Here is a 60,948-nt window from a genome sequence, read left to right as displayed (position 1 = left end):
TGCTGAAGTATCTGAACCTATTGGGTGATACTGCATGCTGAAGTATCTAAACCTATTGTGTGATACTGCCTGCTGAAGTATCTGAACCTATTGTGTGATACTGCCTGCTGAAGTATCTGAACCTATTGGGTGATACTGCCTGCTGAAGTATCTGAACCTATTGGGTGATACTGCCTGCTGAAGTATCTGAACCTATTGGGTGATACTGCCTGCTGGTGATGTATCTAAACCTGTTGTGTGATACTGCCTGCTGAAGTATCTAAACCTATTGGGTGATACTGCCTGCTGAAGTATCTAAACCTGTTGTGTGATACTGCCTGCTGGTGCTGTATCTAAACCTGTTGTGTGATACTGCCTGCTGGTGCTGTATCTAAACCTGTTGTGTGATACTGCCTGCTGGTGATGTATCTAAACCTGTTGTGTGACACAGGGCTAGATCCTCACTGCCCCGCTCATCCCGCACAGTTATCAGACCAGTGATTGGCGGACGACGTTCCCGGCATGCAATATGTTTTCCTGCCGAAGCGCACTGCATGATGGTTATCTGAAGTGTTTCCAAGTTTGGCTGTTTGCTTCCGGCGGGTCACTTCCGGCAAGGAAAACGGAAGCCGGTACCGGGCAGGATGTCCCGAAGATCGAGGAGCCCAAGTGAACGGTGCGGGCGAATCAATGTCACTGAGGAGAGGAGGTGAAGAGACTCCGGGAGGTGAGAGGGGCTGAGACTAGTATCACACAGGGGAAGATAGTGGGGGAGGGGCAGCTTGTGCACCAGGTAGATGGGCAGTATAGGGGCAGGCTGTGTGCCAGGTAGATGGGCAGTATAGGGGCAGGTTGTGTGACAGGTAGATGGGCAGGATAGGGGCAGGCTGTGTGACAGGTAGATGGGCAGTATAGGGGCAGGTTGTGTGCCAGGTAGATGGGCAGTATAGGGGCAGGTTGTGTGCCAGGTAGATGGGCAGTATAGGGGCAGGCTGTGTGACAGGTAGATGGGCAGGATAGGGGCAGGCTGTGTGACAGGTAGATGGGCAGGATAGGGGCAGGCTGTGTGACAGGTATAGGGGCAGGCTGTGTGCCAGGTAGATGGGCAGTATAGGGGCAGGTTGTGTGCCAGGTAGATGGGCAGTATAGGGGCAGGCTGTGTGCCAGGTAGATGGGCAGTATAGGGGCAGGCTGTGTGACAGGTAGATGGGCAGGATAGGGGCAGGCTGTGTGACAGGTAGATGGGCAGGATAGGGGCAGGTTGTGTGCCAGGTAGATGGGCAGTATAGGAGCAGGTTGTGTGCCAGGTAGATGGGCAGTATAGGGGCAGGCTGTGTGCCAAGTAGATGGGCAGTATAGGGGCAGGTTGTGTGCCAGGTAGATGGGCAGTATAGGGGCAGGTTGTGTGCCAGGTAGATGGGCAGTATAGGGGCAGGTTGTGTGCCAGGTAGCTGGGCAGTATAGGGGCAGGCTGTGTGCCAAGTAGATGGGCAGTATAGGAGCAGGCTGTGTGCCAGGTAGATGGGCAGTATAGGAGCAGGTTGTGTGCCAGGTAGATGGGCAGTATAGGGGCAGGTTGTGTGCCAGGTAGATGGGCAGTATAGGGGCAGGCTGTGTGCCAGGTAGATGGGCAGTATAAGGGCAGGCTGTGTGCCAGGTAGATGGGCAGTATAGGAGCAGGCTGTGTGCCAGGTAGATGGGCAGTATAGGGGCAGGCTGTGTGACAGGTAGATGGGCAGGATAGGGGCAGGCTGTGTGACAGGTAGATGGGCAGTATAGGAGCAGGCTGTGCGCCAGGTAGATGGGCAGGATAGGGGCAGGCTGTGCGCCAGGTAGATGGGCAGGATAGGGGCAGGCTGTGCGCCAGGTAGATGGGCAGGATAGGGGCAGGCTGTGCGCCAGGTAGATGGGCAGGATAGGGGCAGGCTGTGCGCCAGGTAGATGGGCAGGATAGGGGCAGGCTGTGCGCCAGGTAGATGGGCAGGTTAGGGGCACGCTGTGCGCCAGGTAGATGGGCAGGATAGGGGCAGGCTGTGTGCCAGGTAGATGGGCAGGATAGGGGCAGGCTGTGCGCCAGGTAGATGGGCAGGATAGGGGCAGGCTGTGCGCCAGGTAGATGGGCAGGATAGGGGCAGGCTGTGCGCCAGGTAGATGGGCAGGATAGGGGCAGGCTGTGTGCCAGGTAGATGGGCAGGTTGGGGTTCCAGTGTCTAATCAGACCCAAGTTGTTTGTCACATTTGGGTAAAGGAGCAGGTTGTGTGTCATGTAGATGAGTGTAGAGGGGCAGGCTGTGTGCCAGGTAGATGGGCAGGCTGTGTGCCAGGTAGATGGGCAGGCTGTGTGCCAGGTAGATGGGCATAGAGGGGCAGATTATACGTCATGTTGAAGGGGGGCAGGGTAGAGGTTCAGGTTGTGTTTCATGTAGATTGGGGGGGGGGGAGGGAGTAGAGGGGCAGGTTGTGCCTCCTGTAGATGAGGGTAGAGGGGCAGGGTGTATGTCACTTTGGGGGGTTAGAGGGACCGGATAAATGTCATGTAGATTGGGGCAGTGGGGGGAAAGATGATGTTTCGTGTAGGTGGGGGGGGGGGGGTACATGGACAGGCTGTGCATTATGTAGATGAGGGTACAGGGACACTTATGTCATGTAGAATGGGGAGAGTAGAGGGGTGGGCTGTTAGTCCCTTGATTTACCGTTTGTATCATGTCGTCGTCCCCCCAGCTAAAAGGACATGGACTCCCTTGACACGATGCTGACTGATCCCCTGGACCTGGGGCCGTGCTTGGACAGCAATGGTACGGGAATTATGGAACCATGTTTACTTGGAGGGACAAGAGTCAGTCTTCCTGAAGATTTGCTGGAGGATGTAAGCACATTATCTGTATAGACCTGACCCCAATGTGTCTGCCATTAAATAGACCTCATTCTGTTTCATCTAGAGAATGACCATCAAGACAATTGTTCTAAGCCCCCATGTTAATAAGAATCGCCCAGTAAAGCCTCTAGCAGTTCTCCCTGACTCAGACGGAGCACTGGTAGGGTCCCCTTATGCCTCTTTCAGACGAGCGTGATTTCCCATCTATGGACACTTGTAATAATTTATAATGCTGTGTGTCTCTGCCTGAGCTTTCAGCTACAGAATTATAATGATCTAATGCTGTAAGTATAAAAAAAAGCTGAATCGCGCAGGTGAAAGGCTTTTTTGTGGAGATCCAGTGACGTACCGGGCTTTCCATGGGTAAAGCTAGGCGGAGGCTTCTGCCCAGCAGTGTCACCGGCAATATTGCTAGGCGTAAGCCTCTGCCTAGCAGTGTAAAAATATAAACAAACGGCCCTTGCCCTGCGTGATATAGCGCAGTGTCCAGAACGGGAAATCATGCTCCCCACCCAGCGTGTCTGAAAGAGGCCGTACACAGCACAGCATGCTTACGCAGGGCGATGTGCTGCCGTCAGGTAACCGTTTTAAGTGCCAGATTAATGATGCGACAAATTAGTATTTTGCTTATTTGCCATTTGTGGGCGGCAGCACTTTTACACAGGCCAGGGACACGCTTTTGTACAAATGTTCGTTCCCAATGGACCCGATCATTTGCACTTAGGTGGCCTCGCTCTGTTTTTTACACACCACTTCAATGGGGCCGCAAAAGATGCGGACAGTACTCCGTGTGCTTTCCGCATCCATTGACCGTTCCGTGGTCTGCAAAAAAAATATAACCTGTACTATTCTTGTCCGTTTTGCGGACAAGAATAGGCAGTTATATTAATGGCTGTCCGCGCAGTTCCGCAAATTGCGGTATGCACACGGGCACCATCTATGTTTTGCGGACCGCAAAACACACAACGGTCGTGTGCATGAGGCCTATAGCTGTCTTTTAGTTACCTTATAAGTGTCGTTTTTTTTATGTAATATTTGCACAAGACAATGCATTTTGGTAATCGGACATATCAGAGGTCATTAGTATCTGATTGATGGGGGTCCGGGACCCCCACGATTAGCTGTTTGAGAAGGCAACGGCACTCCTGTGAGCGCCGCGGACATCTCGCAGCTCACCAGGCAGTGGGCACGGTGCATTGTATAGAGGCTGTGCTCAGCCCCATTCACTTCAGTGGGGCGCCATACCAAGCACAGCCGCCATACAATGTACGGCACCGTGCCTGCTGAGCTCGGAGCGCACAGGAGAGCTGGTGCCTTTTCAAACAGCTGATTGCTGGGGTCCCAAGTGTTGGACCCCCACGATCAGATACTGATGACCTGTCCTGAGGATAGGTCATCAGTATCAAAATCCCAGAAAACCTCTTTAAGGGGATTGTCCAGGATTTTGATGTTGATGGCCGGTCTTCAGGACAAGCCGATAAAGGGAATCTGTCAGCAAATTTACACATGTCAACCTGCTTCTATTGCTCTAAAGTTTGTCATAAACTATCGGTATTTCAAATATCAGACCCCCTTCCTTGTCTGTGCTACCGATGTCCTAAAAATGTACTTTGATGCCAATGAGCCTGAAGGTGCCCATGGCCGGGGCCCGTACGGGTCCGAAGAGTGTCTATTTATTTCCTGTATTATGGAGTACGGATGCTGACTGCAATGAATCAGCTATGCGTGCTTGCTGTCAGCGAATGGAGGAATTCAGACGCAGAAATCCTGTACGGACTGAATACTTCATTATGCTGAGGGTTTGTTACAGTGTATCAGGGCATTATCACTGCCAGTAGGAATAAACCAATAGTTTCAAACATAACATTTAATAATGCTTAAATAAAATATACCAATTATCATCACTCTGGGCTACCCCTTCCTAAAAGCCAGGTGCCCCCTCTTATTGGTGGATCTCCCACCAGTAATCGGTGGGTTCACCTCACTGAGCATTGTCTAGACCAGATACAATTGTAGCAAACCTTCAGCTGTAAGAAGTATTAGGTCTGGGAGGTGTTCTCATTCAGTATATGTGGTAACTCCGCAGGGGTGCTGCAGTACAAGTCGGGTTACAATTGGTATATGCTGCTAGTGATGCCTGTGGAGAACATTCCCATACTGTGCTCCTCCATCAGATGCTTGACTCTATGGGTTCTAGGTCCATAATGCTCCATGGCCGCTGCACCATTATGTCAAGTCGGCTTCAACACAGATTTTTCCAAATTCACTTCAGCTTTTATTACTCTTCTGTGTCCAGAAAAGCTGGGTTGCAGCCATTTTGATCAATGCAGCAGCCACGGGAGGTTCTGTCAGCCGGCTAGCCCACCCTCCAGAATGTCAAATCTAATTTATTGAGACCAGCGTTTTAGATGCCTGTCTTAATAAAAACCCATAGCTGGCATCTAAAACGCCGGTCTAGATGCCAGTCTCAATAGCTGGCGGTGATTCCGGCGAAGTTATAAAAATGCGCTTCCAGCGCCAGTTTTAAATGTAAAACAGCTTCCTTGCTGTCCTACATTTAGACCATTTTCTACGCCTAAAACAGGCATAGAAAATGGTAAATCAGACGCCGCCCCTTCCCCGCCCGCGATTTTAAACCTGGTGTGAGCTGGAAAAGTCGCAGATAGCGGCGCAACTACACGTTGCGACTCCATCTGCGCCTGAAATACGCCTAATTTTGGCATATTTCAGATTAGTTAATGACCCCTGCGTTTTTTGTAGCCGGAACCAGGAAGTGCCTGATTATACAGCAGTGGATCACTGACTTCCTAGTAGGGATGATGGGAGTGATCTGATTTCTCCGTTTGCTCTTTGGATTTCAGTGTTTCTATTCCTCTCTGTCCACAGCATGAGCTCTTCTTTGATGTGGTCAGCATGGACACCTGGCAGAACGTCTTGTCAGACTCGCAGCGGGAACACTTGCGCCAATTTCTTCCATCCTTCCCAGAGAACAACACGGAGCAGCAGGAGCAGACTGTTCAGTCCCTCTTCAGGGGGGAGAACTTCCACTTTGGGAATCCTGTGCACATTGCCCAGAAGCTCTTCAGGGGTGAGTTCGACTCTGCATCTGTCACATAATAAATCGGAGTCATTGTATAATCGCAAGCAAAGGCAGCTCACTAATTTGCTATGTATTTCAGTTCCAAGCTTATTCCAAGATCTCTGCTTGCTGTGAATGAGAATATGATTGTTTACAATTGGACTTTTAAGGCTCTGGTGGTTGGTACTAGAGATGACCGAATTTCATAACAGTTTGGTGGTAAAATCAGAATTGCGTTATGGATTCCGTTACCAGGGACCATACCGCAATTCTATGACGGAATGCCTTTAGAGGCATTCTGTTATTCATTCCGTCATAATAGAAGTCTATGGGCTGCAAAACGGATCCGTCCCGTTTCCGTTATGCAGGAGAGGACTCCCCTGTGTAACGGAAACGGGACAGATCTATTATGCAGGCCATAGACTTCTGTTATGATGGAATGAATAACGGAATGCCTCTAAAGGCATTCCGTCATAGAATTGCGGTATGGTCCGTGGTAACGGAATCCATAACGCAGTTCTGCTTTTACCACCAAACTAAGTGTGAATGAATTTCAAAACATGAAATTCGCTCATCTCTAGTTGGTACACAAAGCCCTGTAAATGTGCTGCTCAGAGAGGCACGGGATTAGGAGCTAAGTAACATACAGCTGGACTCCCGGCGAGAACTCTGATCCCGGCTGTTTAGCCCTTAGGTACCACAGTCTGTAGCTATATGGTAACATCTAAGGAGTGTAGAGCAGAGGATGTTTCCTCTCTCCGTTACCCCATCGGCTCCTCACGATAGTGGGGTGCCAATGGTTTATCTCAGCCAGGGGATTAAAAAGGTCCCCTGTGTCTGCCTGACAGGCAATAAAACACAGCAACACCAGAGTATTGCATTGTATTACTGTATATGAGCAACCAGAGGATTGCACAGTACAGTCCCATAGAAAACAATCCAAGTTTATTTAAAAACTCCCCATAAAACTATTGCTTTGATGTTATGTAGTGAATTTACAATAAAAAAGGGCGCTTGGTGAATAAGGGGGGGGGTTAGTGCATAAAGACACAAATCTGCGGCATCTCATAGCTGCTGTAGATTTCTGTTTAGGTGCACAAGCCCTAGGAGGATGCGCCTAATATATGACACGGCCTGCGCATAAATTGGGCGTATCCTCTGGCATCTCAGGAAATATCATAGACCAGTGTTTTACACCCCCCATTACTTTTGTGTACACAAAAATGATACCAAAAACCTATGCATATCTGCATATTGGTGAAAATGTAGCGACCCTAAGAATAAAGGCAAAATGTTGTTGTATACTATACAAAAAATGCTGTAAAAATTTAATAAAAAATTAAATTACTATAATTCCCCCCCCCCCCCCCTTTCCTTTCAAAAAATAAAAATTATTGGAAGTCGATGGGTAAGTTAGAGCTATAGTGTATATATACTGTACATGCCTGGTTACTGGTGTAAGCATAGCAGTCTGTATAATAAAGCAACATTTTTATTTGTAGCATGAAAAAAATCCCACCAGACACGTGGCATCTAACCACCTAACTGTTTTGCCCGAGTCCAGCTCGAGCAGTGGTAAAAGTAGCTAACTGGAGGCGGTAGGCGTTCTTTAGATGCAGATATCTCCTGAATGGTAGCAGCTAGATATAATATGCAACTGGTCTTGTTTGAAAGCTGACATTCCAGCTAAACAACTAAAGTCCAAGCAACAGAGGAGAAATCACAGTTAGAAATTGAGTCGGGAATAATCGCTGGTAATACCTGTTTTTATTTTCACGTTCAGCTGCATTCACAGTATGCCAATTTCTATCAGTGATATCTTCCCCTGTACTGAACATATTTCTGTCATTCTGGTATTGTCTAAAAGTTTGGAATGTCAGCTTTCAAACAAGACCAGTTGCATGCTGGTACCATTCAGGAGATAGCAGAATCTAAAACAGCTCCCCCCCCCTCCAGTTAGCTACTTTTCCCACTGCTGGAGCTGGACTGGGCCAAAACAGGTGGTTAAAGGAGTTTTTTCAAGTGTTTTTTTTACTGATGACTTATCCTCTGGATAGGTAATCGGAATCTGAACAGTGGGGGTCCGACATCTGGGACCCCTGCCGATCAGCTGTTTCAGAAGGAAGTAGCGCTGCAGCCTTCTCCAGCTTTTCCTAGGCCGTATGACGTTACGTTCATCAGTCACATGCTGAGCTAAGATGCCAAGCTGCGCACAGCTGTTTTAGTCTGACGGATTCTTGGCATATTTGCTGGATTGCGTCTGAGTCTGGATCTCTGCTGGTCCACCTTTATATTTAATGGGGACGTCGGGTCTTTAGGCAGCTTCCAGCAATGCTGGATCCAGATATCTCCGACAAGCTGCTTCCTGCCGGAGGTCTAGCCTAACTTAAGGGCTCGTGCAGACAACCCCAAATTGTAGATCCGTAAAACACGGATACCGTGTAACGGAAAGGTCAGCCCTATGATAGAAATGCCTATTCTTGTGCGGACAAGAATAGGACTTGTTTTATTTTTTTGCAGGGCCATGGAACAGAAGTACGGATGTGGACAGCACACTGTGTGCTGCCCGCATCTTTTGCGGCCCCATTGAAATGAGTGGGTTCGCATCCACAGTGCTCCAGACAAAAAAAAAATACCTAGTAGCCATTGGCTCCTAAACTGAAAAATTTAGGAGCCAAATTAAATTTTTAGTCGCCAAATCAAAACCGAATCAAAATTTTGGTATCGTGACAATGCTACGCCGATCAGATCGGCATAGGGTTGTTTCGATACCAAAATTTTGATTCGCTTTCGTCACCATAAAAAAGTATTGCGATACTCAATACCGCGCAAAAAAAAACCACCAAAAAAAGCCGCGTGCATTTTATGAAACGTTTGGCCCATAATAGAACAGTCCTATCCTATTTTTTGGGGTGACAAGGTGACAAAAAAATGCCGAATGCTCACCGCATAGGAGATATTTTTTAATAATTGAATAGTTTGGACTTTTCGGACGCAGAGCTGTGTAATATGTTTATTTATTTATTGTTTATATATTTTATATGTAAAATTGGGAAAGGGGGGATTTAAATTTAATATTTTAGGGTACTTTCACACTAGCGTTTTTCATTTCCGGCGTAGAGTTCCGTCACAGGGGCTCTATACCGGAAAAGAACTGATCAGGCATATCCCCATGCATTCTGAATGGAGAGTAATTCGTTCTGGATGCATCAGGATGTCTTCAGTTCAGTCATTTTGACGGATCAGGCAAAAGATAAAACCGCAGCATGCTACGGTTTTATCTCCGGCGAAAAAAAACTGAAGACTTGCCTGAATGCCGGATCCTGCATTTTTCCCCATAGGAATGTATTAGTGCCAGATCCGGCATTCAAAATACCGGAATGCTGGATCCGTGCATGCGCAGACCGGTAAAAATGTGTAAAAAGATACAAGACGCATCTGTCTGTCCGCATGACAAGCGGAGAGATGGATTCGTTCTTGCAATGCATTTGTGAGACTGATCCGCATCCGGATGCGTCTCACAAATGCTTTCAGTCACATCCAGATCGGCTGATCCAGCGGGCAGTTCTGACGACGGAACTGCTTGCTGGATCACACTGCCGCAAGTGTGAAAGTAGCCTTAGTGTTTTTATTTTATTTTACTTACTATTAGCCCCCCTTAGGGGCTGGAACCCTTGTCCTATTCACCCTTAGGCCCCTTTCACATGGGCGTTGCGTGAAAATCGCAGCATGCTCTATGTTGTGCGTTTTCATGCAACGCAGGCCCCATAGAAGTTACTGGGACTGCATGAAAATCGCAAGCAATTGCGGATGCGGTGTGATTTTCACGCATGGTTGCTAGGATGAAAGTCTATTCACTGTATTATTTTCCCTTATAACATAAAATAATAGTATTCTTTAATACAGAATGCTTAGTAGAAGGTCAATATAATAAACATTATATACACCCCAGTATAATAAACATTGGTGGCGCAGTGCGCCCCCCCCAGCACCCCAGTATAATAAATATTGGTGGCGCAGTGCGCCCCTCCAACACCCCAGTATAATAAACATTGGTGGCGCAGTGGGCAGTGCCAATGAGGGTTAAATAAAAAAAACATTAACTCACCTCCTCCAATTGATCGCGTAGCAGCCGGTCTCCTGTTCTTTCTTCAGGACCTGTGGTGACATCACTGTGCTCATCACATGATCCATCACCATGCTAATGGTCCATGTGATGAGCTCAGTGAGGTCACCACTGGTCCTGAAGAAAGAACAGGAGACCGGCAGCTACGCGATCAATTGGAGGAGGTGAATTAATTTATTTATTTTAACCCTCATTGGCACTTCCCACTGCGCCACCAATGTTTATTATACTGGAGTGTTAGGGGGGGCGCACTGCACCACCAATGTTCATTATACTGGGGTGTTGGGGGGGGGGGGGGGGGGGGGTGGCGCACTGCGCCGCCAATGAAGATAACTGACCTGTTAATACAAATACAGGAGGCGGGGATTCCGGCACCCGACCTCTGACAGGGAGCTGCGATCAGCTGCAGTTAACCCCTCAGGTACCGCACCTGAAGGGTTAACTGTCGCAGATCGCAGCTCACTGTCATAGCGGTCGGGTGCCGGCTATTTGATTCCGGCATCCGCCTCCTGTATTTGTATTTCAGGTCAGTTATCTTCATTGGTGGCGCAGTGGCCACAGCCCCCCCCCTCCTCCTCCTGTCTCTTCTGACTGGCAGCGGCGGCGGCAGCACAGTGGGGAGGGAGAGACTCCTTCTCCACTGTGCTGCTGAGAAGAACATCGGCGGCGGGGCAGAGAACTATCATCTCCTGGGCCCCGCCGCTGTATTCAACGGCAGAGCTGCGGCGGCGGGTCTAGTCGCAAATGGCGACAAGACTAAAAAGTCTTGTCGCCATTTGTAAATTCTAATGGTCGCCATCTGGAGCCCTGATCCATTCGCAAAATTCTGGAACGGATGTGGACACAAATATATGGTTGTCTGAATGGGCCCTACCCCTAATATGTTGAGACTTTAGTGAGTTACAAAAGGGTACCATTAAAAAAAAAAGTTGTACTGCAAATAAACTGTTATACGGTCAACACCTATGAAAAATACATTATTGCTCTCAAAATTTGGAGGGGTTGTGAAAAAATGCTAAAATAATTACATCCTTGAGGAGTCAATAGAAGAAAAAAAAAGTTGAGATGTTATTGATCAGGTGAAATATAGTCTGGCTGGCTTAACTTTTCCATATTTAATGAATAGGTTAAAGGGGTTATACAAGATTAAACTTTAACAGACCTGACCCCTTTATATAATCTAATGTATGTGGCCCAATTGCTTCCAGGCAGATGGAGGGGGGAGGTCATGAATCTTATATATAGCTTATATATCTATACACTTCCCCTTATCTTTGCCTACCAGACGGCCATTTGAACCCGGAGGTGGTAAGGTATCGGCAGCTGTGTCTGAAGTCCCAGTATAAGAGATACCTGACGTCTCAGCAGCAGTATTTTCACAACCTACTGAAGCAAATCCTGGCATCCAGGAAGGTAATGCCCATCAATCATCAGCAGTGACGTCTAGTGCTGCTTCTCTGCACCAGTGTCAATAATCTGGATGGATCTACTGTTTATAGGAACTTTTAGATGTTGCAAGAAAGAAGGGTCCCGACCTGGTGATTAAGAGGAAACCAGCCTCATTGCGAAACTCGCCTGAGGAGAGAGAGAGGCGGGCGCAGCGGCGTTACCTAAAGATCCTGCGAGAGGTGAAGGAGGAGTGTGGAGACACCACCCTGTCCTCTGAGGAGGAAGGTGAGGATCCAAGACTCCGGGCCTTATGTGTCCTCCCACTGACATCAATTCTGTAGGTGTAATAAAGACTCTTCCTTCATATTTAGATTTGAGCACGTGGTTACCGGGGTCACCCACCCAATCCCCTGGGGCTGCCCTTCCAGTCCGCTCAGTCCCCACACTTTCCACTCAGGACATGAAGACTGCAGGTAAGTAGTCCACACCCTCCAGAAATGGTGGACTGTCTGCCATTATCTTCACATATTTTGGAGCTGAGATCTAGACTTGAACTCGTTTTTTTTTCTGTTTAAGATAAAGTTGAGCTAACGGAGCGTGACTTCAAGCTGTTGCTACGAAAACACTGTGAGAAGAGGAAATATCAGCCAGTAAGTGACTTAGAGCATAGCCCTGATGACCCTTTGTCCATACCGCCTGGTTTTATATAAATGAAGCAGTTCTTGTACACGGAGTGCCTCACTTTACGGCTTCATTCACACGTGCGGACCCATTCATTCTCAATGGGGCAGGAATGGATGCGGAGAGCACACAGTGTGCTATCCGCATTTCCGGAGCAAGGCCCCGATCTTCCGGTCTGCAGCTCCAGAAAAAAATATAACATGTCCTATTCTTGTCCGCAATTGAGGACAAGAATAGGCAGTTCTATGGGGGTGCCGGCCGGGTGTATTGCGGATCCGCAATACATCACGGACGTGTGAATGGACCCGAAGAGTAAACTTTTTGTTTCAGTTGCTCAAAGTTATAAAAATGTCTGCTTGCTGCCAGTGAGTAGAAATATTCAATTCTGTACTGAGTTTGTGTCTTGCTCAGTGTTGATGAACTTCTACAGCATTGTTCTCATTCAATGAGAGATGTAGATATTTTGAAAAAGGTGAGGGAAAGAAACCCAGCATTATGAAAGTTGTGGAACTTTTCACCATACAGAGATTAATCTTCATTTACAGATGACTGGTCTTCAGTGTCATCGGGGTCCATGAGTCCCCCTCACCACACTAAGGCTGATGGTACTTCTTTGATGTCTTGCAGTCTATGTATCATAAATGTTTCTGCGCTCTGAGAAACTGAACTGGAGGAAACAGGAGAAGATGATTTATGGATGCTCAGGCTGACAGACATCTCCTGCTGTTAGAAAGATTATTAACCTTATAATGGCAAAAGTAGCAGCATAAAGTCAGGAAAGGGAAGCTGTGGAGAAGAATGCAGACAGGTGGCTGCAAAGTTTACAGTGTTCTCTCATAGCATATTTCTGTACAGAAGACACTCCTGAGCTGTACAGATCATTACATTGCACCCCACCACTACTTTGAGTGGCGGTAGTGTGTAGGAATGTCCGCTAACTAATAGGAGGCCCATATCAGGATGTACCGCTCAAATAGATTAAAGTTGACTGCACTGGCTGAAACCAGAGACCAAGTGCATCCATGGAACTGTAAAAAGAGCACCATTTGGCCCCTGTGTCTGCTCTGTCAAACTCCTTAGATAATGTGGTTGCTATTGAGAAGCAAATGACTCCTATCGGAGAAATTGTAACTGCACTGTAATCATTGTGTTTCAGAACATTATTTGATGACAGAATTATAGCGCTGTACTCCCATGAATACAGCTGAGCCACTCATCTAAACCTGCCATGTTAGAAAAGGTGGGGTGGGCTGGTAGGGGGTTCAAAACATGTCTTGGTGGTTTTGTGTCCCTCTTCTTTTAAGACCCTGACAGTGAACCTGGATGTTACTGATGCATTGATGCCTTGCAGCGCTGCGCTCCTAGGTTCGAATCCGGCCATGGATAACCGCATGGAGTTTGTATGTTCTCCCTGGTTTTGTGTGGGTTTCCTCCTAGACTCCATGGCCATACTGACAGGGAATTTAGATTGTGAGCTGCAATGGGGACGGCAAGTGATGAGGTCTGTAAAGCGCTGCGAAATATGATGGCGCCTAAAATAAGTAAATTGATGGGTCACTTAAAGGGGTTGGCCACCATAAGTATAAAAACAAATAAACTGCATTTAGCATAGCATGCTCCCATTAATGAGAGGCTGTGTGAGCGGAGCAGCTGCAAAGTGAAAGTAAAAATCCCAGCATGCATCACAGCAAAGCATCTCCAGGGGAGCGGTCACATGACATCTCTGCCTACCTGTGATGCCATAGTAACAACAGCACCTTAGGTGTCATTTCGTCAGTGCTTCAGCATACCTCCCAACTTTACAATAGAAGGAAGAGGGACACTATGTGCCCAAAGCTACTTTCACACTCTTGTTTTTTGCGGATCCGTCATGGATCTGCAAAAAACTGTTCCGTTACCAAAATATAACCGCATGCATCCGTTATGAACGGATCCGTTTGTATTATGTCTTCTATAACCATGACTGATCCGTCTTGGAACACCATTGAAAGTCAATGGGGGACGGATCCGTTTTCTATTGTGTCAGAGAAAACGTTTGGCTCAGTTTCATCAGACGGACACCAAAATGCTGCAAGCAGTATTTTGGTGTCCACCTCCAGAGCGGAATGGTGACTGATCGGAGGCAAACTGATGCATTCTGAGGGGATCCTTTTCTATACAGAATGCATTAGGGCAAAACTGATGCATTTTGGACATACCTTCCCCGTACCAGGACCGCCACTGAAATCTGGTACTGTCCTGCCGGATACTGGAAGAAGGTATGGCTTTAGGCCTCATGCACACGACCATAACCTGTCTGTGTCTGTATTGTGGCCAGCGAACAGGGGGTCCGCAATATACAGGCACCAGCCGTGTGCGCACCGTATCAAGTGATGGGTCTGAAATCCGAAAGATACGGTGTGGTCTGGAATGGAAGCACAGATCGGAAACCTATGGAGTGTATCCATGGGTTTTCTGTCCATGCCTCCGCACTGCGAAAAAGTACTGTGGGATGACGATTGCAGACCCTATTAAAGTGAATGGGTTCATGTCTGCAGACGTTGGTGGCCATGCATTGCGCATTGCAATGTATATACATATATACACATGTGTGTAAATATATATGTGTATATATATATACGTGTGTATATGTATGTGTGTGTATGTATGTATATATATATATATATATATATATATCTCATAAATACATACACACATATATACATATCCACATAAATACACATACAGTCAGTGCCCATGCATTGCGGACCGCAATGTATATACACATATAAATATATTAAACACGTGTGTGTGTGTATATTTTGTATATAAATATGTATGTGTGTGTGTATAAATATATATATATAATATTGTGTGTGTAAAGCAAAACAGCACTCTTATTAGATGAAAATAGAAGAAAGATTATTCACCCGTGTGTGTATGTATGTATGTATGTATGTGTGTGTGTGTGTGTATATATATATATATATATCTCTATCTATCATTGTTCCTGGCTAGATGTCCTGCTTTCCCTGTTGGTTGCAGGGGTGTGGCCTAACAGGACTGGTGGGCGTGGCTTAGCAGGTCGGCTGTGTGGTGGTAGTGCAGGGGGGATGGGGATTGACTAAGTAGCTACTGCAGTAGGGACTCTGAAGGTTTTTATCACAGCCAGCTTGTGACAGGAATCAGCTGTTTGTAGAGAGGGAACAAGCAGCTGATTCCTGTCGGAGTTGGAGCGGGCAGCAGGGAGCCGACCACTGACAGGAGCAGACTGCACATGCGCATGGACGAGCTTCCTCTCAAGCTCCTCCATGTCACGTGCAGCCATGGACGAACTCAGCTGCAATGTAGAGCTGCGCTGAGGGGGAGTGGCTTATAATTGAAAGAGAAGCAGGCAGGTGTGTTTAATGAAGTATATTAGGAAGTATACAGTAGTGGAAAGTGATTAAAGAGTGGCCAAGAGACCCAGTGATGCTGCTAAAAAGGAACAGATGGCCTGAAGCTGTTGAACATGGGGAGAAGTCTTGTGGGGGTTGCCCCACAGACTGGGACCCATGAGCCTTTAGTTAATCACTTCATTACCGGAGTGATCACCTCCCTTCTTTACCAGGCCAACTTTTTAACTTTAGCATTGGGCTTATCTAACTACAAATAACTAACTTCTCAGCTGACCTACGTGAATTTGAAATTATTTTTCCAGGACACATTAGACCTTTCTTTTGTGCCATTTGATGACAGATATATATAAATATATTTATTGAAGAAAAAACTGTAAAAATTATGAAAAATATGTATTTTTTCTGGATTTTGCTTGAATTGTTACAAAAGATTTGTAGTGTGAAAATGGATGCTACTTGTGTAATTTGTCCACTGGCTGGGCTCACCGCAAGACCTGAAATGAGCGGAGTGCTTTATAGATTTTGGAGGCCTATATTCCTATTACTGGTTCTATGGCACCATACTAACCAGAACATATACGGTGTATATATAGTACAGTGCAAAAGCTTTAGAAACTCCTTCAAAATGACTTTTTATTTTTAGTTTTTATGTTGACCTCCACTTTTAAGATATTCATCTAGGGGAAATTTGGACATTTTAAGCTTTTTGCTTTCTTAGTGAAACTGAAAGGAATTAGGTGGAGAAAATGTGTGAAAATTTATGAAATAAAATAACTATATGCATGTATAAGTCACACGTGATAGACTACTATACTATTGCTAAAAGTAACGCTTATTTCTTTTTTTATGAAAAAAGCAAAGACGTTTGCGCACCAACAAAAAGATGTATATGTAGTTATATGATGTAAGCAAAAAACCGCTATACACTAATAATACTAAGGAATATTATTATTTATTTATTTTTATGAAAGAAAAGACGTGTATAACTATAGCAAAAACAAATAAATATAGCTATAACATTTTATTTTGTTTTTCAAAGACAGTCAATTAACCCTTTCCTGCCACAGGCAGGGCAGCTAGAAATTCACAAAGACAGCAGGATAGGTCCTCAATATCAGATCAGCAGGGGCCAACACCTTGCACCCCCGCTGATCCGCTGTTTGAAGAGAAGGCTGTGCATCGTGCCAGCGCAGCCTTCTCTTCATTGTTTACCTGCTTGCCATTGTAATTACACCTAAGCCGCCCCATTCTTTTCAATGGGACGGCTCGTTCCTATTTAAATGTATACCTCAGTCCCATTGAAGCAGCTGATCGGCGGGGGTGCCAAGTGTTGGACCCCCGCTGATCTGAAATTGATGACCCATCCTGAGGATGGGACATCAATATAAATAATGTGGACAACCCATTTAAAGATGTTTTTTAGGCTCCTTGATATTGATGACCTGTCCTCAGAATAGGTCATCAATATCTGATCATTGGGGCTCGACACCCCGCACCCCTTGGATCAGCTGTTACCTGCATCCTCTGGGGCTGGAACTAGCATTTTGAATGGAACAGGAAGCAAAGTGTAGTGGCCATGGCGGGTTACTGCAGCTCGGTTCTCATTCAATTCAACGGGAGTAACCCAGCACGGCCACTATACTTTGAATGGAGCTTTACTTCTTGTTCCATTCAAGAGCTAATTCCAGTGCCAGAGGCTACAGGGAACAGCTGATCGGTGGGGATGCGGGGTGTCAGACCATCACTTATCCTGAGGATAGGTCTTCAATATCAGGAGTCCGGAAAACCTCTTTAAGCCCCTGCTGGGCATGGTTCTTACCTGTAGCTAGGCCACATTGACACATGGTGATAAATTATAGTAGTTCTGGGAAGACCTCTGTATGCAGTCTCCTCTGTGGGGTAACAAGACGACGGGGGGGGGGGGGGGTAATTCTGTAATGCAGGGCAGTTAGGGGTCACAGTGCTGTCTGTCCAGGGACAGTAGGAAACTCATGATGATGATGATGTCATGGGCCACATATGCAGATGCTTTGTGGTTGTAGATCATATAATGACTCCTCTGTCTCCGCTGCAGGATCATCCAGACCTCATGATGGACGACGTGACCATGAATGACATCATGACTCGTGTAAATGCCGGCAGGAAGAATTCTCTGGCAGGTAACGGACTGCTTTATGACAGAATTAAGTGGTGTCCACAGCTTAGGGCACCTGCAGCAGTATGTTGCTCCATTACACAAGCACTTCTGAGTTTTGCAGCACATTTTATTAATTATTACTATATTAAACCCACAAAGTAACCACTGCTTCACCTAATAGGAATACTCAAATTAATAAACCGACAAATATGACATATTAAGTAAATCATTTTAGCAAATTGTTCCCACAACTGCATCTGTGTAAAAATGAATCTCTGCACCATATACAAATACATAGCAATATCAGACATTTGCTCCTATATGCATTCAGAATAATGAGTGCAGCTCTGGAGTATAATGCACAATGTAACTTCGGATCATGACAACATGAATAATGTATGGTCACCATGACTCCACCAGTAGACTAGTGAGTGCACCTCAGGAGTATGATACAGGATGTAACTCTGGTTCAGTACAGGATAGGTAATGTATGTACACAGTGACTCCACCAGCAGAACATTGAGTGCAGCTCTGGAGTATAATACAGGATGTAACACAGGATAAGTAATGTATGTTCATAGTGACTACCAGCAGAATGGTGAGTGCAGCTCTTGAGTATAATACAGGCTGTAACTCTGGTTCAATACAGGATAAATAATGTATGTACGCAGTGACTCCACCAGCAGAATAGTGAGTGCAGCTCTGGAGTATGAAACTGGATGTAACTCTGGTTCAGTAAAGGTTGTATTGTATTTATGTGCTGCTCTAATGTGGATGTAGATTTCATGTGTCTGACCCTAGTTCATTTTGTTTGTCAGCACTTTTTGATCTGGCGACTATGAAGAGAAGAGTAAAAGAGCGAGATGAAAGGAAAAAGAAGAAGATGAAACCTATCAAGACAGAACCAGATGATTACCCTGAAGTTTCTGAGGAAGCAGACCTGATGCCTGCACTGTTGCCCAGTGATCCACCTGTCCCTTTTCCCCTGACTGCAGTGAAGGAAGAGTGAGTCCTGTCATTCAAATCTGCTGATTTCCTGGAGCTGCACAGAGGCGATGACTTCTGTCCCCTAACCATCTGTGTGTGTTGTCTGCATTTGATAGTGGATTGTACATAAGAGCCCCCACTGCAGCCTCCTTGTCCTGATTGGTTTTGAACTTGTTGTCTTGTTGTTCTGCAGACCCTTGGATGATGTGAAGCCGCCTTTACCATTCAATGAGATTTCGGCTTGCTTCTTTACCTTGTTACTGGATATTCTGATGGTGGAAGGCCCCTCCAGTCTCATGCTGGTAAGAGTCCATCACATCACATGTTTTTTTACAGTATATTCAGTCACACGGCCAGGGGCACGGTGTACTCCTATCGGAGCCCCATAGCCCATGTGGAGGGTTTCTATACTAAAGGCCCTGCTTTTCACTGATAGCATTCGATATTTTGAGGCATTGAGATGAAAAGTCTGTTTGAGAGCTGCAGAACTTATCATTATACAGTGGTTAAACTTTATTTTTTGTTCCAGTTGGAGGATAAGGTGTCATATTGGCAGTCATCAGCCACTAGTACCCTGAACAGTTGGTTCTCGGCAGCCTCTAACTGGTGTGAATTGGTTCATTCTGCTCTCCTGTATCTCGGTGGGGACAATAAAGGTGAGAGGTGGAATCTGTGAGATCCAGTAATCTACGGACGGGATATTGTGAAATGATTCATTTTAGTTTTCTTTGCTCAGGTACTTTATCTGGCTTCACTCCATATGTTGAATTCAAGGAAAAAACCCAGCAGTGGAGATGTCTTGGTGAGTCTCTGGCACCTCATGCCTCCATAACCCTGTTGCAGTGAATAGACCTCTCATTTTCTCCATTTTTTAGGTCCCCCCTGTGACTCGGAGAAGGAACTTGTGGCACTATTTCACCTCTGGTTAGAGACAAAGGATCACATATTATCCAAGGTGAGAGCAGTGATGACGTGGTTAGTACTTTGTTATAACTGGAGTTTGTGGGTCATTATAATGGTATTCCCCCTCGAGGTTGAACATCTCTCTTGATGCCTCTGTTTTATTCCTAGGAGAATGGTTGTAATAGTATGCTCTGTCTTTTGATTCCTTCTCCAGGAGAATGAAGAGTGTGCAGACACCGGGATGCCAGTCCCCAGAGTGTAAGTGATGCCGTGACCACTTATGGCAGATCCGAGGCCATGCATGCTGCACACAGATTAATTTAGGAAGGGAATGTTCTGTAGATTTATCCTGTGTCTTGTTTTAGGAGGACTGATTACATTGTGCGTCCCAGTTCTGGGGATGAGAAGCGGATCTTTCAGGAGCAGGTAAGACTTCAGAAGATGAGAAGTATTTAGCTGAGGAGCCTGTGTCCGACAACTCTCTGTGGAGATGATTATGTGAGGGGGTTTCTGGGTCATCATCCTTTTGCCTTGCGTAGTTTTCTGAGGGCCTTGTGTGTACACTGTCCAATGTCAGCCCTGGTATGAGCTGTGTGATTTGTCACTTTGCGTCTCCAGTGTCCTCACAGTCTCTTCACAGTGTTCCTTATTTCACCCCTTCCACAGGAGCGCCACCGTTACCTCCAGCCTCACAAAGCCTTCACATTCCGCATGCATGGCTTCGAGTCGGTTGTAGGTCCTGTAAAAGGTGTGTTTGACAAGGAGACGTCACTGAACAAAGCGCGAGAGCATTCCCTATTGCGCTCTGACCGGCCTGCATATGTCACAATTTTGTCTCTCGGTAAGCAGTGGCAATGCTTCAGTGTCTTTAGAGTGGAAGCAATTAGTAATGACATCCAGTGTAACTGCTGCCTTTGTTCACTAGTGCGAGATGCTGCTGCCCGACTCCCCAATGGAGAAGGAACGCGTGCGGAAATCTGTGAGCTGCTCAAGGACTCTCAGTTCCTGGCACCGGACGTCACTAGCGCTCAGGTGAGTTGTGCTGTGTGCGGCTAAGAACCTGCGCACTTAAAGGGGGGGGTTGTCCGGCCTCTTATTATTGATGACCTATCCTCAGGATATGTCATCAATATCAGATCGCTCAGCTGTATGAGGAGACGCAGTGCACACGTGCCTTCTCGCTTGCTGCTGCTGTCTATGGCAAAGCAGCGGTGAACAGGAAGAGACACGGGAGATGGCAAGTGCACACTGCGCGCGCCGTCTCCTCGTACAGCTGAGCAACGAGGGTGCTGGGTGTCGGACCCCCACCGATCTGATATTGGTGACCTATCCTGAAGATAGGTCATCAATAGTAAAAGCCCGGAAAACCCATTTAACAGGAATTTACAGCACTTGCACAGGTTCAGATTTTCTTTTTGTGGGTGGATATAAATGATAGAACTGATGATAAAGGGTCCAGATGTCCTTAGGCTCTTAGTGGTCACTATCTGAGCCTTTGTATGACTGTGTCACATGACTGGCAAAGCCTGACGTCACATAAGATGCACCTGTTAGATGACTTTAGGGACCTGATACAACCTTGTGGGTTGGGTAATTTCTCTGTGTGGTCATCTTACTCCTTGTCATGTGGTGTCCTCTCCTCATGGTCATCAGGTTAACACCGTGGTGAGCGGAGCTCTGGACCGACTGCACTATGAGAAAGATCCCTGTGTAAAATACGATATTGGCCGCAAGCTCTGGATCTACCTCCACCGAGACCGGAGCGAGGAAGAGTTTGGTAAGAACATTACTGAGATGCTTCACACAGAAATCAACCGCAGCTGTCCAATTCTACATTGTCTGGTGTGGGTTGTTTTGCAGAGAGGATCCACCAGGCTCATGCAGCGGCTGCCAAAGCCAAGAAAGCGCTGCAGCAGAAGCCAAAGACTCCGTCAAAGATCGTACGTTCCAGCTCTGAATATCCTAACCTTCTGTTTGTATCCCCAGTGCTGTGTAAATAACATTAAGAAAAAGCTGCAGCTTCTGATAGATTTTGTGATTCATTTCCTCACCCTTTTCAAGATCTCTGCGAGCTGTCATTCAGTAGGACATTCTTGTTCATACCCAGAAGCTGCAAAACATTCCTTACCTAATACTTCTCACAGCTGAGGTTGTGTTACAATGTATCCAGTCAGGACAGGGGAGTGGCTTGTTCCACTGACTGGGATTGTCTAGGTTTGATACAATTGTAGCAAACCCTCAGCTGTGAAAGGTATTAAATCAAGTGAAACTGCAGGGCAGTGCACCTCTCCACCTTGTCATTGACGGGGTTCTGTTGGAGCCAGCCTGCTGTTTGTAGTGCGCCACAGCAGTAGCTTCTCCTGCTGGTATGATATCCTAATGATTGGATGCTCAGTGCATGCCTGTCTTCAGTCACCAAAGTATCAAGTGCTTCAAATGTCTCATTTCTGTTAGTAGGATGGTGCTGTGTATGGCAGCTGCTTGCTGTTCTTCCAATGGTGCAATCAATGTTTAAGTAGTGTTGCGCGAACTTCTGTTTTAAGTTCGGCGTCTAAAGTTCAGCTTCCGGTTAGTGAAGAATCCCGATATGGATTCCGAATTTTGTTGTGGTCCGTGGTAGCGGAATCAATAATCTGCCATTATTGATTCCGTTACCACGGACCACAACGGAATTCGGAATCCATATCTGGATTCTCCGCTAACCGGAAGCCGAACTTAAAACAGAAGTTCGCTCAACACTATGTTTAAGTAATGGACTTGTAGTCTCCCAAAACTGGATAATTTATTGCCATCACTCCACTTTTGAGGGTGGCAATAGTAAGGCTCTGTTTCAGCCTCTCTCTGACCCTTCTTCAGTAGCTATTGAATATAATCCCTATTAGGGTCCATTCACACGTCTGTAATTTGGGTCCTCAATTCGTTCCGCAATTTGCAGACCCATTCACTTTCAATGGGGCTAATGCGAATCCGCGATTTCGGGATCCGCAATTCCGTTCCTGAAAAAAATTTACTATTCTTGTCCGCAGTTGCGGACCAGAAAAGGCATTTTGTATTACAGTGTCTGTGATGTGCGGTCCGCAAATTGGGGATCTCATCATGCAGCTGTCCGTGTTTTGCGGATCCGCAAAACACCTACGGACGTGTGAATGGACCCTTAGCTTTCGAGTTTGCTTTCATTTTCCTTGGGGTGTGTATTATTACCTGTGCTCTTGATGTATATATCCTTGCAATTTCTAATTATTGAGCAACCATTTTTTTTCTATATTTTGAGTTTACATCTATTTTCTAGGCAAGTATGATGAGTCCATGTGATGAGATTTGCTTTTAGAGATAATAATTTTTTTTTGTCTTCTTCTTTTTTTTTTTTTTTTTTTTGTCTTTTTAATCAGAAGACAAGTAATAAAGAGTTCTCAGTGAAAAGCGGTGGCACCCCAGAACCGGCACCACTGACCCTGAGTGAGTGCAGCATGCCCCCGACCCCTGGAACTCCCGGCACCCCAACTACCCCAGCACTTCCGTCAACACCATTGTCTCCCTCCACCTCTGTAGCCATCAGCAAAATTGTTGCCAGCAACATCCCAGAGCCCCCGAAATCCAGTCAGAGGTAAGACCTGCAGGGACCATCTGGTGACTGGTACCTCTTGCATTGTATATGATTGAAACTGATTTTTTTAATTTTTTTTCCTCTGTGCAGTGTTCTCTTGGTGTCTTCTCCAACCATACCTCAGCTGAGCACATTGTTGACTCCTCCTGTGACCAGCCAGGTGACCACTGTGACCCCAGGACCTGTAAGAACCACCCTCTCCACTGCCCCAGCAATCCCTCAAGTTCGAATTGTGACAGCTCCTGCTACAGTCACCCCTGCCCCCCCACCTTCCATTGTGTCTCAGCCACTCTCCCCAGCAGTGTCTCACATCAGATTGCCGGTCACTACATCTGCAACCAAGGGGTTAACACAGGTCAGTAAGAGCCTGGTTGGTGACTGCACCTGGGAGTACAGGGTTTTACTCAAAATGCTTAGTACTGTCTCTTTAAATATAGGTTGTGACAATGCCAGTGAAGACTCAGCCAGCTGCTGCTGTCCCTCGTACTGGGGCTTCATTGTCCACTCATGCAGGAATTACTGTGACAACTCTGGCCTCCTCTACTGTAGTTGCTTCCAAGCCAGTGGTCAGTTCTCCTGCTGGGTCTGCTCCAACCATCTTGCAGAGCATCACCGGTCAAAGCATCCTCAAACAGGTAATGGACTCTGCTTCAATGGGGGAAGGGGATGTCTAGCATGAAGTGACACGGGAACTGTTCCTGGGGTTTTAGGTTTAGTACATGATATTGTTGCTGGCAAGGTCCTTAACCCGTGGAGGACCAGCGCCGTACATGTACGGCGGACCGATCGGGTGTGTGCAGGAGCTGCGCCCTGCCTATCAGCGGCACGGACCAGGCAGTCGATGACAGCCGGGCCCCTGCTGCATACGGCGGCATCGCTGACCGCTATGTAGGTAGATCTACGGCACACCAAAATATTTTTTTCAATGCTGTTTTAATCCGTATTCATATTCACATCATTTTGTCCATTTTTTGTTCAGATTATTTAGTAATCTTAACAGGCCATACAAGGTCCCAACATTTCGGTTGATGGACGACTTTTCTCAAGATTGAGACCGGGAATATAAAGATTGAGACCGGGAAAAACAATAGAAAGAGAACACGTTTTGATGGGTTGGGGGGTGGCTTAGGTTAATGTTAAATTGGATAAGTAGTTGAGAAAATTGATTATATCCATAAACAAATCAATATACTATATAATGGTGGGAGGGAGAAGGGGAAAGGTTAAGGGATTAGAGGGGGTAAGGGGAAAAAAAAAGGGAGGGGGATGAAGGGAAGGAGTTCACCTTCCCTTCATCCCCCTCCCTTTTTTTTTCCCCTTACCCCCTCTAATCCCTTAACCTTTCCCCTTCTCCCTCCCACCATTATATAGTATAATGGATGTATTGTAATGCATTGCAGAGGGGATCAGACCCCAGAAGTTGAAGTCCCAGAGTGGGAGGGGGATGAAGTCCCAGAGTGGGACAAAAAAAGTGTTTTTCATAATAAAAATAAAAAAAAGCCCCTTTTCCCAAAATAAAACACACAATTGAAAAAAGAAAAACCTATTGGGTATGGCTGCGTGCTTAACGACCGGCTTTATAAAAATATCACATGATCCACCACGTCACTTGAACGCCGTAGAAAAAATAAAAACTGTGCTAAAACAACAATTTTTTTGTCACCTTACATTGCAAAAAGTGCAACACCAAGCGATCAAAAAGGTGTATGCCCCCCAAAATAGTACCAATCAAACGGTCATCTCATCCTGCAAAAAATGGGCCCCTACATAAAACAATTGCCCAAAAAAACAAAACAAAAATATTGCTCTCAGAATATAGAGACACTAAAGCGTGATTTTTCCCAGTTCACCACCATGACGGCAATGTAGGAGATTGACCTCTGTAGGGGAAGGAAGACAGAGAAAGATTAAATTGCCCCTGCCCTCCATACTCTTCAGTGTTTTCCTTCCCCTATAGTGGCCAGGACAGAGAAAGGCCTCTCTGATCGTCAGGAGGTGAAGTTGGATTACGTTTGGTTTACCTTTGTTCACAGTGCGGGTTCATCGGGGGCTGAAGCCTCCCTGGACTTAGGAATCGCTGTGATGACTCCCCTGCTCGCCAGCGGTATGTGACTAAAGCTGGGCAGGGGTGAAATGCGGACCTCACATTCGTATATCGGATGCCTGTGGCTGGCGCTGTTTTGCACTTGCGCGCCTTCCTTTCCCCTGGTGGGATAAGCAGGCACGAGCCAGAGTCCCCACGTGGTTTGGAGGCGTCTGACGTCCCTTTTGGTGGCGCGATGACGCAGTGGGCGTCTCGGAAGCGAGAATCACCGGAGGCAAGTATAAAAATGCAGGAAGCCATAGTGGATCCTGATCTGGGGATCACATCCACAAAGATGTCGGCCCCTGAACAGCCTAGAGAGCTGGACACTCCTGCATCGTTGACAGTAAGTTCCCCATTGGGGAACCCTATATGCATAGATTGGTAGCAGATTGCTGAGGTTTTGGACAAGAAAGCTATATACTTTGGGGTATACATTCTGTTCAGGAAGGGGGCATATATGCTGATTGTTACTCTTCTTAATAGGGTTCTAAAGAGGCGCTAAAAAGGCCCAAAAAGAGCATTGAATGCATCTTGTGCTTCAAAAAGCTTTCTGAACAATATACAAAAAAATTGTACAAAGAATGCATTTCAGATATTGTGAGAGAGGAGCAACCATCTATGATGGAGGAACTAAAAACAATAATACGTGACGAAGTTAGATCCTCCCTGGGTTCTCTTAAAGACTCCAGTCTGGGTTCTCTTCCCCCAAAGAGACAGAAAATGGTGTTCCCTTTCTCCTCTGAATCCGAGGATAAAATGGATAAAGCCGAGCCTTCTAGGCGAAGGGAGGATGACAAACCCCTTTTGGAGGGGGAAATTGTGGAGGATGCCAAAAGAATTATATTTCTCCTCTGAAGATATGGCAGATTTACTAAAAGCAGTTAGGGCCACAATGGGCATTGAAGAAGTCCAGAAACCACATTCCATACAGGAAGAAATGTTCGGGGGTTTAAGAACCAAAAGGTCAAAGGTGTTCCCCATAAATGAAAATATAAAAAAGATGATTTTGGACGAATGGTCTGAACCAGAAAAACACCTGGGCATTTCAAGGGAATTAAGAAACCGGCTCTTGTTTGATCCCTCAGAATCAAAACTATTCAATGCTATTCCTAAGATAGATGTGCAGGTAGCGAAGGTAAATAGAAAGACCTCCCTGCCATTTGAAGATTCTTCCCAGCTGAGGGACCCAATGGAAAGGAAAGCAGATGGTCTCCTTGGGAAGCGGCTATGTACAGTATTAAAACCAACATTACTGCAACATCGTGGCGAGATCAATGTACTTGTGCTTAAATGAGCTCGAGAGTCACTTAAAAAAATAAAACTCAGAGGGAGGAAATAATAGATTCCTTACCCCTACTCAGATCTTCCACAGCTTTCCTAGCCGATGCGTCGGCTGAGACAGATTCGCTGCCAAGGACGCAGCACTTTCAAATACCGCTAGAAGGGCTTTATGGATGAAGTCGTAGTCAAGCAACAAGGCTTCAAAAATGAAGAAAAAAAAAGGGGGGGGGGGGGTCAGTTAGCACATTCCAATGCGCAGGTGAACATTGCCATGGCTGAAAACACAAAGTAAAAAATACAATGCAACAGCACGCTGCAAACAAAAATAAAGTACAATAAAGTATTCTAATGCTATGCTTATTATGTAAATTAAAGATGCTTGGCAAATACATTTTGTACAAAATTATTTGGGCCCGTCTGCCACACGTCAAGGAGGCCATTTTGGCACCAAAGATGACAAAAATGAAGGTGGGCCCATCATGCATGTGGAACCTACACCCCCTGAAAATAAAAAAAACTATGGCTCTCAGAATATGGAGACACTCAAACATGATTTTTTATTTTTTTGTTTCAAAAATGCTTTTATTGTGTAAAACTTACACTAATATGTATACTTTATTTGTCTCCGTGTCTGTAACAACCTGCTATATAAAAATATCACATTAACCCCTCAGGTGAACACCGTAAAAAACGTCAACAAACTGTCAACTGTCAACAAAGCCATTTTTTGTTACCTTGCATCACAAAAAGTGTAATACCATGCGAACAAAAAGTCATATGCACCTTAAAATAGTGCCAATCAAACTGTCATCTCATCCCGAAAAAAAGTGCCCCTACATAATACAGTCGCCCAAAAAATAAAAAAAAACTATGGCTTTCAGAATATGGAGACACAAAAAAATCATTTTTATTTCAAAAATGCTTTATTATGTAAAACTGAAACAAACAACCTAAAAAAGTTGTCATATTGTTGCGTCTTTAAAAAGTCGCTCTCTAAAAATACCACATGATCTAACCTGTCAGATGAACATTGTAAAAAAAAAAAAAAAGATGCCAAAAGAGCTATTTTTTTTTGTTACCTTGCCCAACAAAAAGTGTAATATAGAGCAACCAAAAATCATATGTACCCTAAAATAGTACCAACAATACTGCCACCTTATCCTGTAGTTTCCAAAATGGGGTCACTTTTTTGGAGTTTCTACTCTAGGGGTGCATCAGGGGGTCTTCAAATATGACATGGCAACTTAAAATTACCCCAGTAAAATCTGCCCTCCCAAAACCATACAACGTTCCTTTCCTTCCGCGCTCTGTCGTGTGCCCGTACAGCAGTTTACGATCACAAATGGGGTGTTTCTGTAAACTACAGAATCAGGGTAATAAATATTGTTTTGTTTGGCTGTTAACGCATGCTTTGTTAACGGAAAAAAAATGGATTAAAATGGGAAATCTGCCTCTTGGCTTCCGCGCCTGGTTGGCTGTATGCCTTTGATTTTATGTTGGCTTGGCTGAATTCTGATGCCTGTCTCGCTGAATGCTTTTGCATCTATACCTTCTTTGTTGAATGCCTGGTCAGCTGAACGCCTGTAGCGTCTATGCCAGGTCGGCTAGATACCTGTGAGACTGTGCCTGACTGGCTGGCTGCATTTCCTGGCTGACCTTAGTATATGCCTGGATGGCCTCATGTACCTATGGAGTTGATTGCTTCTGTTATTATGCTTGCTGGGATAACAGCTCCTGCAGCCTTGCTTCTGCGGCCGTGTCTGCGTGGCCGGCGGCTTCTGCGGCCGTGTCTGCGTGGCCGGCGGCTTCTGCGGCCGTGTCTGCGTGGCCGGCGGCTTCTGCGGCCGTGTCTGCGTGGCCGGCGGCTTCTGCGGCCGTGTCTGCGTGGCCGGCGGCTTCTGCGGCCGTGTCTGCGTGGCGGTCTACCTTGGGGGCCTTGCATGCAGGGTGAACTAGTTCTGTGGCTATGTCTGGTTGTCAATTAGTAGTTTAATGGTCTACAATAAGCATAGCACTCCAACAAAGCCCTATAATGCTCCTGGTGGGGAGTGAGAAGATGGGCTGGACCATATTGCTTGGATGGCCTACAGAATGTATGGCGTCCCAGCAAAGCCCTATAAGCTTCCTGATTGGGAATAAGGATATGGGCTGGACCATATTGTTTGGATGGCCTATAGGACATATGGCGTACCAACAAAGCCCTATATGGCTCCTGGTTGGGAGTAAGAAGATGGGCTGGAACATTGTTTGGATGGCCTACAGGAGGTATGGCACACCAGCAAAACTCTATAAATACTTGCCGCCGATCTAGAACTTCCCAGGGAGGCCCTGGAAGGTTGGCAGTTACCTGCTGGGGTCATTCGTGCGATGGGGACCCTAGGAGGTCTGAATGGTCCAAGGGGCTCTTTGGACCTCTTGCGGCAGATCCGTGACCACCTCCAGGGGATGGATGCCACGGTAGGGTTCCACCATGGATTCCAGATTGCGAGGATATTTGGAGATTTCGACGTCTGAAGTTCTTCGGGTAAATGTAAAGCATCTGTCTCGCAATATATTCTGCACCAAAGGAATCTGTGTTCAGCAATCATCTTCAGTTTGATAATTTTGTGTCAAGATAAGTACTTCTTTAAGATGTTTTGTTAGATCTGAGGAGGCTCATCCCCGTCCCCACCTGCCTTTGGCTGCTCCCTATCCCCCCCCCCCCCCCCCCCCCACACCAGATGTTTTCATCCATGTGCAGGGAGAAGCAGCAGTGGCGATGCGCGGACCAGGAGGGGAGCGGGGTGAGTATATTACCGGTGAGGGGCCTGGCACATGGGGGGGGTTCTTGAGATTAGATAACCCCTTTAAGGTGAAATATGGCAGGCTCCTGAAAGGGTTTTATTGATTGTGGCATCCCCATTGAAGACAGTAGTGATAAATCTCCAAAATACACCACAAATAGAACTGCCAGAGTTTTTTTATTTTTTTATATATAGACATTTTGCACTTTTTGCAGTTCTGTCATATACAAATAAAACATTAATTACAAAATAAAACAAACCAACCAAACCCCTATACCCATGTATTTTCTAGAGATGGCCCTGCAGCACGTTATCAGAATGTCACTCAGCACTTTATACACACAGACCCCTTGGTGCAGCTTTGCATCAAAGTTTAAAGGAGTTGTCTCATCTTGTGAGATGAGACACCGTCCTGATCACCCTCCTTCTCTGGCCACGCCCTCATCCATGCTGATTGACAGGGCTAGGCAGGATGATGTGAACACTCAATCAGCATGATGAGGGCGTGGCCAGAGGAGGGAGAACAGAGCCTCTAGGAGTAGGGCAACACCCCCATTGCTCCTAGAGGCTCATTCGCATCAAATAAAAGTTCATTTTTCACAAAAACAGAGGCACATAGAAAGAAGGGAGAAAGATTGTTAGCTTCAGCAGACATTAGCACATGTCTGAAGTCAGCCAGTCTAATAACTATGTTCTTGATGACAAAAGCCCTTTAATTTTTCATAAAAATTTTATAAAATTAGATTTTAGTGGGTAAGTGTGACCTAACCAGAATGTCTTATGCACCACACGTCCTAAAAATAAGTTGTGTATATACAGAGCTCATACATACCACTTGAACCTAAGTTTACATGTATAAATCTTCATAAAATCTCCAAAAATGGGAAGACTAAAAATCTGATTTTTACACACAAAAACAATGTACATGTAATATAGTTAAGTGTGCAAAGCTCATATATGCCATGAGCTTTACACATGATATAATATACCATGCAATATTTGCCATTTTACCAAAATGTACATTCTGCATACCATGTATAAAAGTACAACTTAAAGGGGTTATCCAAGAGTATAAAAAGCTCCCCATATGCTGGGCCCCTCATATTGAATATACTTACCCTGCTCCCTGCACCGCTCCTGGTCCCCGCACCGCCGCTGCAGCCTCTCCCCGTTTGCGGATGAAAAAATCTACATGAAGCTTAACAACTAAAAGTGATTATAAGCAAAACTTGAATGAAATCTGTAACTAAAGTGAGTTCTTATGCAAATAAAATGTAGTTTGCAATAAACTAAGTTATGAGGAGTTCATACATGTCTGCCCTTAAAGAGGACCTTTCTTGGGTCCAGACATTATAAACGAAATATCAGGATACGTAGGGGATAGTGCAGGGATCTAACTGCACTTACTATTTTTCCGTTCGCCCGCTGTGGCCCCCCAATGTATTCTCCCGCCTGGTATGCTAATTTTGGCACAGAGACTATAAAAGTATTTTTGTGCAGTTTTAGCGATTGAGCAAAAATTTGCAACTTTTTCACGCCATTATTTTGACTTGAGCTAATGATAAGTCTGCCCAATCATGTTTACAATTTGGGTCAGGAGTGTTAACTGCAGGTATATGCAGCTCTCACTGGGAACAGCTGTACCTTGGGATGTATCATGGCTAGCACTGCAATCCTGGTCTTGTTTTAAAGCTTAAAGTGTCAGCTTTAAAACAAGATTGCACCATTAGAAGCAAAGACATGAGATTCTTTTTGTGCTACTGAATTTCCTCCCTGCAAGGACCTATAAGTTGCATCCTGGACATAGAAAGGCTTAAAGTGTAACTGCCGTTTTAATTTTTTTTTCTTTTTTCTTGCTAATGTGTAGGGACAGTGACGGGGAACATTTTTGTAATATACTTTATTTAGGGAAAACGTTTATTTGTGGTAGAAAACTGGGGCTGAAATGTTCCTTTGCAGCGCTCTCTCAAATGAGCGTTGCTAAGGGCCATCTGTCTTCTATTAGCATAAGAGAGACGGGCTGTGCGAGAGCTGCGGGCTTCTGCCTGCTCCCTCGCACCCTGGTGGGCACAGGAGCCTTATGTGTTACATATACATAGTGTTCTATATACATTTCCCCTTGTATTAAATAGTATCTTCTACAGTTTATACCCACTGGCCAGCGCTGTCAGTAAAAGAAAAAGAAAACAGTCTCTAATCTTTGTGGTTACTTATCGGCGCTGCAGATCCACCAAGCGACGTGGCTACAAATCGCTTCACAGTCAAAATTTCCAGACAATGTTGATCGCGCTGCCTTCTGAGTGTAGAGTTCCAATCTCAGACCCTTCTTTCCAATGCTCAGGTTGTTCCACCTTGTAGCCAAACAATCGGTTACCAGAGGCTGGTAGTGAAGTTCCACCAGGTAATATCGCAATCAGCAGGTTTTATTCTACTTACAAAGGATCATAAAATTTCAGTCATAAAAACAAATTGCTTTCATCAAAAGTCCACCCAACCCGGGTTTCGCCAGTCCAGCTTCGTTAGGGGCGATAGTATCCTCCCTCACAGGTGCAGTATTTATTGAGCCAAGATCCCTCCCGAGGACTGCCCATTAATACAAATTAATTTTTTTATTTTTTTGGATGTTCAAGCAATAAAAGTAATAAACATAATTCCTAAAGTCCACTAGGGCTAACGGTGTTCTAATATAAAATAAAACAATACATCAACTAAACAGAGCATATAATACACAAGCACTACCAACCCTCTATTTTCCATTCATGAAAAAGGCACGTACCGGCACTCCTAACACATGACTCTCCCGAGCCAATAACAGCCCACTATATTCCCTTTATTAATAATAATACTACTGGGGCTGATTTCACTTGTAAATCTTAAATTGTAGGTGTTCTGATTTAAACTATTCATACATTGTTCTAAGCCCCAGCGTTCCCCTTCCCACAAAATCAGGCAGTCGTCGATAAAGCGCTTCCACAATATCAACGTGCCTCCTTCCTGGGCTGTTTTTAGAAGGGGATCAATTGCTAACTTTTCCCAGGCAGCAATCTACAAATTGGCGAAACTTGGGGCGCATTTCGCCCCCATCGCTGTTCCGGTCAGCTGAAGATAAAAAGTGCCATCAAACCAAAAGTAGTTCTTACTAAGACAAAAATCCAGACAGTTCAATATGAATTCCCTCTGCAACGGTACCATACACTCATCCTCCTCAAGATGAACCCGAATCGCCTCCATTCCCAGATCTTTAGGGATGACCGTGTAGAGTGAGGTTACGTCAGCAGGCGCTAGCCATAGATCAGTATTCACTTCCCCCATCCCCTTCATCATCATATTCAGTGATACTGTCTCTTCCGGCCGGCGGGGTGGGCTCCCGCGGCCGGCAAACCGCCTTTTCGGGTCCCTGTCTCTTCCGGCCGGCGGGGTGGGCTCCCGCGGCCGGCATTGGGCTTGACTATGCCCCAGCAGGCCCCGTCCGACCATCGGTGCCGGTCGCCAGGGCTCAGCAAATTTGGTCCTAGGCTTCGCGGCCTGCTGGGCCGCAATTCCGACCGGCCCGCGGGGTGTGCTCCCGCGGCCGGTTTAAAGCGCCATTCCGCCTCAGGTCCCGGCGGTATAACGGGCCGGGCGCCGCAAATTTAGCCCCCGGCTTCGCGGCCTACTAGGCCGCAATATTCCGGTCTCTGGTGGAGGGGGCGGGAACCTCTCCAGGCGCGAATTCTTCCCGCCTGGAGGTTCCTCCGCCCCCAGGGGATCGCACGCCGCCCTCCAGGCCGGATCCCTGTTAACCCTTTGGGTACAGGCCGGCTCTCAAATGGGTCTGTATAGTTGGCCCCCCTTTTTTTCTCAGGTGCCCATATATGGTGGCTCCCCTTTAGCCTTGGAGAGGCTGTGTTTTTAAATCTATATATAAAAAAAAAAAATAATAATAATTATAATAATAAAATAAATAATAATAGATCACTGATTTCTATTGGACTGCGCAGGACGCTGCAGCCTCATCAGTAGTACTGCATGTCTGCATGACCTCTTTCCACAGGCGGCATGGTGTTGCGCTCCCAGCCTGCGTCGCTGCTAGGGCATTTCCCCTTTTAGGCGGTTTTCTTGCATCTTCCAGGATACGGCGCTGGCCAAGTGCATGCGGCCCTTCCGTAGGCAGCATTCATCTTCTCTCCAGTTATGGTGCCTGCCATGTGCATCCCCCCCCCCTTCTAGGCGGGATACTGCACTCTCCCTGGCTGCCGGCTGGCCATGTGCATGACCCCCTTCTTAGGCGGAATACTGCACCTTCACCGGATACGGTGCTGGCCATGTGCACGACTCCCTTCCATAAGCGGAACGCTGCACTCTCTCTGGATTTGCTGCCGGCCATGTGCGTGACCCCCTTCCATGGGCGGAACGCAGCACTCACTGGATTCGCTGCCGGCCATGTGCGTGAGCCAGCCATGTGTGTGTGACTCCCTTCCTGGGCGGAACGCAGCACTCTCACTGGATCTGTTGCCGATCATGTGCATGACCCCCCTTTTTTGGCGGAATACTGCACTCTCACCGGATACGGTACTGGCTATGTGCACGACCCCCTTCCATAGGCGGAATGCTGCACTCTCACTGATGTGCTATGATGCACTTATGTACTATGTTACTATGCTGCACTCTCACTGGTTTCGCTGCCGGCCATTTCATAGGTGGTATGCTACAGTCTCATTAGATTCCTGCCGGCCTTGGGTATGCCTCCTTCCCTCAGGCAGCATACATACAGTGGGCGGTGTACGCACTCTTGCTGGATTCGCTGCCAGCCAGGGGCATGCCTTCCTTCCTCAGGCGACATGCACACATTCTTACTGACTGTGTTTGTCTTTCGCCAGTACGTTGCTGGCCATGTGTATGACTCCCATGCATGGCGGTGTGCTCGCACTCTCCCTGGATGAGATGCTGGCCATGTGCTTTACCCCCCTTTTTTCTGGGCGGCATGCTACACTCTCACCGGATACATTGCTGCCCATGAGAATGGCCCTCTAATATGGGTGGAATGCTTGCGCTTCCATTGGATACGGTGCTGGCCTTGTGCGTGACCACCCCTCATCCCATGAGCAGAATTTGGCACGCTCATGAGATTCACGGCTGTCCTTGTATGGCTGTGCTGGACTTGTACATTTCCCCCTTCATTGGCAGAGTAGTTGCACTCTCGCTAAGTTCAGTGTTGGTGTATTATTGCACATTCACTTAATGCATGGATACCCCTGTGCATGTTCCCCTTTCACTAGGTGGACCTTCTGCGTTCCTGCTGGATTATAGGGTATGTCCTGCTTCTCTGAAGTAGGTACGGCCTTAGGCATCACTCCCTTTTGGGACCGGCCTTTGCACTCTTGCCGACTGCAGTTTGTCAGATACAATTTCCCCCCTTTTCGGGGCGGACTGCTTGCGTTCCATCGCATGCTATACTAGGCTTGTGCATAACTCCCTTTCAGGTTGCACTTTGCAATTCCGTACATGCTGTGGCACTCTGTGGCGAGCCCCCCCTTTCTCGCTAAATTAACCTTTTGCAGTGAGCGGACGTTCTTGTGCGTTGTTTGGGCCGTGTATGCCTTCTCCTCCTGTAGGTGGGTTGGCCTTCTCACTGCTTACGGGCTGCTCGTACGTATGCCTCATCTACTTCCTGCGGCATACTTTTGTTTTCTCGCCCATATTCCTTGGGGGACACAGGAAACCATGGGTATAGCTCTGCTCCCTAGGAGGCGTGACACTAAGCGAAAGCTGTAAGCCCCTCCTCCATCAGCTATACCCTTCAGCCTGGAGAAGAGACTGCCAGTTTTTGCTTAGTGTCCAAGGAGGCAAGACACCCCCTGCTTATGCAGGGTTGTTATCCTATGATTTTTATTTTTACGTATTTATTGTTTTTAACTCGGTTTTTTTCTACCTACAGGGACAACAGAGGCGCATTAGACCCCTCTGTTTCTCCCGGGGTTGAGTTGCGCCAGTGCCGGTAATTCCGCACTGCCGCCTCCCCCACAGAAGACAAGGTGGACCAGGGCAGCCTCGCTCCCCTGCGTCCCGCCAGCTCAGGGTCGCCCGCACGCCAAGTCCCTCCCCCGGCTTCCTGCCACCGCGGTGCCAGGAGCTGAAGGGGCGACCCCCGCTGGATGGACTGAGGGCGAAGACAGCGTATGGTGAGAGTGGCTGCTCCAGCCTCCCCTTCCTCCCTCCCACCGCTGCTACCAACATGGCCACTGTTACATGGCCACTGCTACAATCCCGGACAACTCGGCCCTGCCGACCCCCCCCCCCCCCCCCCCCCCCGCCCCCCGCCACGCAATATCGGGACGTTACCGGGCTTAGTTGGAGGGCAGTCCTAGAACGCTGCCTTACAGGGACGGCTGCAGACATGCAAGCCGTCTGCTACATCTAGGCGCGGTGGGAGCCGTTTTCCTGGCATAAACGGCGCCATGTCATGGCCGGCACTTCAACATCCTTGGGGGTTAAAATCATTTTGCCGCGCGCGCGCGGCTCTGCTTCGGCTTCAGCGCGGCAGAGGGGGGGCGGAGCTTCCTTACACATTCAGCTCCGTGCTGCTGCGCTCCGCTACTTCCGGGTTCATCTCTCTGCCGTGCGATCCTGAAGCCATTCAGCTCCGTGCTGCTGCCTCTCCTCCACAGCCTCCTCAGTCTGTTCCCCTTACAGCTGCCGCTTGTATCTCCGGGTCTGGTAGGACTGTTTAACCCCCTCCGTGCCACAGTACTGTTGCTTGGTTCTCACTTTTAAGTGCAACAGCTTTCCACCATGTCAGACCCTTCTGCAGCCGCCAAGCCATGGTACCATGCCTGTACTGCTTGTAGGGAACCCTTTCCCCGGGGGCAGTCTGATCCGCACTGTACTGCATGCCGAGCTCCACCGCAGCCTCAGTCGCCCGCTGTGTCGCTCCCTGCTTCCTCTGACCCGCCTGACTGGGCTAGATCCCTGTCCCAGGCCGTGGAAAGCCTCACTCATGTCGTGGGCCGCCTAATAGACAGGCCACCTACCCCGCAGGACGCCACTCTGACTGTCGCGCCCTCCGGGTCCACTGCTTCTGCCGCTGCAGCGGGTTCACCCTCTCCTAGTGACCCCTCCCGAGCTAGGCACTCTCAGAAGCGTATTAGAGTAGAGCGAGCCTCCTCCTCGGATGCCTCCCTCTCCCCGCCACGCGTGCGCACCCAGACGAGCCTCTCCTCTCCAAAGGATTCGCTCTCTGAAGGTGAATTGGCGGCTTCAGATTTGGAAATGGACTCGGCCCTGCCGTCCAAGCTAGCCTCAGCGATGGGTCAACTCATCTCTGATATACGTGACACCTTTAAGGTGCAGGATGACCCCCCTAGCTCGGACGCAGCTAGCGTCTCCTTTATCAGACCCAGGCAGGCCTCAAAAGTCTTTCCAATCCACTCTGATTTCTCCTCCGTGGTGTCTAAGGCTTGGGCTCGCCCGGACGCCCGTTTTGTCAACCCAAAGAAGCTGGACATTTGCTATCCTTTTCCAGCCGATGTCGTGGCCACCTGGTCTTCCCCACCCAAGGTGGACCCCCCTGTGGCCCGGCTGTCAAAGAACACGGCCATCCCTGTTCCCGACGGGTCCTCTCTTCAGTCAGCGGAGGACCGTCGCATGGAGACCCTGTCCAAGGGCATTTTTGCTGCCTCCGGTTCTGCCCTCAGACCGGTTTTTGCCTCTGCTTGGGCAGGGAAAGCAATCTCTGCTTGGGGTACGCAGCTGGAACAGGAGTTGGACTCGGACATCCCCATCCAGGACCTACGTTCCTTGGCCCAGCTTATTATTCGGGCCGGGAATTTTGTCTGTGAGGCTTCCCTTGATGCGGGAGCCCTTATTGCACGCTCCTCCGCCCTGGCAGTTGCCGTCAGGAGGGAGCTCTGGCTGAAGGTCTGGAAAGCGGACGCTGCCTCCAAACGTTCCTTGGCGGGGCTACCGTTTGCGGGTTCCCGCCTTTTCGGGGTCCGCTTAGACAAACTTATTTCAGAGGCCACGGGTGGTAAAAGCACCCATCTTCCTCAACCCCAAGCCAGGGGCGCCCCCCGCGGACGCCCTGGTGCGTCTCGTTTTCGGTCCTCCCGCAGGGCCTCTGGGGCTCCCACCACAGCTGCCGCTTCGGCTCCTCCCCAGGACAAGCGTAGGAAGCCGTTTTTTCGGGCGCAGCCCTCCTGGCGCAAGCCGCAGGCTGCCCGCACACCCGCAGCAAAACAGTCCTCTGCCTGAAGGCGCGCCCCCACCCACCCGGGTGGGGGGCCGGCTCCTCCTTTTCAAGGACGTCTGGATGGCTCACGTCTCCGACGCCTGGGCCCTCGAAATTGTGTCCTCCGGATACAAAATCGAATTTGCATCCTTCCCTCCGGATCGGTTCTTTCGCTCCCGCCCCACGCGAGACCCGAAAGACGCGGCTGCGTTCTCCGCGGCCGTTCAAGCCTTACTGGACAGGGGGGTGATTACCCCCGTTCCTCTAGAGGAAAGATTCCAAGGGTTCTACTCGAACCTCTTTGTAGTTCCCAAGAAGGGAGGTTCGGTGCGGCCCATTTTGGACCTCAAAAAGCTCAACCGTTTTCTCCTCCTTCGACGGTTTCGGATGGAGTCCCTCCGCTCCGCGGTGGCTTCCCTGGAGCAGGGAGATTTCATGTCTTCCATCGATATACAGGATGCCTACCTCCATGTTCCGGTAGCCCAGTGTCACCATCGCTTCCTTCGATTCGCCGTGGGGGACCTCCACTTCCAATTTGTCGCCCTTCCCTTTGGTCTGGCAACAGCCCCCCGGGTGTTCACCAAGGTCCTGGCCCCGGTTTTAGCCTTACTCCGTTCCAGGGGTGTTTTTCTGCTACCGTACTTGGACGATATCCTCATCAAGGCTCCGTCCCTTTCTCAAGCGGTTGCCAGCGTGGATCTCACTCTAGAGACTCTGGCGAGGTTCGGTTGGGTCATCAACTTCCCCAAGTCCTCTCTTCCCCCCTCCAGACAACTCGTCTTCCTGGGAATGCTTTTAGACACGGGAGCGGCGGAGGTACGTCTTCCCTCGGAAAAACGTCTGATCCTCCGTGGGGCGGTTCGGGGTCTCCTTCTCCACCGTCGACCGTCCTTCCGCTTCTGCATGCGGGTATTGGGGCAGATGGTTGCCTGCTTCGAGGCGATCCCATTTGCGCAGTTTCACTCCCGCCCTCTCCAACGGGCGATCCTCTCCTCCTGGGACAAATCGCCGCAGTCTCTGGATCATCCCTTCCATCTTTCGCCTCCGGTGCGGTCATCTCTCCGCTGGTGGTTACAGTCCCCTCTTCTGGGCAGGTCCTTTCTGCCACTCAACTGGTTGGTGGTTACAACCGATGCCAGTCTCTCGGGCTGGGGAGGCGTGTTTCCTCCCCGATCCGTCCAGGGCATTTGGTCTCCATCGGAGTCCAAACTCTCGATCAATGTCCTGGAACTGAGAGCGGCCCTTCTGTCTCTACGACACTGGACTCATCTGCTGAAGGGTCATCCAGTTCGTGTACAATCAGACAACGCCACGGCCGTGGCGTACATAAACCACCAGGGGGGCACTCGCAGCGCTGCAGCGATGCGAGAGGTCACCAGCATTCTCCGTTGGGCGGAAGCCCACGTCCCGGCCCTATCTGCAATTTTTATTCCAGGGGTGGACAATTGGGCGGCGGACTTCCTCAGTCGCACCACCGTCGACCCCGGCGAGTGGTCTCTTCACCCGGAGGTATTCGAGGCCATTTGCCTTCGTTGGGGCATTCCGGACGTGGACCTCATGGCCTCAAAATTCAATCACAAGGTCCCCGCCTATCTGTCCAGGGCCAGGGATCCGGGAGCTTGCGGAGCCGACGCCCTCGTTCTTCCTTGGCGAGGCTTCGCGCGCCCATACATATTCCCTCCCATCCCTCTCCTGCCCAAGGTCCTTCGGAAGATCGCGGCGGAAGGCGTCTCGGTGATTCTGGTCGCTCCGGACTGGCCCCGCCGGTCTTGGTATGCCGACCTCATGCTGCTCCTGGCAGACGCGCCCTGGCCACTGCCCGCCAGGGAAGATCTTCTCTCTCAGGGACCGATCTTCCACCCGCGTTTAGGGTCCCTACGTTTGACGGCGTGGTTGTTGAGACCACCGTCCTGACACGTAGGGGCTTTTCTGCGGACGTCGTCCGCACCATGATCCGCGCCCGTAAGCCGTCCTCTTCTAGGATCTATTATAGGACCTGGAGGACTTTTTTGGGGTTCTGTGCCGAGCTGGGGATTCCTCCGCTCCGCTTTTCTCTCCCCACCGTTTTGTCCTTCCTGCAGAGCGGACTGGCCCAAGGTCTAGGCCTTAGTTCTTTGAAGGGTCAGGTATCTGCGCTGTCCATTTTGTTTCAGCGCCCACTGGCCCCCCTTGGCCCTGTCAAGACCTTCCTTCAGGGCGTGGCTCACGCGGTTCCCCCGTATCGCCCTCCGGTACCGCCCTGGGACCTGAACCTGGTTCTCTCAGCGCTCCAGGCTTCTCCTTTCGAGCCTCTGCGGACGGTTTCCTTGCGACTTCTGTCCTGCAAGGTTATTTTCCTTGTAGCCATCACCTCTCTTCGGAGGGTGTCCGAATTGGCTGCACTCTCCTGTCTGGAACCTTTCCTAGTGTTCCACCAGGACAAGGTGGTTCTTCGTCCGGTCCCTTCCTTCCTTCCTAAGGTGGTCTCCGCCTTTCATCTGAACGAGGACATCGTTCTCCCCTCTTTGTGTCCTTCCCCTTCCCATCCGCGGGAGAGGAAGCTTCATCGCCTGGACGTTGTCAGGGCGCTCAAGATTTACCTGGAAGTAACCAGCTCTTTCAGGCATACTGACTCGCTCTTTGTGGTCCCGGAAGGGTCGCGCAGAGGGATGGCGGCATCCAAAGTTGCTATCGCTCGTTTTGTCAAGATGGCTGTTACTGAGGCTTATCTCGCCAAGGGCAGGGTTCCTCCCCTTGGTGTTACCGCTCACTCCACTAGAGCGGTCGGGGCTTCCTGGGCTCAGAGAAATCGGGCTTCTTCGGAGCAGATTTGCAAGGCGGCCACTTGGTCCTCCTTGCACACCTTCACCAAGTTCTACAGGGTGCATACTCATGCGTCGGCTGACGCTGCTTTAGGCCGTCTGGTGTTGCAGGCGGCAGTTGATTGATGCCTCTGGTGTTGGTTGAGTTTGTTCTGGTCCCTCCCTTCTGGGACTGCTCTGGAACGTCCCATGGTTTCCTGTGTCCCCCAAGGAATATGGGCGAGAAAAGGAGACTTTTGTATTACTTACCAGTAAAGTCTCTTTCTCGCTCTTCCTTGGGGGACACAGCACCCGCCCTTCATTGGGTTACAGTTGTGGTTCCGGCTTGGTTGCCCCCGTTGGGGCTCGACAGTTCTTTTTCCGGTTGGTGGTTATCTTTCACTACTTGGACACGCAACTGGCAGTCTCTTCTCCAGGCTGAAGGGTATAGCTGATGGAGGAGGGGCTTACAGCTTTCGCTTAGTGTCACGCCTCCTAGGGAGCAGAGCTATACCCATGGTTTCCTGTGTCCCCCAAGGAAGAGCGAGAAAGAGACTTTACTGGTAAGTAATACAAAAGTCTCCTTTTCTTGGGATACGATGCCTGCCACAAACCTTGCACTCGTCTCTAAGGAGTTCATTCTGTCCACCTGACCCGGACGGGCTCTACTTGCTCTCTGCTGCACGGAGCTGGGTGGTACTCATTCATTTAGTTGGCCCTTCATCCCAGGGAATGTTCGTGGTTCCTAGATGCGTGCCCATTCGTCCTTCCGCGGTATTGCTTCCCTGCGCTAGTGGTCACATGGTCGAGAGTGCGGTTGTCTGGATCGCCCCTTGAATTCTTCGTTGGCTCTGGCAGGACTGCGGTTCCCTTGCCTGCTGCAATTTCCTCCTCTTCGGATGTAGTGTGGTATGAGTCCTTCCTCTTGGCGCCTCTACGCTACAGTCTGATCTGCTACCAGGTGCGGGCCGCTTTTCTCGGGAAGGTCACCCAAATTCTCTTGGGTGCTCGATTACCCAGGTCCGGAGGACCTCCGCCTTGGGTTCTTCAGGGTATTCTCCTTCTGCGAGGCGGTGAACCGGGCATCTCACAGTGTAGCAGGGTTCTGCTTTTGAGCTGTCCTATGGCTTCCCTGTTGCCCACTCCTCCGTTCGGTTGGAGGGTGTTATGCCGGCCTTTGTCTCGACTACCTTATCTTGCCGGCTCTGTTTGGCCGCCGCTCGGTACAGATCACTCTGATGTGGCTTCTGTCCCGCCAGACTTCAGAGGTTGTTCCTTCACTGTCCTCCCCTCTGGGGAGAGCATGGTTGTTCATGTGGATGGTTCCGGTGTTCCTTTTGGCCTCGTACTGTCTCCCTTGTTCACACTGGCTGTATTAGCTGTGCCGATTTATCGAGTCTACCGCGTTCTGTCCTCCCGCTGAGTGCAGAGTGTGTGGTCCATTCTAAGACAATGGTCCTGCTGTAGACTTACCTTCTCGGTAACTTGGGGGGACTACCTTTCGGTCCAGATTATCCTTTGATCTCCTACACCGGGACTGTAGAACATGGCTACATCAGCATGGACTATAGCCTGTCTTGTCCTGGCATCTGGCGGATGCTGGGCGGACCCTTTTGGTTCCTTTCCGTCTGTCCTTCTGCTCCCCCACTCGGGTGGATACGGGACAACGTTGCTCGGGGGCCGACGGGACCAGTTTGTCAACTTCTGCCCGTGTTACTGGTCTGCGCCTGATCACATTTGGTTTTTCGCCCGCTTGCCAGGCGACTCCAGCGGTTTCGCTACTGCCCGCTCCTGGCTGTATTTCGTCCAGGATCTGTCGTAAGATTTATGGTTTTTTTTTTATCTGGGGTTCTGTGGGAAGCTGTGCATTCCCCACTCTGACTTTTCTTTCCCCATGGTTCTGTCTTTTTTCCAGTCCGGCCTGGACCTGGGACTGGGATTCCTTTACTTGAGGTATCAGTGTCAGCGCTGTTCTTCCTCTTCCAGCGTTCCCCGGCCCTCTGGGCCTGTCAAGACCTTCTTACTCGAAATGGCTCTTTGGTTCCTCTGTACTGTCCTTCGGTACCGCCCTGGGAACTACATACTGAGTTCTCGGCGCTCCAATCTTGTCCTTGGAGCCGTTACAGAAGTTCTCTCTACCCTCCTGTCCTGTACGGTTGTGTTTCTGTATCAGTCGTGTCTCTGACGGGTGCCTGAATGGCCCCCTTTTTGTTCTGAGCCTTCTGTCTTTTCCCAGGACAGGGCTGTTCTACATCCCGTTCCTTCCTTCTGAAGGTGGTGTTTGCCTTTCGCTTCAACACTTCACCAATTTGGACGTTGTTTGGGCCTTGCAGTTTTTACTTGGAGATCTCCGACTCTTGTCGACGTTCGGTCTCTTGGGTTTCCTGGAGGTCCGCGCTTAGAGTTGACGGACTCCAGGGTGGTTTTCCTCCGCTTTATCAGATTGGCTATTGCTGAGGTTACCGCACCGAGGGCAGGATTCTGCCTTTACTGTCACCGTTCATTTCACCAGAGCGGTCGGTGCCTCCTGGGCCGGAGGCTTTGGGCTTCGGCCATGCATTTGAGCAAGGCGGCCACAGGTCTTCCTTGCACGCTTTACAGAATTCTACAGGGTGCATACTCTGGCTTCGGCGTATGCTGCCTTGGTCCGCCTGGGTCTGCAGGCGGCGGTTCCTTGATGCCTTCGGGTGCTTCGCCTTGGAGCTGTGGTCCCTCCCCTTTTGGACTGCTTTTGAACGTCCCAAGGTCTTCTGTGTCCCCCAAGGAAACTGGGCGAGAAAACGAGATTTTTGTATAACTTACCAGTAAAATCTCTTTCTCGCTCTTTCCTTGGGGGACACAGCACCCACCCATTCGTTGTTTTTCTCTACACGGTTTCCGAGTTTGTGTTACCCGTTGGGTAGTTGGCTTGTTGGTTCCTTGTTGGACTTTGCCTTTTCTCACTGCTTGGACACGCAACTGGCTGCCTTTCTCTCCAGGCTGAGGGTATAGCTGTGGAGGAGGGGCTTAACAGCTTTCACTTAGTGTCACGCCTCCTATGGAGATGAGCTATACCCAAGGTCTTCTGTGTCCCCCAAGGAAAGAGCGAGAAAGAGATTTTACTGGTAAGTTATACAAAAATCTCGTTTTTCAATACCCGGTAGGTTTCCATATCGGAAAGGAGTCGATGCATCTCCTCATCATATTTAGACCTATCCAGTACCACTATCCCCCCCCCCCCCTTATCAGCCGGTTTGATGACAATCTGGCTCTTCAATGCATTTTTCTCTTCTCTAGTTAGATTGTGGCCCCTCATTCTGTCATCCATATTCTCCACACTTTTTAAAAGGCCCTTTTTGAAAGCCCCCACACAATCATTATCTGCTCCTAGCCCTCAGACCCGTATGTAGAACGTCATTTTGTTGATCCAAAGGTTTATGCTCAATCTTCTCATTATTCAGCATATATTTTGCCAGATTTAACTTGCGAATAAATCTATGTACATCTAAAAACATCTCAAACTTATTCAGTTTTTTTACAGGCGCAAATTTCAAGCCCTTCCCCAGCACATTCTTTTCCTCATCTGTTAGTTCATATGTACTCAGATTATATATCCCAATTAGTTCTCCCTGATTTTTTTTGGGGTGGGGGTCGCAATCCTCCTCTCTTTCCCCTTTTTCCTCTGGCCAGTTTCTTTTTTGTGGTGTTCTTATCATTCGTGGGTCTAGTCCCAGACAGTTACTCTTTAACGGGGTTGTCCAAGACTAATAAAGTCCTCCCAGAGTGGCCAACGCACAGTGGTGATTATACTACCTGGTTCCTGCTGCTGGCTTCAGTCTCTGTCCCACCCCGGGGACCCGTGACTGCTGCAGCGATGACCTACCCCGCTTGTGGCACGGAACCAGTTGTCAACATAAAAATGTAGTGCAATCCTGCAGGCATCATGTTTATAAAGCCGAAGTCAAGATTTATACATTAAAATCTCAGCTCTCTCAGCTCAGTGGGTGATTGACAGCTGTCTCTGTATACATGTTTATACGGGAAAGGCTTCTCTGCTCTTTCTAAGCTACTGCGCTCAGAAAGAGCAGAGATTTTAACGAATAAAATGAAAGTAATACTCTTTTCCACAAACTATATATCAGTTTGCTCCTCTCCTCCTGCTTTGCCTGCACTTTGCACAGCATTTTCATGTTGACATGTTCCTTAAACTGCACTGTGTGGATAGGTTTTCTTAAAATCCCATTGACTACAGTGTTAAATCTGTTCACTGTGGTGATATCGCGGTTAATAAATATGGCCTTAGCACATTATGAACTTTTGGGATCCTGGAAACCATTCTCACTGTGCTTAATATGTTTATTCGATGACATTTTGTAGCTACCTACAATAAAATCTGAAATATTTGACAGTTTCTTCCCTTCACCACCAGGTGGCGCTGTCTGGACAACTCGGCATGAAGTCCCAGCCAACCTCAAGTCTTCCTTTGTCAACCACCAATCTCCGGATACAGGGCAAGGATGTGCTGCGTCTTCCTCCATCTTCTATTACCACTGATGCTAAGGGTCAGACTATTTTACGCATTACTCCCGACATGATGGCCACATTGGCCAAGTCCCAGGTTACTGCTGTGAAATTGTCGCAAGAACTCTTTTCTGCTACACCAGCAACCAGTTCCAACAAAGGACTCCTACAAATGACTTCGAACCCTTCCTCTCCTTCCCCCCCAGCTCCTGCCACCATCAAAGTCACCCCAGAGGTTAAACCGGTGGATGCAAGTAACTCTGGGTTTAGACTTATGCCAGCCTTGGGGATGTCTGTAGCTGATCATAAAGGCAAAGCTGCAGCTAATGCTGACACTAAAGCTGCTACTACCATACGAATTGTACAGGGGCTTGGTGTAGTCCCTCCAAAGCCTGCAGCCACTCAAAGGATTACTGTAGCTGGCAAACCAGTCCCTGTGGCGTCCTGCACTGTGGTCAGCCCTGTTCATACCGCTTCAACCGTAAGCCTTTCGCCTGTGACCAGTGCTGGAACGAAACCTCCGCTGCCTGGAGTCACCATGGGAGCTGCTGCAGCAACGGTACGGCAGATCCCGGCCACAACAACTCAGCAGGTGAGATGACTGATAAAGGGGCAACTCTCACAGGTATGTGGTGGGACCTAGGTGTGTAGGTTATGGCACGAAGCAGAATCTGAAATCCTCAGAGTGCTCGGCCTAGCCAGCAATTCTCACAGGGTCCGAGGGAAAATGATGTAAATGAGAGTAGGAGAAACGAGCGCTGTCTGTAAATGGAGGCCTTGTCATTCAGGTGTCAGTAATAACTGGCAGCTCTCTGTCCATGTGTTTTGTCATCTCACTTAACACTTGTTATAAACTAACATAAAATTCTGTATAACTGTTACCTAGGTGTATCTGTTTCTGGGAAAGCTGGGTGACATTTAAGATGTAAAACCACATCACTTAAAGGATAACTGTCACACTTAGACCCTAATTTCAATTTTCATATATGTAGTTACTAATAACATGATATTCCAGAATCAGTTACTATTAGACTGACTTACCCCATATTTAATAAGATTCAGCCCTTAGCAATCAGTCTGCATAAAACTGCAATTTCACTATTCAGTTAAGATGGCCGCCACTGCCCTCACCCTGAGGCTAATCCCGCCTGCCCTTACTAGCCAGTAACAATAGCCCCCCAAAAGTGTCAGTAACCAGAGCCCTCCCCCCCTAAAGGGTTAATCTCCTGCAGCACAAAGGGCTCTTACCACATGTTGCTTTCATTTATACACTGAGCAGATGGCAGATCTCCCTTTCCTGTTGTGCGCTGATTCAACTCTACTTCTCCAGCTCTGCTGAGTGAGGGAGCGTCTGCCAAGCGCAGGGACAGGGAGAAGTGCACACAGCCCAGGCACTGTTATCAGCTGCTGGGGAGGACCTGGCTTTAATAATTTACTTACAGTCCCTGGCTGTCTGTAATCTGACCTTGCACGCTGCGTGCTCCGCCTAGGCGGACCATGCCTAACAACCTGATTTTAAGCACAGGTAAAAATAGGCAGTACAGGGAACAAAACTGTGGAATTAAGGGGTAATTGAGTAAACAGTGAAAAGTTGAAATAGGGCCACCAAGGAGATATTAATCACCACAATCCAATACTCCAAAAAAAAATATGACAGTTATCCTTTAATGCTCGAGGTGTACGAGCAGAATCGAGACTAGTTAACCCTGCTCAGGCCAGAATAGACAACTAGGCTTAAAGGGGTTATCCCATGACTAATGTAAAAAATAAAAAACAGACAATATGTAGTACAGGACTCCCTCTTTCTAACAACCCTAGAACCGGCCCTGTACATCACATGGATCCAGAGATCTCCCCATTCATTGCTCTGCTAGATTTATATCAAGCTGACAGCTCAGGGGGGGCGTGTCTTTTCTGCTACAGCTCAGGGGGGGCGTGTCTTTTCTGCTACAGCTCAGGGGGGCGTGTCTTTTCTGCTACAGCTCAGGGGGGGCGTGTCTTTTCTGCTACAGCTCAGGGGGGGCGTGTCTTTTCTGCTACAGCTCAGGGGGGGCGTGTCTTTTCTGCTACAGCTCGGGGGGCGTGTCTTTTCTGCTACAGCTCGGGGGGCGTGTCTTTTCTGCTACAGCTCGGGGGGCGTGTCTTTTCTGCTACAGCTCGGGGGGGCGTGTCTTTTCTGCTACAGCTCGGGGGGGCGTGTCTTTTCTGCTACAGCTCGGGGGGGCGTGTCTTTTCTGCTACAGCTCGGGGGGGCGTGTCTTTTCTGCTACAGCTCGGGGGGCGTGTCTTTTCTGCTACAGCTCGGGGGGCGTGTCTTTTCTGCTACAGCTCGGGGGGCGTGTCTTTTCTGCTACAGCTCGGGGGGCGTGTCTTTTCTGCTACAGCTCGGGGGGCGTGTCTTTTCTGCTACAGCTCGGGGGGGCGTGTCTTTTCTGCTACAGCTCGGGGGGGCGTGTCTTTTCTGCTACAGCTCGGGGGGCGTGTCTTTTCTGCTACAGCTCGGGGGCGTGTCTTTTCTGCTACAGCTCGGGGGGGCGTGTCTTTTCTGCTACAGCTCGGGGGCGTGTCTTTTCTGCTACAGCTCGGGGGGGCGTGTCTTTTCTGCTACAGCTCGGGGGGCGTGTCTTTTCTGCTACAGCTCGGGGGCGTGTCTTTTCTGCTACAGCTCGGGGGCGTGTCTTTTCTGCTACAGCTCGGGGGCGTGTCTTTTCTGCTACAGCTCGGGGGGCGTGTCTTTTCTGCTACAGCTCGGGGGGCGTGTCTTTTCTGCTACAGCTCGGGGGGGGGGGATGTCTTTTCTGCTACAGCTCGGGGGGGGGGGGCGTGTCTTACCTCTCCCTATCAGCTCAGGAGGCAGTTGAAGGATGAAACTGAGCATGTACGGCCATCTCAGTGAGCAGGTCAAAGAAATAAGAAAAAAACAGCAGGTGGCGCTATACAGATACATTTATATTGAATAACTCAGTAGTTATGCCAAATTTTAAATTACATGAAATTACAAAAGTATTCAGATACAGGCGCTGGTTTGAAAAGTGTAGAATATTTTTCATGGGACAACCCCTTTAAGAGAGTGTTCACATCTAAAATATTGCATTAAGCTCACATATTAAATGGTTAATAAAAATATAACCAGTCCGACCGTTTGTTCATAACTTTAGTATTCCTAGTATGCGATGTTGGGATCCAAAAAGCATCTCTGGAGTTTTATCTTCATTCCCAGTCACCCTCTCTACTTGGACAACTGACTTTCTCAAGTCCCATTTCTTGGTGTCAGTTCTACCCTGATGTCTCATGACAAAATGAGAAGACATTGCTGTCATGTTGCGGTTAGGCTTTGTTCACATCTCTGTTTGTGGATCCGGCTGGCTATTGCTGGATCCTCAGTGACTGCAATGGAGACCGGCGGTGATCCAGCAAAAATGCCAGGTGCAGTGGTTTATGTCCGGCCGAACCCATTGCTGTCAGTGGGGTCCGGCGGTGAAGTAGCGGATCCAACTCTGGGCCAGAACAGCCTGCTGGATCTCCAAACGAAGATGTGAATGAGACCCTTAAGTGGGATTTGTAAGATGTAAAATCTGCTCTGCTAATCTCTTCCTCAGTGGTCTTCTAGTCCCCCCCCCCCCTGTACGATGGACTTGCAATCATTTATATGATGAGAGCTGTAGCACAATTAATATGATTTGTTTGTGATATGATTTATTAATAGCTGAATAGACCATTCCTAGACAATGTGATCAATCTCTTCTTCTAGTTGTAAGTGTATTCTGGCCTGATTAGGGTTAATAAGCACATCTGGAGCCGGAGGGGAAGTAATGTGGAGCGCACACTGCTAGACCATGCTGTGACTAAGGACAGGAGTTTGTTTGAAACTCTTGGGGCCTGTAATGTTTTTAAAGATCTGTTTGTTCGAAACGCATAAGCACCCTTTGGCGGTGGCCTGGCTCCCCCTGCACCGTAGTCTTGTGTGTTGAAAGCCATATGGAGCTTACCATTCTCCTGAATGGCTGATCTACTACATTATGTACTATATCAATTGAGCTGCATCAAAGCTGGGTGACAATCGGCTGAGAAATGGCTTGAAGGGTTTTGCCCATCTCACACACTGGAAAAGCACTAGGATATGCCACCAGTGTCGGGTGCGGGTCCCACCTCGGACCCACACCTTTCTGTAGAAGGAGAGCCCCCCAAAGTGAACAAGTCGCATCTTGCAAGCGCGGTCACCTCTACTGGAGTTCCGGAAATAGCCGATCCAGCGCTCAGTTATTTTCAGCACTCTCATAGAAGTGAATAGAGGGTGGCTACGCCTGCGAGGCGCGACTTTTTTTTTTTTTTTTTTACTTCGGAGGCCCCTTTCCAGAAAAATGTGTGGGTCTCACCAGGGCTGTGGAGTCGGTAGATAAATGCTCCGACTCCTCTGTATTTAATATGCAAATGTATTTTATACGTTCCTTGAAGGAAAGAAAGGCAACATAGTCATGTTTAAAGTTTAAGCTATCAATCTGAGTTTACAAGTTTTTATAGCCTAAGGCTACTTTCACACTAGCGTTCGGAGCGGGTCCGTCTGATGTTTCATCAGACGGATCCGCTCCTATAATGCAGACGTTTGCATCCGTTCAGAACGGATCCGTCTGCATTATAACTTAGAAAAATTTCTAAGTCTGAAAGTAGCCTGAACGGATCCGTCCAGACTTTACATTGAAAGTCAATGGGGGGCGGATCCGTTTGAAGATTGAGCCATATAGTGTCATCTTCAAACGGATCCATCCCCATTGACTTACATTATAAGTCTGGACGGATCCGCTCGCCTCCGCACGGCCAGGCGGACACCCGAACGCTGCAAGCAGCGTTCAGGTGTCCGCTCACTGAGCGGAGGCTGAACGCTGGCAGACGGATGCATTCTCAGCGGATCCGCCTCCACTGAGAATGCATTAGGGCCGGACGGCTGCGTTCGGGGCCGCTCGTGAGCCCCTTCAAACGGAGCTCACGAGCGGACACCTGAACGCAGGTGTGAAAGTAGCCTTAGCTGAATGACAGCAGTTTATCAAATGGTTTACAGCTTCAGTCTTGAGCTATTGACTATCCATTCCCTTCACTTATACAAGTGTCTAGTCCTGCAAAAGACATATTTACTTAAAGGGAGTCTGTCATCAGCATTTCACTTTTTTAACCCTTCCCATAGCTCCCTAGCATGCTTACAGTTAATAAAAACGTTACCTCTGGCATCAATCCTGGACTTATAAAACCATCAAAAACGATCTTTATAACATATGCAAATGAGGGCTCGCAAGTGCCCAGGGGCGGCGTTACCCTCGTAGGTGCCCTGCTAGCTCAGCCTTTCCATTGCTTCACACCACCTGTCTACCAACTTGTTATTCCGCCGAGATCCCGCACCTGCGCACTCAGTCCGTCTGCCGGCGCATGCGCACTGCGATGCCCATTCCTTGTATGGCATCACAGTAACTATTAAGCATGCGCCGGCTAACGACGCGAAAACACAACACAGAAGGCGGTCCATCGGCGCATGCGCATTAATTACTGTGATGCCGTACAAGGAATGGGCATCGCAGTGCGCATGCGCCGGCTGACGGACTGAGTGCGCAGGTGCGGGATCTCGGCGGAATAACAAGTTGGTAGATAGGCGGTCAGAGGGAAAGGATGGGCGGGCGGAGGGTTGGAAGTGGCGGGGGGAAGCAATGAAAAGGCTGAGCTAGCAGGGCACCTACGAGGGTAACGCCGCCCCTGGGCACTTGCGAGCCCTCATTTGCATATGTTATAAAGATCGTTTTTGATGGTTCTATAAGTCCAGGATTGATGCCAGAGGTAACGTTTTTATTAACTGTAAGCACGCTAGGGAGCTATGGGAAGGGTTAAAAAAGTGAAATGCTGATGACAGACTCCCTTTAATCAGTTATCAGTGAGAGGCTAGGTTAACCATGGGCGTTGCGTTCCCTGTAACAGCGGAACACAACACAATGGAAAGTATAAGTATTGCCGCTCCTTAACTGTGCGTTGCGTGCCATATAGTGAAGCATATGAAAAGCCTGCTTCTTCATGGTCACTTAACGTGTTCGTTTTGCGGTAACGTGACGCACTGCATTGGCCTTTATTCTTACAGTAGAGAAGTACCGTATTTTTCGCAAAAGTGGGGGAAAAATAGCAGTGCGTCTTATGGGGGCGAATGCTGCGACCGTCCGGTGAATAGGCTGAGAGGGAGGAAGGACTGGGGGCCGGCATCTGTTTCTGTAATGGCAGCGGGGCCCGGTGCAGTCACGGTATTCTACTACACCGGGCCCCGCTCTCTGTAGTATACGGTAATCATATCTAACTTGTGGATATTATTAAAGTATTCCAATCATCTTAAATCTAGCGCTGTACTACTTACTACTAACCTCTTGGCAGTCAGGAGGCCGGGTGGGCGCTCGTAGTGTAGCTCACTAAGTCACGCGCCTGCTCCGCCCACTTTATGAATAAGGCAGGCAGTCATGGGCCCCGCTGCCATTACTGAAACAGATGCCGGCCCCCATTCACTACACAGGGACACTGTTATGGGGGGGGGGGGGGGGCTGTGGATGACACATAAGATAAGATGCTATATATGTGTCATCCACAGATGCCCCCACAATGATCCCCCATGACAGTGCCATCCACAGATGCCCCCATGACGGTGCCATCCACAGATGCCCCCATGACGGTGCCATCCACAGATGCCCCCATGACGGTGCCATCCACAGATGCCCCCATGACGGTGCCATCCACAGATGCCCCCATGACGGTGCCATCCACAGATGCCCCCATGACGGTGCCATCCACAGATGCCCCCATGACGGTGCCATCCACAAATGCCCCCATGACGGTGCCATCCACAGATGCCCCCATAACCACCATTAGTTCAAAAGCACACCTTTTGGTTCAAAATATATTTTTCTTATTTTCCTTCTCAAAAACCTAGGTGTGTCTTATGGGCAGGTGCGTCTTATAGGGCGAAAGATACGGTAATTAATTATAACTTTTTGTGAATTGGGACATTTAAACTTGCTTTTTTTAAAAATTTTATTCCAATTTAAATCTAGTAGGAGTCGGTTAATTTTTTGCCGACTCTGACTCCAGGTACCCAAAATTGCCTCCGACTCCACAGCCCTGGGTCTCACCTCTGACTTTGGTGGCATATCCTAGCATATTTATTTATTTATTTTATGCACTTACATAGCACTATTATATTCCACAGCGCTTTACAGACATTAGCATCCAACTATCCCCAACGGGGCTCACAATCTAAGGTCCCTATCAGTATGTCTTTGGAGTGTGGGAGGAAACCGGAGAATCCGGAGGAAGCCCACGCAAACACTGGGAGAACATACAAACTCCATGCAGATGTTGGCCTTGGTTGGATTCCAACCCAGGACCCCAGCGCTGTAAGCAGGGCTGTGGAGTCGGAGTCGGGGGAAATTTTGGGTACCTGGAGTCGGAGTCGGCAAACAATGCTCCGACTCCGACTCCTACTAAATTTAGATTGGAATAAAAAAAAAAAAAGCAAGTTTAAATGTCCCAATTCACAAAAAGTTATAATTAATGACTTCTCTACTGTAAGAATAAAGACCAATGCATGCAGTGCCTCACGTAACCGCAAAACGAACACTTTAAGTGACCGTGAAGAAGCATGCTTTTCATGTGCTTCACTATATGGCACGCAACGCACAATTAGGAGCTGCAATACTTATACTTTCCATAATGTTGTGTTCTGCTTTTACAGGGAACGCAGCGTCGATGTGTAACCTAGCCTCTCACTGATAAGGGATTAAATAAATATGTTTTTTGCAGGACTAGAGACACTTGTATAAGTGAAGGGAATGGATAGTCAATAGCTCAAGACTGAAGCTGTAAACCATTGGAAAAACTGCTGTCATTTAGCTAAGGCTATAAAAACTTGTAAACTCCGATTGTTAGCTTAAACTTTAAACATGACTATGGGATTCTCCTAGGAAAATCATGTTTTAGAATAAATGCCCCTTCCTGGATCCTCCTTTGTTTTCATTGTGTTTGTCTTTTGCTTAAACTGTGCAATACAGTAGACTGTTGGCTTCCCAGCCAGTAGTCCTGTGGTAGGTTGCGTTTCTTTCCCTCAAGTAATGTATAAAATACATTTGCATATTAATACAGAGGAGTCGGAGTCGGAAGTACATAAAACTGAGGAGTCAGAGTCGGAACATTTATCTACCGACTCCACAGCCCTGGCTGTAAGGCACCAGTGCTAACCACTGAGCCGCCGTGCTGCCCATGCCACCAATGTGCGAGATGGGCCAAGGCCTTTAATAATTTAATAATACTTTACTATAATTTTTGGTTTATATTTTTCTCTTTTTAGGGAAAGCTTCCAGCAAGGATTACTGTGCCGCTCTCTGTGCTCAGTCAGCCCATGAAAGGGAAGAGTGTTGTGTCTGCGCCAATCATCAAAGGCAACTTAGGAGCAAAGTAAGTGTCACCTGGAGTCATTGTCACCACAATAACACCTGTAAATCAATGTCAGTGATACAGTGTAGAGTAAGGATAAAATGTACTTCCAGAAAGCGGCACACCAAGCGATTTTAGTTGATGTTATCCTTTTTTTATCCTACAAGTAGCGACCAAGGCATTTGAAAAACAATTAGGGCTGCAACGATTAATCAACGTTATCGATAATTTTCGATAACGGGATTCGTTGTCAACGAATCCCGTTATCGAATAATCGGCCGATTCGTTGCTATGCGGGTGGGAGCGGGCGGTCAGGCGCTATGCCTGCGGGTCCTTGAACTTTAGATCACTGCATCTTTATTACCTTACAATGAAGCTCCAGTAACGGGCAGAGCGGGCGGCGGCGTAACGTCACTTACTCACGTGACGCGCATGCTCCGCCTGCTTCATTTATAAAGTAGGTGGAGCAGGCGCGTCACGTGAGTAAGTGACGTTACGCCGCCGCCCGCTCTGCCTATTACTGGAGCTTCATTGCAAGGTAAAAGAAGATGCGGTGATTTAAAGTAAAAGTTACTGCCGGTTAAGGAATACTGCTGTGAGCGGCAGGGCCAGGGCTGTTATGGGGAGGGGGATCTGTGTATGACACATATAGCATAAGATGCTATATAGTGTCATCCATAGATCCCCCCCATAGCATAGTCATCCACAGATCCCCCTCCCCATAACAGTGCCATCCACAGATCCCCCTCCCCATAACAGTGCCATCCACAGATCCCCCTCCCCATAACAGTGCCATCCACAGATCCCCCCTCCCCATAACAGTGCCATCCACAGATCCCCCCTCCCCATAACAGTGCCATCCACAGATCCCCCCTCCCCATAACAGTGCCATCCACAGATCCCCCCTCCCCATAACAGTGCCATCCACAGATCCCCCCTCCCCATAACAGTGCCATCCACAGATCCCCCCTCCCCATAACAGTGCCATCCACAGATCCCCCCTCCCCATAACAGTGCCATCCACAGATCCCCCCTCCCCATAACAGTGCCATCCACAGATCCCCCCTCCCCATAACAGTGCCATCCACAGATCCCCCCTCCCCATAACAGTGCCATCCACAGATCCCCCCTCCCCATAACAGTGCCATCCACAGATCCCCCCTCCCCATAACAGTGCCATCCACAGATCCCCCCTCCCCATAACAGTACCATCCACAGATCCCCCCTCCCCATAACAGTGCCATCCATAGATCCCCCTCCCCATAACAGTGCCATCCACAGATCCCCCTCCCCAGTGGATGGCACTGTTAGCCCCCTGGATCTCACAGGCCGGAAGCTCTATGAGTAATACACACAGTATTACTCGTACAGCCAATGCATTCCAATACAGTAGTAAGTATTGGAATGCATTGTAAAGGGATTAGACCCCCAAAAGTTCAAGTCCCAAGTGGGACAAAAAAAAAAAGAAAAAATAAAGTTTTTCCCCCCAAAAATTAAAAGTTTCAAGTAAAAATAAACAAAAACTTCATTTTCCCCAAATAAAGTAAAAAAAATTAGTAAAAATTAGGGGGGAAAAAAGTATACATATTGGGTATCGCCGCGTCTATATCGACCGGCTCTATAAAAATATCACATGACCTAACCCCTCAGATAAAATAAAAATAAATACTGTGCTAAATAAACAATTTTTTGTCACCTTACATCACAAAAAGTGTAATGGCAAGCGATCAAAAAGTCACATGCACTCCAAAATAGTGCCAATAAAACCGTCATCTCATCCCGCAAAAATCATACACTACCCAAGGTAATCGCCCAAAAACTGAAAGAATTATGGCTCTCAGATTATGGAAACACTAAAACATGATTTTTTTTTTTGCTTCAAAAAACTTACATTAAAAAAAAGTATACATATTAGGTATCGCAGCGTCCGTGACAACCTGGTCTATAAAAATATCACATAACCTAACCTGTCAGATGAATGTTGTAAATAACAAAAAATAAAAACGGTGCCAAAACAGCTATTTCTTGTTACCTTGCCTCACAAAAAGTGTAATATAGAGCAACCAAAAATCATATGTACCCTAAACTAGTACCAACAATACTGCCACCCTATCCCGTAGTTTCTAAAATGGGTTTCTACTCTAAGGGTGCATCAGGGGGGCTTCAAATAGGACATGGTGTAAAAAAAAAAACAGTCCAGCAAAACCTGCCTTCCAAAAACCGTATGGCATTCCTTTCCTTCTGCGCCCTGGCGTGTGCCCGTACAGCAGTTTACGACCACATATGGGGTGTTTCTGTAAACTACAGAATCAGGGCCATAAATAAAGAGTTTCGTTTGGCTGTTAACCCTTGCTTTGTAACTGGAAAAAAATTATTAAAAATTAATTCTTGTGGAGCACCTAAAGGGTTAACAAAGTTTGTAAAATCAGTTTTGAATACCTTGAGGGGTGTAGTTTCTAGAATGGGGTCATTTTGGGGTGGTTTCTATTATGTAAGCCTCGCAAAGTGCCGTCGCTCTTACAAGTGCATGGAATATATTACTTGTTCTTGTAATACACATGACCACTGCCTGTCATCGGTCTAGTGACTGATGACACTGAGTAAAGCATACCTCCCAACTTTTGAAAATGACGAGGGATAATATTTTATAATAATTTATAAATTAATTGTATTAAATACTAAGCCATGCCTCTAACTCCGCCCATTGCATATCTATACATGCCCAATCCGATTCAGTCCCTTTAGTGCCCCACATGTTATATCTACGTTGTGCCTCCTCGCAGTAGTTCAAGAGGTTATTCGGGCTTTCTCTATTGATGACCTATACTTGGGATAGGTCATCAATATCAAATCGGCCCCCGCCAATCAGCCCTACGAGACGGCGCGCACAGTGTGCACGTGCCGTCTCCCTTCTCTCTTCTTGTCCACTGCTGTCCCATAGACTTACAGCAGCGCACAGGAAGAGAGAAGGGAGACGGCACATGCACACTGAATGCCCCACCTCCTCGTACAGCTGATCGGCGGGGGTGCTGGGTGTCAGACCCCCGCTGATCTGATATTGATGACCTATCCTGAGGATGGGTCATCAATAGAAAAAGCCCAGGGAACCCCTTTAAGCATATTGTGCCCCCACACAGTAGTAATGCCCATGTTGTGACCCCCCCCTTTTAGTAGCTATGCCCACACTGTGCCCCCTTTCAGTTGTGCCACCTCCGTTAATAAAATAAACACAAAATACTCACCTAGACGTTCCCCTAATGATCTTGCAGACATGATGCGGTCACACACACACACACACACACACACACACACACATCGTGTGAATCCCAGGCATGCCTACCCTCTTGCACAGCTCAGCAGCATCGTATGTGTGACTGCACCGGCAGCTGAATGATGAGCAGGGAGTGTGCAGCTCCCCACTTCACGTTTGCAAACAACTGTCTCTATGTCCTATAAATGCAGAGACAGTTGAGAGCGGGACATACCTTGGCCCTCCCAGGACTGCAGGATAGTCGCTGACATCCAGGGCTGTCCTGCTGGATCCAGGCCGGTTTGGAGGTGTGAGTAAAGTTACAGTGCAGAGCGATCGCAGTAGTCACTCGCTCCCTCTGAAGCATTAGTTATTTTTTATATATACATATAGCAATAACTGTGATTTGTGCAAACTGTTAGGAATTGGAGGATGAAGAGGGGATGAGGTTGGAAAGGACAGGGCTGGAGAGAAATTACAGCAGCAGCCTTGGGAGCACACTGGAGTTAAGACCAGACCAGCAACCACCCCGAACTTGAGGCAACCCCTTTAAGAGTCTTTTATAAGCATGGTTTTCAATATTGTTCATCAACTTTGTGATAAAGGATTTCAGAATTTTTCAATACACAAACTTTTTAGACCATAATCCTCATTATTCAGTCTGGAGGTAGTAGATGGGAGTGTTCCCTGGCTGCGCCATGTGTTCTCATGTCTTTGTCTCTCTCTGTAGTATAAGTGGACTGGGACGGAATATAATCCTGACCACTGTGCCAGCTGGGACCAAGCTCATAGCTGGTAACAAGCCCGTCAGTTTCCTGACAACTCAGCAATTGCAGCAGCTCCAGCAGCAGGGACAGGCCACCCAGGTAAGAGGAATCCCTGGAAACCATCATCAGTGCTGGTGGCTATTGATTAGGCCAGATGTTTTACCTATTAGAATACAGGATCTGAATTATTGTAGACCAGTTCTTGTCTATTCCAGATGCCAACCAGAATTTTTCTTTTTTCTGGACAACTTATGTCAAAATCATGGACAGCCAACATTTATACGGCAGTCCTTACACGCATGATTTTGCTGTGCCATTGTGCTTTTCACTCAATTGAAACCTTTTTTTGCCATACTACATTCAGTTTTTAGGGCATTTTATTAGCTGTTTTTCAACCACATTTTCACCCCCATGGAGAAGATCTCAAAACACCAGAAATAAACACCAAAAGCTTCCACGTGCTGCTTTTCATAAAAACTGTCAGAGACCCAAACAACACCACCTAATTAACGCTTAAAATGCTTATGTGTCCTGCCTTTCATAGTTTACCATAGACTTTCAGCTGATCTGGTGAGCTAGTGTTTTTACTGCAAAATTGCACCAAATACTTCTGCATTGCGGACCCGTTCAAGTGAATGGGTCTGCATCCGTGATGCTGGGTGCACATGGCCGATGCCCGCATAAGCCCTTAGGGTGCTTTAACACAGAACGCAGTTCGTTGACGCAGTTTCTCTACACTTTTGCGATTTCAATGGAGTTTTTGCTGTAAAAACTAACTTCAGATGTTAATTGAAGGTCTACAAGAAACCTAAAACGTAGGACACAAGCAAGCACTTTTTTTTGCTACTGGCGGTTTTGGTAATTAGGTGGTGTGTTTTTGTCTTTCTGGCTTCTTTTATAAAACGCAGCATGCTGGAGACCTTAGATTTTTCCAGGTATCACCTTAGGGGAAGAATGCCAGTGGTTTGCATGAGCCTAGAAAATGCTACAAGAACTGCAGGTGGCCAAAAAAAAAAAAATCAAAACATTTTTTTAGGGCCCCTGTGGTCTGGCGCAGGTCTAGACAGCCTGTCTACGCTCACACCATCTACTAGCTTAGTCAATCTGGGCCACTGTCTTCAAAAAATGCCTAAAGAAAAAAGCAACAAAACCATGGATGGCAGAAAGAAAAACAAAATAAAATAAAACTGCTTGTGATTAGCCAAATTCAAGTCTAGGGACCCTTTTAAAGTTGTAAAAGTAACATTTCCTCCTTCTGTCCGCCAGGTGCGTATACAAGCTGTCCCTGCCTCCCATCTGCAACCAGCCTCCTCGTCTGCAGCTTCCAAGGCTGTGTCCACTGTTGTAGTAACCACCACCCCTCCCCCTAAGCCAGCAACGGAGCCTCAATGATGGAGACACTCGGCTAATAGCAACTGGATCCAGTCCTGACCTGTGCTCCAACTGACGACTGGAGGCCAGAGAGTGAGCGCTAGAACTTCAGCTTTGTGGTCCCAGCCCAGCTGGTGGAACTCAACGTGAGACGGCGCAGTGCTGAGACATTGTACAGTTCCTGGTGAACACTGTGGACTTTTTTGTTGTTTGGACTTTTATGTTTTTATGCTGTAATAGCAAATGGTGAAAAAATTAATATATATTTACCTTTTGCTTGTAAATGTAAATTATATTTAAGAATCAAAGAAAAGATTGTGTGGTGTCTATATTGTGACAGAAGCGACCCGTGTGACTAACCCATAGTGACCGGTGCAGCCTCGCCCTCACCTATGACAGGATATTCCTTTAGGGGGGGGGGGGGGGGGGGGGGCACAGCTGTAATGCGGACAGGCTCTCTAGTCTGGCAACACCTAGGTCTGCGTATTAGCTGTATACAGACGACAGTAGCTCTTTAACAGATTTGTAAAGTGTTGTGTTTTTTTGTGTGTGTTTTTATTTTATATATTTAACCCCTTAAAGACTCTGCCTATTTTGACCTTCTAGGACAGGCATGGCCAACCTACGACTCTCCAGCTGTTTTAAAACTACAACTCCCACCATGCCCTGCTGTAGGCTGATAGCTGTAGGTAGTCTGGGCATGCTGGGAGTTGTAGGTGTGCAAAAACTGGAGAGCCTCAGGTTGGCCATCCGTGTTGTAGGGGTTACCCAGCCCTGTACCTCACATGGATCCAGAGATCTTCCCATTCATTGCTCTGCTAGATTTATAGCAAGTTGGCAGCTCAGGGGGTTTGTTTTAACAAACCTTTCCTTTCTGATTAAAACAAATATAAATAACAGGGGCTCCACCTACCACCAGCTATAGAAAAGGCGCACACTCCTCGACACACCCGTTGTTGATTTATATAAAGAAGTGAAGATAATGCAGATCGGAGGGCACTCAATTATCCGGAAGCATACAGAATACTCCAATATATATTAATAAGACGACATTTATTAACTGAAACTGAAAAAATTATAAAGAAAGTAGATACACCAATATACAGGTTAAAATCCCTCACTGACGAGGATCCGGATCTCCTATCTGGTATATACACAATGTGTCCATATAATGAGTTCAAGGGCGAACACCCAGCTCCTTAAGATGATGATGATGATATGCTATTATAAGTTAGAGAGGTGCTAAATGTTGGTTCACAAACTCTCCATCATAACGCACATCATTTAAGCTGATTCATATAGATAAAATATAAAAAACATAAATAAAATTTATGAATATAAATATATATGAATTTATCACCATATAATCAAAAAAGAATATCTTATTCAATTTAATTTATATATAGGACCCATACGCTGAATATAAGTTCCGTCTTCATATGACAGACAGAAAATCAACCACCAATTCGGATAGTTGAGGTAAATTCATGTATCCTCAACTGTATTGTATAAGTCACTGGTATATTTGTCGCATAATAGTGGTATGGTTCACTTGACTACTCTGGACTTGTAAGGGAAACCGTTATGGCGAGTTATTCCTTCTGATTCAATGGCGAGGCCATAATGAATTGGTAGTCTCTTTCGAACAAACTCAATGTGATTGAATGCAGAGTTAGTATGGCTGAGTACAAAGTTAGTATAACTCAGTACAAGGTTCGATATAACTGAATGCGGTGTTAGGACAGTTCATGGCAAATATTGCAGCGTTTAGATATAGTAGTTATATACGTTACCACTCCTTAGGAACGCCCGCTATGTTTGTGTTTCAGGCTGGAGTCTATGCGAATTGGGGGTTGATTTTCTGTCTGTCATTTGAAGACAGAACTTATATTCAGCGTATGCGTCCTATATATAAATTAAATTGAATAAGAGATTATTTTTGATTATATGGTCATAAATTCATATATTCATTCATATTTTTACTCATAAGTTTATTATTTATGTTTTTTTATATTTATCTATATGAATCAGCTTAAATAATGTGCGTTATGATGGAGAGTGTGAACCAACATTCAGCACCTCTCTAACTTATAATAGCATATCCTCTTAAGGAGCTGGGTGTTCGTCCTTGAACTCAGGGCATTATACGGACACATTGTGTATATACTAAATAGGAGATCCGGATCGTCATTAGTGAGGGATTTTAACCTACTATCTTTATTATTTTTTCAGTTAATAAATGTCGTCTTATTAATATATATTGGAGTATTCTGTATGCTTCCGGATAATTGAGTGCCCTCCGATCTGTATTATCTTCATTTCCTTTCTGGTGCAGCTCT

The 60,948-nt window shown here is 47.7% G+C and overlaps 1 protein-coding gene across 3 annotated transcripts; it reads left to right on the top strand.

Moving 5' to 3' along the window:
* The first annotated feature begins 576 nt into the window (after window positions 1–576).
* NFRKB (nuclear factor related to kappaB binding protein) lies at window positions 577–58,916 on the top strand. Of its 3 annotated transcripts, none has more exons than XM_040431985.1 (26): window positions 577–706; window positions 2,701–2,845; window positions 5,741–5,942; window positions 11,345–11,472; window positions 11,559–11,733; window positions 11,820–11,921; window positions 12,025–12,098; window positions 17,581–17,665; window positions 18,462–18,648; window positions 18,824–18,932; window positions 19,160–19,286; window positions 19,367–19,432; window positions 19,506–19,585; window positions 19,748–19,791; window positions 19,899–19,959; window positions 20,200–20,374; window positions 20,459–20,565; window positions 21,187–21,310; window positions 21,394–21,473; window positions 22,926–23,137; window positions 23,228–23,492; window positions 23,575–23,772; window positions 44,682–45,365; window positions 53,136–53,242; window positions 57,202–57,337; window positions 58,505–58,916. In XM_040431985.1, exons 2-26 carry the CDS (start codon window positions 2,711–2,713, stop codon window positions 58,628–58,630), a joined length of 3,789 nt encoding a protein of 1,262 aa, XP_040287919.1. In that variant the 5' UTR covers window positions 577–706; window positions 2,701–2,710; the 3' UTR covers window positions 58,631–58,916. The 3 variants fall into 3 exon arrangements, 2 of the variants coding, with proteins under 2 accessions (XP_040287919.1, XP_040287910.1); XM_040431976.1 differs by having other exon boundaries at window positions 22,923–23,137; XR_005778967.1 differs by lacking the exon at window positions 58,505–58,916 and having other exon boundaries at window positions 22,923–23,137; window positions 44,682–45,398; window positions 57,202–57,218.
* The last annotated feature ends 2,032 nt before the right edge of the window (window positions 58,917–60,948 follow it).

The sequence above is a fragment of the Bufo bufo genome, chromosome 1 (assembly GCF_905171765.1).
Source record: "Bufo bufo chromosome 1, aBufBuf1.1, whole genome shotgun sequence".
In the NCBI taxonomy this organism is placed as follows: domain Eukaryota; kingdom Metazoa; phylum Chordata; class Amphibia; order Anura; family Bufonidae; genus Bufo; species Bufo bufo.
The sequence above is the reverse complement of the archived record's forward strand: the minus strand, read 5'-3'. Positions and strand labels throughout refer to the sequence as shown.

Bases quoted from the DNA above. Each gene is read 5' to 3' on its own strand.
- NFRKB (XM_040431976.1), top strand. From the start codon at position 2,711: ATGGACTCCCTTGACACGATGCTGACTGATCCCCTGGACCTGGGGCCG. The intron at 19,287-19,366 runs GTGAGAGGTGGA...TTCTTTGCTCAG, and splicing joins TCTCGGTGGGGACAATAAAG to GTACTTTATCTGGCTTCACT. The intron at 19,792-19,898 runs GTAAGTGATGCC...GTCTTGTTTTAG, and splicing joins GGGATGCCAGTCCCCAGAGT to GAGGACTGATTACATTGTGC.